The sequence below is a fragment of the Larimichthys crocea genome, chromosome XI (assembly GCF_000972845.2).
Source record: "Larimichthys crocea isolate SSNF chromosome XI, L_crocea_2.0, whole genome shotgun sequence".
NCBI classification, from domain to species: Eukaryota; Metazoa; Chordata; class Actinopteri; family Sciaenidae; genus Larimichthys; species Larimichthys crocea.
This window is the reverse complement of record NC_040021.1, coordinates 23492694-23549585: the sequence shown is the minus strand read 5'-3', so window position 1 is coordinate 23549585 and position 56892 is coordinate 23492694. Positions and strand designations below refer to the sequence as shown.

Below are 56892 nucleotides of genomic sequence, written 5' to 3'. Positions count from 1 at the left end.
TCCCCATCGGCATCCCCCTGAACCCCAGGCCTGAAAACCTCCTTTTTCTTCCCGGCCTGTCTTACAAACACTAACTCTGAACAGCCCGGCTAACAAATTGAGCTAACATTAGCTAACAGCAGTTAGCTACAGCTACAGTTCTCAGCAGTTTATTTTAATGTCTATCAGGAAACTCAGAGGGAAAACGAGAAAACATTTTCTCCATAAAATATGATGGTCGTACCTAGAGCCCAAAGTTAACGCCTCTTGAAGCTGGCTATAGAACATTTTCAACCCCATGTCCAAATGTCCAACTTCACAGCAGAAATAAACATGTTTACAGCCTGGTACAAAAAACAGTTTTGGTCTCTGTAGCTAATTTCCCCGTTCATGACAACTGTACTGAGGGTGAATTTATATACAACTCACCTGTTCACATGATATTAAGGCTTAAAGTTATGCAGGATTAAGAGCGTGGATGCTTTGATTGACAGGTGGGTCCTGTTACAGATAGCTTGTTTGGGCAACCAGGCTTCATTCAGCTCACCTCAGGTCTGCCGATGATTCATGTCTTTGCCAATATGAGGCCGAAGAAGCCGTACATTCAACATGGCAGCAGCAAGCGCTGCATATTTTCAGCTTCAAAGTAGTGCTTCAGAAACCTACAGGTGACATCAGAACAGGTGGACATTGTCTGTCCATTCTTTATGCTGTCATTAGTATGTGCAGGAGGACAGAGGGATGAAGAGAAGAGCTTAGTGCATCAGGGAAAGTGCATCAGCAGTTTAGTCCTATAGCAGCATAACTAAGAGATGGTTCAGGACTCACCTGAGCCACCAGCCCTGACACTAGACAAAGGCAGAGTGCAGCGTGTCATTCTCTCTGGCTGACAATGTCCCAACTCTCCAGGACCTGTACCTCTCCAGGACTAGGCATGTAGGTAATGTTGCGGCTGACCCCACCCAATCCAGATATAAACCTTTTGCGACTCCTCCTTCTCTCAAGACGCTGCTGTGCATCAGGACCAACTTCACACCACAACAGTTGCTTTTTTTCCAACTGCCTCATCCCCAGCCAAGTCCCAGGGCCTCCTGTTAAAAACTGACCCCACCCACCCAGACCCCACATGTTACGTTAATGTGTGGTTCTACTGACTGTATGCATTACATTAATGCACACCTTTGATTTAAAATCTTTTGGTTTACTATGTCTTATATGTCTTGGTTTACTTATGTCTATGTGTAAAATAATGTCAAATTTGACTTTTTTTCTTCTGCTTTTTTATGTTGTTCCAATGCACTTAAAGGAAATAAACATGTGTATACCAAAACATTTGTGATTGCAACACTTTTCTGGGAGAAAGCGGTGGCAATACTTTCATCCATGACTGTATGTGCACATTCAATCACCTGTATGGATATGTATAATTAAGCATAGGCAGAAATCATGGTGTCAAGAGATGTGAGTGAGAGGAGACGCCTCCAGAAAAGAAGCCAAACTGACACCACCATGAAACAGAGAGAAAGGCAGGAAACACCCAGACCACCTGAAAGGTGAAGTCATGGTGTATAAAGCTGATGGTGAGATCAGAGGTGGAAGTGATGGGAGGGAAACTGACCACACTGCACCGTGAGAAGAAGTCAGGGCAACTGAGTTTGTCTGTACTCTGCTATGAAAATTCATATTGTACTGTTATTTTGGGGCATTTATTGAAACAAAATGCTGTCGTTCTTTTGAGGCAACAGAAGCCCTGAATGTTTCTTCATCAAGTGTGTAGGTGCTTTGACCCACGCTGTGACCTCAGGCCCACAGAATAGATTTCACAACATTTCACAACAACGTTTTTCTGTTCCTTTCCATGTCGGACTCTTCAGTGTGGAAAAAAAAGAAGCACTTTTATTGGAATTTGATGGTGCACAATTGCCTGCAAGGATTATGTTGTAGCCAGTATGCAGCTGTAGGTTGTAGCGCTCTCACTCAACACTTAACCAAATTCAAAACTACTAAGTTAACCTATCACATGCAACTGGAAATCAAGCTTAAAAGGCTAGTGTGAAATATTCAGGTAACTAGTTCAGTACGCAGAAATGGAATTTGATATACCTGACTGTATTTTCAGTTTTCAGTGTTTGATCACCTGAAAATAAATGTTGGAACTGATGTTGTGGCAATATTTTTATCTACAGATGCTGTAGGTCCGGACAAACTAAACACAAGCTCAAGATATGTCCTTTTGCTAGAAAGCAACAGCTCAGCAACTACAACAAAATCAACACACTGGTCCTTTAACATTAAGTAAAAAGGTCCCAAAATACACCAAATTAAAAAATAAAGACTAAGATCTAAGATCGGTGAGTAGTGCCACGTCCTCTCATCACCAGACAGAGAAGACAAAGTACACAGGAGACAGGTGAGAGTTCTTGAACTTGGCTGACAAATCCATAAATTTGTGTGTGTGAGTGTTTGATGATGTGTCTGAGAATGAAAATTTGCCTTGTGTCAATGCAGGTGTGTGTGTGTGTGTGTGTGTGAGACATCTTACCAGTGTTTGTCAGAGTGGGTGTTTTGCTAAGTCAGTTGGAGAGTGCATTATGCAGATCTATGAGTGCATGCTGCAGGTGTGTGTTTGAGACCATGTGTTTGTGACTAATTGGGAATTGTTAGGCTCTAGTCTCCCATTTCCATCTCCATGACAACCTTGTGTGGAATCCCTTCCAAACCTTGCCCTCTCCCTCTCGTCCCCTCCTCCTCCCCCTCCTCCGCTCCCCTGGCTTTCCTCTTTCAAAAACAACTTAGCAATACTCACACTCTCAGCTTTTCTTCATCTGTCAGCTTCTGTGGTTTCAGATGGAATGGAAAGGCAGTGGAGTTTTTCAGCTCCCTCTGTCGCCTCACACACTCTTACTTTACGCTTGTGTGCACATGTTGCATTTGTGTGTGTCACATCAGACACAGGAAAACCCAACATGGCAGTGGGTTTCCTCCTTTCTTTCCGTCCATCACAGACCTGCGCCCTCTCGATTTTTTGGTGGCTGTAAAAAGAGAGGTAGAGTGAAGACAGCTTCTCCCTCACCACTCCTCCCACCACCATCCTCAGCTTCATGTTGTCACCTGAGCTTTTGATTGTCAGGGTTTGTTCTTTCATTTAAATTCAGCTTATTAGTAAAATGTAGGTTTTGTTCACATGTTGTCTCCTACTAAAGTCTGATAAGGTTTTCTGTTAGTTATTGGTTTAATGAATGATTGTGTATTAATTACTGACGGTGTCTGATGGTTTATTATCAGCTGATCGTATTCAGTTTCTAACAGCAGTATGCAGGAAAAGGTTGATCTATGTGTGATTTTAAACTACTTAAATAAATATGTTCATTTTTGTTGTGCAAAGTTTGTTATGGTCTAAGATAGATAACATAGATACATATGTTTAGTATGGTCTGATCAGCCATTCTATGTTCCTCTGTTGTTTTTAGTTTGTCGGGACAGTTTTGTTAAACCAGTTTAGTCTGTTCAGTTCTATTCAATTATTCAATTCTGCTCATATTAAGTTTTCAAGTTAAGTTCTGTTTGGTTGACTTGATCTATGAGCGCAGAACTTTATTGAATGTTTTTTGTTCACTGGGTTAACCTGTACACTTTCTGGAAAATTAACCAAAAGCTTGGCACCTGACAAAGCCATTTTCCTCCTCAGACTTCTGTTGCAGCTGGAGTTTGTTACTTTATTTAGTTATCTTTAGTACACACATTAAGGCTTGTAAGGGGTGTGTGTGTGTGAGAGTGAAAGAGAGAAAGAGAGTTGCTGCTTGCTCCTGACTCCCCCAACTATATCTTTAGAAAGACAGTTTGTGTTTAGTCCAATTACAAGAACTTCAGTTTTGTCTGACTTTAAGGCATGTTTGAAGTTTAGTTAACTAATTGGTTTCATCAGGCTTGATAGATAAATATAATTAGGTATCATCGACATAACAATGACAGTTAATAAAGTGATTCCTAATAATGTTCCGTAAAAGAAGAACATTTAAACTGAAGTGGTCCAAGTACAGAACCTTGTGGAACTCCATGACTGACTTTGGTATGCATGGAGGATTCAACATTAACATGGACAAACCAAACTTAAACCAGCTTGGTGCTGTTTCTTTAATGCCAATTTGATGTTCCAGTCTCTGTAAAAGAATCTGATGGTCAGTGTTGTCAAATGCAGCACTAAGATCTAACAGGACAAGTACAGAGATGAGTCCTTTGTCTGATGCCATTAAGAGGTCATTTGTAACTTTGACTAATCCTCAAATAAACTGTTTTTAAGGAGAAAATCACACAGCTGATTAGCTACAGCTTTCTCAAGTATCTTATACAGAAAGGGAAGGTTTGATATCGGCCTGTAATTGAAACCTCTGGATCTACAGTGGGCTTTTTAAGAAGAGGTTTAATTACAGCTACTTTAAAGGTCCAGTGTGTAGACTTTAGTTGCACCTAGTGGTCTAATTGCTGTATTGCAGTCTCCTCACATCACCCTCACCTTCCTAGTGTAAAGGAGAAACAACATTTGAAAGGCCCTTACTAGAGTGACTGTTTAGTTTGACGTCCATGGCAGATGACCCACTCCAACTGTATAGATTCAGGTGATCATACATGCATGAAAACATAGTTATGAATATTATATTCCATGTCTGCCTTATTCTGAAAATAAAGGCCCCAAATCTTACACACTGCACCGTTAAAGGACTGTGGAACATGTCCTGATAATAAAGACAGATTAACCATATCCAATAAAGAATGACTAACTAGAGGTAAAACATCCTTGAGCAGCCTGGTTTGGATGGGGTCTAAGAGACAGGATGACGGCTTAGCTGCAGAAATGATTATTAAGTTATTTGATGAAGGTCGATGGGAGGAAAAACAGTCTAAATACATATCAGGTTTTACAGCTGTTTCCAAACTTGCTGTATCAGAATGCAGATCAATGCCTGTTGAGGGCAAGAGGTGATGGATTTTGTCTCTAATAGTTATAATCTTACCATTAACCCTAGAACACTAACGTTGGGTGATTTTCACCCACACAATTCTTGTCATGTGATTTTCATTTTGTTGCTGCTGTCTGAGTTGCATGGGTCCTTGGATAGCTTAAGGCTGCTCACTGATGTCATTAATTGTATGTTTGTTTCAACCCTCCCATCTATGGTTTTTTCAAGAGGCATGCGTTCGGGTGATTTTCACCCGACGTTAGTGATAGTGAGTGCCATTTTTTGTCTATCTACAATTTGATTTAGAAAGACTATGCCTTCACCAGACAAGGCTCACATGTCCCAGGAATGGGTGGACCAAAGGACAAGTTCCCAGCTAAAAAAATTTTTTGTTAGGAAATTTCCTGTTAAGATTACCTGATTTTTCAAGAATTTTGCTGCCTTTTGGGTCCCCCATGGTACCTTTTTTTTTAATTTTATGTGATATTGGTCCCCCATGGTACCTTTTTTTTTAATTTTATGTGATATTGTATATTAGGAAATTAAAGAAGAGCACTACAATTTGGCACAATGTTGTACTTTTACATAAATTGATGAAAACTGTATTTTATCCGGGATATTATATCGGGTAAAATATACCCAACGTGATAGTGATGGTGTTACTAATTTTAATGTTAGTGTTCTAGGGTTAAAGAAGCTCATGAAGTCATTACTAGTTAGACCTAAAGGAATAGATGACTCAGTAGAGCTATTAATGAAGAGTAATAGGCTGTTTTGGCATTACAGAGAGCTTTCCTGTATGTTTTAAGATTATCTTGCCAGACTAAACGAGATTGCTCCAGTTTGCTTTCAATTTGCTTTCATGTGTACATGCACATAAATGTTAAAATCACCTACAATAATAACTTTATTCATTTTGAGGACCAAAAAAAAACCTCTGAGAATTCAGATAAAAATTCTGAATATGGACCTAGAGTTTATACACTATAACAAATCGAACTGACTGTAGTGTTTTCCAGGTTGGGTGTGAAAGACTGATCATGAATGTTACTATTAAAATGGGGGGAGTGGATTCAATAAGGATAATATAAGAGGCCAGTTCATGCAGTGTGAGCTTGGCACTCCATCAAATCTGTCAGGACTCGAAGGCTTTGTTCAGACTGCAGGGAATTCAGATTTATTTCCCAACTCAGATCTTAAAGATACAAGATCCAGTTGAATTTGTACGGTGGCCCAAAAGATAATATATAGATTGTCCACACTGTCATTTTTGTATGGCGGTCTGTATCATCACTGAATTCTGGGAGGGAAATCTTCCACCAAAGTGTCAGCAGACAATTTATTTAAGTGTCTGTCTGCAGGCTGTTCTCTTCATTGTCTTCCATATTGCTCTGCATGTATAGCAGCTATCCGGATTTGACACCGTCGTCACTTTCAAAAACCTCACAGATTTGAATTGACAATTTGAACAAGGCCTACACACCTCTCAATTTGGAGACTGCAAAAGACACATTGGAGTACAGAGAAAGGGCAATATGGAATGGAACAATATAGTACTGACTGATTCAGGGAACATGTAATTATCATCAAAATGATCCCTGTAATTTATTTAACCCGAAAACACCGAGCTCTTCATTAATTATTCAAAAAGAATAGCCGATAGTGTATATCCACTAACATTCACACATTATCACTGCTGAGAAAGGAAGTAGATCCACAGAGCCAAAATCACAGACCTCCTGTAGCTCTACATTGTATTTTAGCTTCATTATTTTGGTTTCGCCCTCTAGACTCCAGAGCACCCATTCTATATTCCACTAGTGTCCTTTAGGGATTGCTGTCATTTTAAAGTCATTCCCTGTGTATCTAAACACAGAGATAAAGTCCCAGGCTTTCTTTTGTAGGTAGTTTAAGTTGTCATCAATAACTGGAACCAGGGATATACATCATAACTTTGATGTATGAGTTTATTTTGGCGGGTTTCCACCCAGTTTCCACTGTAAATCCACAAATGTCTGCCCACAAAGCGTCCCCGGAAGCTGTCAGATTGTGTTGTGAGGGAGATCCTGACCCACCGTGCAGGGTGGAAAGAGACATTGTGAGTTCAAGAGTTTGGTTTGTATTGTATAATACAATCACCATCAGTAAACAGAGGGACTTTCCCAACTCTCACTGCCCAGAGAGAGGCTGTTTTTTTTTTTGTTTGTTTCTGGGGGACAGTTCACCAAAGAGTCTGCAGGGAGGACTGGCCGGGTCATGGTGACTTTTCCACATATAAACTTTTTTTTGTGTGTGTGTGTACTGTTCTTTGTTCTTAGAAAGGAAACCCATCAGCAGCTAAAGAGTCCAATGTTTTTCTCAGGAGTAGGTGGAGACTAAACCAGAGCTAAAAGGTGAGTGAATACTGCTTTTGCTTTCATCGGGTGGACAGATACACAACTCCTAATGACAGCTGTTGCTCTGTGTCGACTGCATGTGTATACATTTAATATTTAATTTAATGATGTTTGATCACAAACCTTCACAAATCTTGACAGACTTGTGTGAACGTCTGTGTGTGTCGGTGTTTTTCTGCTCCCTAGTGGCTAAAAAATGTTGAATGCAGCTTTAACCTAATTATGCCATAATATCTCCTGCTGACTCAAATGTGGACTCAGACAGCATGTCAGAGCATCAAGTCACATGACTTCTTTTAGTGTTAAGAGCTCTGACAATGACATTTTCATTATAGCCTCTCATTCACAATACCCACAAAGTAATGAGAGGATACAAATGTTATGGAACTCACAGAGGTAAAAAACAGCTTGATGGAAAGGAGGGAAAATTTGAATGAACAGAAATTAAGTGGGATGAAATCAAGAGGTAAGGAGGGCAGCAGAGTGGGGGTGGGGTGTAGATTATAGGGTGAGAAAGAAGCAGTGAAGACGGGCAAATGAAAGCCACAAAATGAAGGAAGAAAGGAAGACCGAGATGGAGAGAGAGAACAAGGGAGGAGGAGGGACGAAAGGATGAAGGGATGGATGATGAAGGGGTGGGGTGTGAGGGTTCGGTGCAGGAGGGTGGTTTTGGGTGACAGGCCTCATTGAATAGACCTCTTTTCTCCCCTCTGCTGGCTTCTCTTCTCATGCAAAACAGGCCTGTTCAGCCTCCCAGCCATCCGTCACACAACAGAAAGACCATGGCAGGCCCTTTACGAGCCTCACACTCGCATAATCCCCCTACCCCACCCCACCATCTCTCAACCCCACAATCCAGCACCCAACAGGGGGTGCAGTGGGTAACAGGAGTGTGTGTATGTGTGTTGGGCGGTTGGGGGATGGGCATGGGGTATCTTCGTCACAGAGAGAAAGTGCTTTTGGAAGAAGGGCCACCTAGGCTGAGAGCGGGACAAAAAAACAGAGAGACGTAACATGTTTTGAGGCTGGATGGACGTCATATTGGGACACCGGGGAAGTAAGGAGGAGTTAACCTGCCTGGGATGTGTGTGTGTGTGTGTGTGTGTGTGTTTGTGCATACATGTGTTACACACACAGGACACAAATATACAGTGTGTAGATGTATATCTCTGTAGCACGTGTATTGATTCTACAAGCAATGGTTTGGTTATAGAACAGGTGTGTGTTTTATAGATTTATGAAAGTAAGTAAATGAATTGATGAACATGGAGGTGAATTTACAAATAGTGATGAAATATCAAATCATTTGAGTCATTTGATTCAAACTGTCACCATGTGATTAAAAACGGAGCCGAACAGATGAATAATTGAAGTGATTAAATGTTTACGAGCTGATAAATTGTTGAATTGATTTGATAAACCTGATGATTTGAAAGTGTCGCTCTGATAATTAACTGGCCTGTATACTGTCTACCATTCATCATTCACAATACCCAGCTGACATTTATTGTTTACAGTGAGCAACTTTCGGTGGCCAATGTGTCAATCAAAACCCACGGCCACCCAGATGAAATGGAACCACGATGAAAGCCTCGATGGTACGTGGCAGCTAGTCCACTGAGTGTGACAGCTCGCGTTGGGAAATAGCAACATGGGGCACTGAATGTGATGAATTAGTGTTGAGTAATGAGAGAGATTCAGTGAGTGAAGCATAGAGATTATATATAATATACATAGAATGAACAAAGTATCAGAGCCAGAACATGTTTGACGGCAATCGTGTGTCAAAGCAGCCCTCAAACATGACTGGGTTGCCTTTTTTCAGTTTCTGGGCTGAGAGGCTCCAAGTGTGCACAAACACTAAAAAAGTGGCTGCGATAGGACCAGCATGCACCTGGGTGGGCTGATGCTTTGTACGAGAGCAGGAGAGGCATGACATCTTAGACAGCTTCACTTATCACATCTTTCACTTAGTCATACTTTAAGTCAGAAGCGTCTTCCCATCACACATTATAAGGTTTGGGTAAACGTTTCAGTAACATTCAGAGTAACACTCTCCATACTCCTTCAGCTGCTTTTCCATACAAATCAAAGGCAGTTATTGAGGTGAGTGTGCAAAAATAACAAATACCAGCCTGACGTGTGATGTGGTGTGTGTGAAAAACCATGACACCTCAGTGAATAGTCCAATAGTTCAAGATCCTAGTCAGATCTACTCATGCTCTAATAATGAGGCAATGACATCATATCTGTATCCACCCACCTCATATACAGAAAGCAACCTGCTATACAAATGTTACTGCTGATGTATTTATATTTGGTTCAAACCAACGCGTGTATAATAACGGATGGGATCTGCATGTATGGTTCCCACCGTGAAGCATGGAGGAGGAGGTGGTGATGATGTGGGGGTGCTTTGCTGATGGCACTGTTGACAAATTATTCAAAATTCCAGGCCAGCATAGCTACCGTCCTAGTTATGCTGTCACATGCCTATAGTGCCATGGGACTTCCCATGATGCACTGAGCTCTCTCTCTCCATCTGTAAACATTCATATCCCATCTATGTTATTAAGTCAGCTTCTTCCCCAGAGAGAGGGCAGTGCATGGAACTGTGCACAAACTGGATCAGTTGTATCCAAAGCACGATCAGAAGACCAATAAGTCAAGCTTAGTTCCCTGAGAGACAGAAAAGGACTTTTCTCCACTGACCTCGACTGAGAAAGCCGAGCACTTCTGACATCGCAAGAAGATCTTTGGAACATTGTCAAGTCATGCTGGATCACATGAGTCATCAGGTTTTACAAAGACTTGGGGAGTCCATATCAGCTGAAGAGAGATTTTTCATGTTTTCATATTCAAGATTCAACCAAATTGTTGAGATGATATCCTCATCTGATAAATGGACTTGAACATTGTCACATTCACATACATATTCCCACTGGCATGGTGCCAACTGTGCCACACACACTATTTAAGACATTGAAATACATTCCTGTAAAGAGCTGTACTCTTCCTGCCACTCAGGGTTTATGTTAAATGATGTTTGTTGGATTCAAATTCAAATCTATAAATGATTCAGCCACATGTCTTCATCCAGTCCATCTGAGGTTTTAACCAGTCATGTCTGGAACTGAGTGGGTGGCCCTTACATTCACAGCTACAGTCTGATCCTTTGGCTTAGTGAGCAGCTTCGATACAGCAGTTCAGGCTTAGCTCAAAGGTACCTCAGCAGCATTTTCCTGCCAATGTGTATCCTGTCAGTGGGGGAATCAAACAGGTAACTTTCCTCTATATTCTGTGTCCTTATCCATCAATGCTACTCGCCCCATGTCCGGTTCATGAACGTGGTTCACTCTGAGGACAGTGAAACTAAACTGATGGTGTCTCAAATAGCACATAGGTCTACATATGAATGGAAAGCTTGGGTCACTTCTAATTCATAGTTCTAATACATAGTACTGCTACATAAACTAAATGCTCTCATGATGTTCAATCATAATAATGTTTAAAGGTTCAGATGCTTCCACACTGTGGTCCTGCATGATGCGAGAGATGTGTGACAAGAGTCTTCCTCCAGTTTAAGGCTTTCAGACAGTCAAGACAATGTCTCCCCCTGCTGGACTGACTGGACTCCACATCTAGAAAGAAAGACTGTTTTTGTAGGACAAAAAGAGTAAACGTGTTTTAATGAGAGTTTTTAATAATATCTACTTGTTAACAATGTCATGAGTAAGTCATGTAGTAGTTGTAGATGTAATGAAGACTGCTGCTGAGTTTTCAGTCTTCAAAACTCACCATTTCAAAGAACTATGGAAAACATCTTGGATAAATCCATAGGTGTAGTGGTGGCTTACGTTGGTAAGGCGAGTTAGATCTTAGCATCATTTCAAAGACAAGGATGAATTCACTGTCATGCTCATCATCTATGAATCAACACATCATTTTTGGGGGGTTATTTTCTCATTTGGACTACAGCTGTTCAGGAAACTTTCTCTCTGGCTCTCTGCTCCTGCTGTTGATTCACAGTGTACAGCTGTGATAAAAGTGCCATTTTACATGTTAGGGACAAACGCACTGGCCAAGTGTTTCTAGCTCCCCCTCCAGAGGTTTGGTGGAACTGCAGCTCCTCAGTAGCTCACGTGTTGGATGTCCTTGATCCTCAAACTTACTGTACTGCAGCGAGGTGGAGAAGAGGCCTTCCTCTGTGAGTCGGACAGGTATACTGTCCATCTGAAGCTCCAGCAGCGTGAGCAGCAGGGTGTCAAATGTTGTAGCACCTGTGCATTAGAAGAGTTTCCCAGCTGATCTGCTCTGACAGCAGTTTAAGTGTGGGTGTTTACACTGTTAGTGAACACAGCACTTTATTCAAAATGTATCGTGCAGCATGAAAAATCAATATGGTGACATTTTCATCTTTTTAGTGTTGTTAAATATGAACTCCATAAGAGTGAAATCACACAGATCAGTACTTTAACAATCTCACATCTACACAAACTAAACTCCATGTCACATGTTGTATACTTGTCCTTCTATATGGCTGATAACTTGTAGACTTTGGTTGTCTGTTCCACAACAAAGAAATTAACTAGGTTTATCTCTCTCAAACTTGTTAAAATCTGTTAATGAGCACACCTGACATGTGGTGACAATTTGTTTCAATTCATAAAGTGAACAGAAGTGTGCACAAGCTCAAATCCGTTCATGTTGGAACATTCTAACTTTCATTTCTTCACAATACGTGAAGGTTCTGTGGCTCAGTCAGCCCGTTGATCTGAACACAGATGTGATGAGTGAGCTCGAGCATCAGGGCGCACGTTGACTGAAGGGACATGACACCGATATACAATTCAATGTTTATTGTGGAAAGACAACAATCAGTAAAGACATGCTAGAAGTCCAGGCTGAGACTTCCACTGTCACTTAGAAGATGCAACTGTATGTGGCAGATCAGTGAAGTCACCAGATAGCGGGCATTCGGGTTGGTGTAGGCTCCTTCAGACCCGGTTATCAAATTAGAACTCATTTGAACAAAATGAAGCAAAAACAGTCAAAAAAAAAAAGTCCCCTCTGTGGGTATTTTTGTCAATGCTGGACCAAACATCAGCGACAGCCCTGCAGCACAGGCGTGTCGGTCCAATACAAGCAGCGCCTCAGGCTGTCATCTGATAGATTGTGTGTATCCGGTACATACGAGCCTTTCCACACAGGATTTGGCCATAAAAGCTTTCATGCTATTCAACAATGCAGAGGCCAGTTTACACTGTTAAAAGGAGAAACCTTTATTTTTCTTAAGACCATTAAAATAAATACTATACAGAATCCAATGTAGAAAACTTGATACACTGTTTCTGTCTGGAAAAAAGGTTAACAATTCCGTAAATTCATTTTAAAAAATAGCACTGACTATACACCCCAAACATGACAGTTCTCCTAAACCAGACACCAAACCCCATGATGACAGGCATTTGAATATGAGAGCGCTTCATAAAGTAGTTTGGGGAGTAGGGCTCGATATACTTGATCATCTGTAGTTTGGTCCTTTTATGTCAGCCAGCCAACCCCTCCCACAATGTTTTGGCGAGGTAGGTTACAAAAAGTCACCACCACCTTATCAAAAATCCAATGTTTGCTTTAAAAATAAAATCTAAATGAACAATGTCAACGTTAGAGATGAAAATCCAACCAGGTCGTCAGGGTCAAGAGGCAAAGTCTCCACTGAACTCACCGTTGTGTTTGCCTCCGAACATCTGTGCCCACCAGTCAGTCTTCAACTGAATGCTACTGCACAAGTGACTGTACAAGTCAAGCAGTATGTACAATAGCAATAAAAAAAATATATATATCAAACAGCAGTAAAAGGATCAAAACGGTAAACAACTCATTCATGATGGATTTTACTATACAGGTCTTTTTATTGAATATGCCCTGTGTACTCTAGCCCCCAAACCTCTGTTCTTAACATGATCATGATGCGTGATAAAGGCTGTTGAAGTACACTGAAGGTTCTTTAAATACTGATCTGGTCAAATGCAGCACTTCCCCATTTCATTCAGATCATGTAGAGTCCAAACTGAACTGCAGTCTAACCCTCAGGCGATGCTGCGCACGCGCACAAATTACAGCCACATTTTCACAAAAGCTTCAGTCACCGTCGTGTTAGCACTGTGCACTTTACCAATTGAGCCGAGTTAGAAATTTAAAATGTGAAGCTTTTGCACCAAACAGCCAGAGCTAGAATCCTTTTAACAAACGCCCTGTTTTTAAAATGTGCTTTTGGAAACATGTTGTGTTTGCACCTCTGGGACCCGGTTAGAAACTCACGTTTGATGTGGAAATGCTCAAATTAATGCTTCAAGTCTGAGGAGAGGAATTAGCTGCAGGAAGAATTTAGGTGCTGATGTGGGGTAATGGACTATGGCAAGCAGATGAAGCAGGTCAGTAATTCATCCTTCCAAGATGGCCAAAAACTATTTCAAAGGTTGGGAAGGAATAATGGCTGCATCGTTCCTTCCCCTCGGAGTAAAGTCATGGTGGAATTTAGCAAAAGAAAGTTCTTAGAATTGAGATCGTATAAGAAACAAGGTTTGACTTCTAAAATAAGCGGGGTGGGGTTGACGAAGGGCATGTGGCTTCTTCTAGATAAGATCAGCCACATTCATGGGCATCTCCTCCACGGTGGTGTTGTAGAATGTCTCAATGTCCCTCAGGGTTCGCTTGTCATCCTCAGTCACCATGTTGATGGCTACGCCCTTTCTGCCAAAACGACCACCCCGACCAATCCTGACAGAGGACAACACAGTCAGTCTCACTGAGAAGTCACGTTTAGTCATGTTGACATCATACAGAAGGAACAGATTTATGGTCATGTGATTAAAAGCTGCCCTGTTAGTCATGAAGAGGCAAACTGAACGTACCTGTGGATGTAGTTTTCCCTGTTGGTCGGCAGGTCGTAGTTGATGACCAGGGACACCTGCTGGACATCAATACCTCTGGCCTGAGGAACACAATGACCATTGTTACAAAGGAGTGCACCTGAGCTCATCCACGCCACTTGAAGTGTGCATGTGATGATTACACACCAACAGTCTAATGCAAACAAAGACAACCACAGCAAACACTGCTGTGGTTCAACACCTTTAAATAAATTCAAAACATTTCAGAATGAGTGTAATCTGCCAATTAGTTGTGAGTCAGGGACAGGACCCAGCTACAGTGGAGGGCAGATAGTCTTCTTTACCAAGGAACAATCAGTCCTTCACCAACACTGCAGCTGGGAGGAGAGGGAACCTTGGACTGAGCAGTCTTCACGTCAGCCTGGGTTTCAACAGGCAGTGTGGAGGCCAACAACACAGGCTCAACTACAAGTCACACCTTTACCGAGTCACTCAGTGCATGTACACGAAAAACTGATAACAGTACGAGCTGCTGAACAGATGACTGTACATACCAGCAAGTCAGTGGTGATGAGGACTCGACTGGAGCCAGAGCGGAACTCCCTCATGATCAAGTCTCTCTCTTTCTGGTCCATGTCACCGTGCTGAAAGACAAGATGGAGACAGTCAACAGAGACACTCCGCTCTGTTCATGCTTTGTCACTGACAGGTCAGCTAACAGTAAATGCCATCTGCTCACACTGATGAATAATGACCTGTGACGGCGCTCGGGCAAATGGCAGAAGAAAAAAAAAAAGACAGACTTAGCCAGTCATTTCTGGGAACACTTTACCCACACATTGGTGTAATGTTGGAGTTAAAAAGAAAAAAACCTGTGCATGAACGGCGCAGTTAGCTGGTGGTGACATGTCAGTGTGAGGTGTGCTGCATTCAGAGCAGTGTTTTCTGATCATGCCTCTGGACTCCTTCAGTGCTGAACACTCAGGCTAGCAGAACGCCACCCAGAGCAACAGCACAGGAGGGCTGACCAGAGTCAGATGACACGCATGGGTTTCATCATTATACAGCAGCTCTCTGACTGGACTTTAAGTGCTCTCACAAAAAAGGACTTGTACCTTGAGCAGTAAGAGGGTCTCAGGTTTTGGTTGACCTTTGAGCTGATAAACCAGAGGGGTGAGGAGATCTCAGCATGCATGCTGCTTTGAGCCCTGACATGGAGCTTCTTACCAGAGCAGACACAGTGAAGTCCCTGGCATGCATCTTCTCAGTGAGCCAGTCTACTTTCCTCCTCGTGTTGATGAAGATGACGGCTTGTGTGATGGTCAGTGTCTCGTACAGGTCACACAGCGTGTCCAGCTTCCACTCCTGGAGAGACAGCAGGTCAGTGTTTATACAAACACACTGCATGAGCTAAACTGGCTCATAGAACAAATCCACATTCATGAGGCAGTGTTAGTGAAGCCTGCTTATTTCATGTGTTTTGTCTGACAGCATTCATGCTTGATTCATTTAACAGAATTGAATGACTGAAGCATGCAGACAGTAGGTTTACTTTGAGATTCAGTTTATGGTGCATCATACAAAGATGAAAACATGACTAAAGCTGTTCCATTAGACTGCCTTTGTTTTAACAAACTGGAACATGCTCCCTCACCTCCTTCTCCACATTGATGTAGAACTGGCGGATACCCTCCAGGGTCAGCTCCTCCTTCTTTACCAGGATCCGGACAGGTTCACGCATGAACTTCTTTGTGACCTCCAAAACGTCGGCTGGCATAGTGGCCGACAGGAGGACAACCTAAAACCAGTGGGGAAAAAGAAAAAAAAAAAAAAAAAAAAAAAGAGAAGAGCCTTTAACTGAAAGCAGCATGTCATCCCATCTTTAAGATTCAATAAGACCTGGCTCAGGCATGTACCTGTGTGGTGCTTGACATTTTCATGAAGATGTCATAGATCTGGTCCTTGAACCCTCGACTAAGCATCTCATCAGCCTCATCCAGCACAAACATTTTGATGTGCTTAGGAGCTGAAAAATAAAGGACAGGTTTCATCTCTCATGTGATCACAGGTCACACAGTTTGGAGTGTAATGTGACTCCCTTCAGAACTTAAGAGCAGCAGAAGGCTGACATGGTGAAAGCTGTGCATGCTCACTGTGCATTCTTAATGTGTTAGGCAGAATTTAATGGAGAGGTTAGATACAATGTTTGCTATTTTCATGTGCTGTCAGACAATCTGTTCTTCCTCTACAACGTCCTTTTCCGTGTGAGGTGTGCTGCATTCAGAGCAGTGTTGTCTGATCATGCCTCTGGACTCCTTCAGTGCTGAAGACTCAGGCTAGCAAAACGCCACCCAGAGCAACAGCACAGGAGGGCTGACCAGAATCAGATGACACGCATGGGTTTCATCATTATACAGCAGCTCTCCACTTCAGAGAGGAGCACAGGCACAACACACAACTGATAAAGAAATGTTGACAACTCGTCAATACTGTGGAAATTCATTAGCATGATAACTTACAGATGTTTCTGCGACTCAACATGTCGAAGACACGGCCAGGGGTTCCCACCACAATGTGAGGGGCTTCAGCCTGCAGCTTCTGGACTTCACTGCGAATGTTGGTCCCTCCGATACAGGCATAGCAACCGGCCCCCATGTAGTCACCCAGGGACAGCACCACCTTCTGGATCTACATTTAAAAACAAAGGTTGATCAAACAATGGTCTCAAGGGAGCAGAGCATGTATTGTGTTCAGCCATTACCTACAGTTTGCTCATCTGATAGTAACGTACCTGCTGAGCCAGCTCCCTAGTGGGAGCCAGGACCAGAGCCTGAGTTTCTTTCAGCTCCACATCAATCTGCTGGAGGATGGAAATGGCAAAGGTGGCAGTCTTCCCAGTGCCAGACTGGGCCTGAGCGATCACATCGTAACCTAAGAGAAAAACAAAAAAACTGATTCACCAACAAGTGCAAGAACACAATGACCTCACTGCCATCAGCCAGGACTGTTCACATCATATATTCTCTGTATTCACAGAAGCATGGACAGAACACATGTATGGCTCGGATCACAGAGTCACTTGATTTAACAGTCTAATCAAACTTAAGGTCATCACATGGTGATTTGAGGAGAATCATCCAGCATAATCAAGTATTAGATGTCTCCATCAATGTTAACTTTGGATTTTGGTGTGTGGCTACATTTAATGTTGATCTATGTCACAGAACAGAGGAATTTACTCTTAATACAAGTATGCCACCTGGACACAGCATGTCTCTTCCATCATGTCCATGAGAGCCTTTAGGGTCTTGACAATACTGTGTGGGGTGGTCATCTAAACATATGACTCAAAACAGAGGGCCCACACACTGACAGTGAACTCACTTTATATTTAAAAAAAAAAAAAAAAAAAAAAAAATCCACATCAAGTCAAATGTTTTAAATCACATCTGTCTGACACCATGTGTCCCCTACACACCAGTCTTACTCATGGCAGTTTGTCACTTCCTGATAAGCTGCTGATGACTCATCCTGCAGAGGGCGTGTTCTTATCTCACGTCCAGAAAACTCTGACAACATGAGGAGATACTTCCTGGTGGATTACTGTACAAAAGCTCAACTTTAGAACTCTACTCAGATTTTAGACAATACATTTGCTGCTGATGGAAAGTTGGGACATAGCTAATTGCTAGCCAAACCTAGCAAGAACACATCTAGAAGCTGCTATATACCTGCCAGACTGGCCTATTAGTTTAGGAAGGTGTGTTTGGTCTTCAGCGTCAACTAATTACTGTTAACGTTGATTCATAGTGCTGCCTGCTATGTTTAGTGTTACATGTAGGCCATTGTAGGTGCCTTCATATCACAAACCCCCCTGACTGTTTTTACAGGAAACCCACTCTGTGCTCAGGCAACATGGTGCAGAGAAGAGGAACCCCTAAAATCCACTGCATGCAGAACCTCTGTGGAACAGCTCCGCCGATACATTTCAATTTTAGTCAGTGTGTCAGCTCACAGTTCCCGGCCCCGCTGCAACACGGCTCTGGAACGACTTTTAAAGTCAGCATAGAGCAGAATGTGCGGGGAAGGAAATTGGCTACAAAATAAAGGCCCCGTTGATTTTGAAAATAAGATACTGTTCACCGCAGATCGAGGTTCATTACAAGAACACATCATAATGGGCAGGGCTTTTCACCCCGTGGAGGAGAAGTCGATTCTGGAGGTCAAAAATGTATCCATTTATGACACCTCACACCCTTTTTATAAGGACACCAGAAAAAAGATGCGACGTGAAATGCCATTGCAGGAGTCAAAGAGACTACAGCCGGCAATATCACGCGAGTTTTCTTGCGTACTCGCAATGCTCAGTGTCCGGCAGAGCTGCACTCTGCGCATTACAAACGATGATGTGTGAGTTGGTGGATGTCGGAGTACACTGTCGTTCCGGAGCAGAACGGCTCCGCATGCAGAGTATTTTCAGGGTTACTCCTGTCTGCCACCCTGACACTCAGCTTTGCCATATAAAACTGGATTTTTCTACCTAAACCTGCTGCAGTGGTGCTTCAGGTCACTGTACTCCAGTAGGAGGCGGTGACACATTAGGTTGTATTTGTGACCACACTACACCTTTTAGGTTTTCCATTGTCAGAGTTTGAGATGATCCTGGCCTTGGTCCACATTAAGTGAGCTAAACAGAGCTGAGCCATGCCACACAGTGGAAACACTACACAGATCAAATCACTCACTTCAGACAGACGTGCACCTGATTTCTGTAGCTGTTAACTGTAGCACTCCATGCCTCACTCATAATTTCAGGTAAGGAGCATGGAAACCTAATAAACACGCTTGACAAATTAAAACACTCTTAAGAATATTGTGTAAGAGTACACATTACTTACCCTTGATACAAGGAACAATGGCTCTCTGCTGGATAGCGGAAGGCTTCTCAAAACCGTAGGCATAGATTCCCCTGAGCAGAGCCTCACGCAGGCTCATGTCATCAAAGCTGTCCACGATCTGATTCCAGTTGCTCTGAAAGGGAAGAAACCAAAACAAATGCAGACATTTAAAAAAGGTTTATACATTTATCATCCTGATATGACCTTTCCATGCACAGACCTGCACTGAGACACAGGCTGTGTGTGATGTGAATAGCACTGTGTTTTATCATCCTGGCTGCCACACGTATGCACTCACCTCAATGATTCCATCTGGCTCCATGCCCTCCGGGCCATTGTCTCTGTGAATGACAAAACAATAGGAGTCAGTGGTATTTTTTCTTCAGGCTCACTTCATTTACACCACAAGACAAAGAAACAGTCAGCCACCTGGAGCGAGAACACTTCTCAGAGCAATGTTCTTTTAAACCCTATTCTGCAGCAACACACAGAAAATGACGACACTTTGTTCTTGTTAATATTTTCAGACTTGTGAATAGTCGAGCTGTGTTTAATATTACGTGAACATAAAGACGTCGAACGCCATGTTCTGGCTGCTGTTACATCAAACCGTCGCCTTCTCCTTGTACGCGTTAGCAAACGCCTCTCCGGAGTCCGCCATTTCTACATCACACATTCAAGATGGTCGTTCCTCCATTCAGGCTCAGCAGTCGGAAGCGACTCGACGGACTAACGGCCAGCACCGCGAAACACGACCTTTCCCTCCGCTAACACGAACCGAATGTCACGGGCGGCTCTTAAACGTTATTGTAACACAAAAATGTTGAGAATAAAAGGAGATGTGAGTTGGTCGCAGCCCGGCCCGTTACACGAGCTGCCAACAGGCCCGGCTCGTCTTTGTGGCCTTTTATTATACTTGTCAAGTCAGCGAAAGCCATAATGCTGCGTACCCTGCCACAAACCCGCCGTTTGTTTCGCGGGGTAGCATTTACCTTCACCGACAGCCCCGTTAGGGGAAAGCTCCCCGACCGTGTGGAGCGGCCTACACTACCGGCATTGTCCAAGCCGCCGATTAACACTAACGCTACCGCAACCATGTGCGTCCGCACAAAACCAACGAATATCGGTCATTTCCACCGCAAACACCGCCAGTTTTTTTTCTATTGTGATGCGAGCCGACAACTCCACAGCCGATGTGCACAATTGGCGTTAATATTAAAAGTATCGACGACAGGAGCTCGTGAAAGAAGTCGCCGTGGCCTACACCGCGCTCGTTCACGTGCTACCCAAGGCGCCGGCTGCCATTTAATTTGCCTCAGTGGCGTTCAGGAGCAGCAGCGGCTAACGTTCAGCCCGCCTGGAGCAGACCCGTTGGATAAAAATAATGATACGAAATATACGTTTCACTCGCCAACACACCGGGTTTAAGTTCACCGCGTTGGTTCATAAAACGGGTAAAGCTGTGCCATTAGTCTGGGGCAGGCTAGCTTTAGGCCTTAGCGGTAACGTTACTCGAGCACAGAAACAGCAGCATGCTTCGATTAACGTCTACATCACGACGGCTCACCCGTAACAAACACCGACATCGAGAAAACGATGAAACGAGAAAAGTAAACAATGGAACGCGAAATCGTCACAAAACCATAAACATTTTTGCTCACCTATTATCATATTCAGCCGACATTATTCCAAAGAAAGAAACTGCGGCAGAAATGTCTTTTATACGTTGACAACACACAAAGAGGCTTTCTCATTGCCACAGAACGCCGTCACTTAGCTTTAAGCCCGCCCTTAAAGGCTTGCCATTGGCTAAATTGTACGTCATGTAAGAGGAGGCGGAACGTGCCGGCTGGAGAGGTGTACGATTGATTTACCGTAAGCATTCCAAGGGGGCGGGGTGTACATTTTTCAGGCAGACTGTATGAGAGGTCACTAAGCTCCTTTTATCCGGGCTACCCCGGAGTAAATATTTTACATCCACCATTCTCACTTCAGCCATTCGTCAACGCGGACAAAAGGCCGAACCAGAGGGACGGCTTTTTTCTTCTTCTAGAGTTTTCTTCACATCACAGGATCCTCATAATCTTTGCTTTGTGCTATTTCAAAACATGTAGAATTAAAGGAGTGACACATGTCTCATGTCCAGTGATGTAATATGCACAGCTTGAAACTGTGGATGAGTCACACTGTCGTCATCTGTGACAAATATTAACACAACCCATTGGAATGTGAGTCCATATGTCATGCTTCAAGGTACACCAAATCATGAATGAATGAGAACTGTTGCATACTGACTGCTCTCACAACAGGAGGCAGGTTTCAGAAATACTCACAGCAGAACTTTTTCAAAACAGTCTTCTTCTTCTCCTTTCGGCTTTTCCCTTCAGGGGTCACCACAGCAAATCAGTTGCCTCCATCTAACCCTGTCTTCTGCATCCTCTTCTCTCACACCAACTACCTTCATGTCCTCTTTCACTGCATCCATAAACCTCCTCTTTGGTCTTCCTCTAGGCCTCCTGTCTGGCAGTTCAAAACTCAGCATCCTTCTACCAATATATTCACTCTCTCTCCTCTGGACATGTCCGAACCATCTCAGTCTGGCCTCTCTGACTTTATCTCCAAAACCTCTAACATGTGCTGTCCCTTTGATGTACTCATTCCTGATCCTATCCATCTTGGTCCTTCCCAAAGAGAACCTCAGCATCTTCATCTCTGCTACCTCCAGCTCTGCCTCCTGTCTTTTCCTCAGTGGCACTGTCTTTAGACCAAACAACATCACTGGTCTCACCACAGTTTTTTGTACACCTTTCCTTTCATTTTAGCTGAAACTCTTCTATCACACATCACACCTGACACTTTTCTCCACCCGTTCCAACCTGCCTGCACACGCTTCTTCACCTCTTTTCCACACTCTCCATTGCTCTGGACTGTTGTCCCTAAATACTTAAAATCCTCCACCTTCTTTATCTCTTCTCCCTGTAACCTCACTCTTCCACTTGCGTCCCTCTCATTCACACACATGTACTCCGTCTTGCTGCGGCTAACCTTCATTCCTCTCCTTTCCAGGGCGAACCTCCACCTCTCTAGCTTCTCCTCTACCTGTTCCCTGCTCTCACTACAGATCACAATGTCATCTGCAAACATCATAGTCCATGGAGATTCCTGTCTAACCTCGTCTGTCAGCCTGTCCATCACCATAGCGAACAAGAAGGGGCTCAGAGCTGATCCCTGATGCAGTCCCACCTCCACCTTGAACTCCTCTGTCACACCTACAGCACACCTCACCACTGTCTTACAGCCCTCATACATGTCCTGCACCGCTCTAACATACTTCTCTGTCACTCCAGACTTCCTCATACAATACCACAGTTCCTCTCTGGGCACCCTGTCACAAGCTTTCTCCAGATCTACAAAGACACAGTGCAGCTCCCTCTGACCTTCTCTGTACTTCTCTATCAACATCCTCAAAGCAAATACTGCATCTGTAGTACTCTTTTTTTGGCATGAAACCATACTGCTGCTCACAAATGCTCACTTCTGCCCTTAGTCTAGCTGCTACTACTCTTTCCCATAACTTCATTGTATGGTTCATCAGCTTTATTCCTCTGTAGTTGCCACAACTCTGCACATCTCCCTTGTTCTTAAAAATGGGCACCAGCACACTTATCCTCCATTCCTCTAGCATCTTCTCACTATCTAAGATCCTGTTTAACAACCCAGTCAAAAAATGTACTGCCATCTCTCCTAGACACTTCCATACCTCCACAGGTATATCATCAGGCCTTTCCACTTTTCATCCTCTTCAATGCCCTCCTTAGTCTTAAAAATGGCACAATAATTCAAATCATAAACTAGCTGATTGAAGAATAATAAACATGACCACACACTGGGTGTTTGTCATCAGTATGTGACCAACTCATCTGTCTTATTTCCCAACATGAAGCTTTAAATTCAAGGCTTTGTCCACACTGCCGCAATTACTCACTTCTTTATACTCAATACTTTATTATTATATTCATATTTTAGTCTAGTCAAAGTTTTAGTCAAATTTAAACAAATATATTAAATATAACAATATTGAAATCAGTCCTATAAACCTACAAACCCACTGTGGGTAGGTTGCTAAAACCTCCAAATGTCCAGAAACAATTACAGTCTTATTCATTGCTGTCATTCTGGGTGACATGAGGAAAGATGAATATGAATTGTAACTTCACTCACAGTCATTAATTTAGTCATTATTTAATGCAGCATTTTATTCTCACCTTATTAGCCGTTCAGTTCTACATGCTCCCTTATCATACAAGGCAGCATGTATGGCCATGTTATATTATATGAATCACACTTATACTTTATTTTCAAAATAAAATTAAAACATCTGGTGAGCAACATTTTACTTCTCACTGATGACTGTGATGGTCAAAGCAATGCATGATGGTACTCATCAACTAAAACCTGCCTCTCTGATTTGTGGGCCATGGTGGCCTAAACCTTGTGACTTTGAATGCCACATAGGCAGGATGATTTGCTAGTCCACTGAAGCACCCCTGAGCAACGCCCTAAACTCTAACAGCTTCAGTTGGTGGTGGTCAGTGGTGGCAGCACTGTAGGTCTGGTGTGCGTTCCTGTTTCAGCACTTCTTGTTGTCACCTGTTGTGTATATTACACTGAACCCAAGAATCGGTTCATTACACCAATAGGCAAACAATAGCAATTCAATATAAATGAGTTATGACTGCCACATATTTATTATGAGAAAAAATAAAGTTTTCATGTTTCCTTTCTCTTCTACTGTCATAGTATCAAAATGAAGACTTAATAGCATGGAACAGGATAGTTGGGGTTTTTAAAGTTCCTACACTGTGCTCCCAATTAGGAGAAGCGAACAGGGATCCCAGCACGGAAGCATAGCAAAGCACTGCTATGGACAGGGTCAGCATAAAAATGGATTTTAGCCACAAAAAAAAATCTGTGCTATAGTGAGCACATTTTCACCACTTTACCCTGCTGTCAGATCTGTGCTGTAATATGGCATGTATGGCACAGTGCCTACAAGAGGTTTTTCTGCTGAACCTGTCCACAGCAGGGCTTATTTCTGCCTTTCCAAACTGGGAGAGCACTGACTGCCTTCTACTGCAGGTAACACACTGAGTGGAGAGGTATCTACAACCACACCAAACTTTCAATTTGAGAGGAAACATGGGATGTGAGAGCGTTACCCATGTGCAGCATTATCCCTTTGCCAGAACTGAACCATAGATGCTGCATTTATGAATCATTGGCCTGTTGTGGCTCCACAGAGCTAATCTGAACTCTTGAATATGTTGGATAGTTTAATCACTAACAATACATCATGTTTCATAAACCCATCATGCTTGTTAAAATCGTAATTTGTCAAGTAACTAGCGGAGTAAAAGTATTAAATGGCATGAAATCATGTATCCCAATAGTGTTGTTAAATACAGTGCTTGAGTGAATGTAGTTACTTGAGTCAGAATAACATGTAGATCATGTCAGTATAACCAGCTGATGCAATGATAAAATGACCAACGATCTCTTGTTTGCAGTGTATTTTTATTTTTAGCAACCATAATGCGTTGTAGAAGATATATAAAACTGTCAACTCTGTTGCAACTCCTGTTTGAAAAAAAAGAAAGAAAGAAAAAAAAAACCATCAAAAACACACAGCTATCAACAAATTAGTCTTCGTTATAAAAAGAAGAAGGTGGTACTGTAACTCCACTGTGGACATACTGGATCTGTTGTGTAGCATCGTGGTCCATCACCAAAATGGCTCTCGAACTTTCAAAGAAACACTAACTGTCGGGCCTCTTCTGAACTCGCTCCGAAAATAACACAAATTAGTAGTCCTCCTTTTAACACAATTTGTTTAAAGCAATAAGCATATCAACACATTTACTGACAGATAAAACACAGAAAAAGATAAATGTAATGCAAAGATACCCCTTCTTTAGGCCAATATGTAACTCTGGCTTGTTTGGGCACTGATCCACAGACTCAGTCTCCCACATGTTGTTCTATTTGGATGACTGGATAGAGTGATGGGGGGGCAGAGGAAGTTTCTGGCACAGGGGAGGTGAATATGTGGTATGTTCCAAAAGGTGTGTGAAGTCTGAAATGCACTCAAATGGCTCTTCACACACTGGAACGGTGTCTTCTGATGTCAACATGGCAGCCTCAACTATGCACTCTAAGTTCAATCTTGAGCATCGCTTTAGATCCGTCTATACATCATGTAGGAAACCGTGAAACAAATATTATATATTGGAAATGTCACATCGCACTGCAGCGTCAGACGTGCCAACTAGATAGATAGCATCATCAACATAACATTGGCTGGGGGAGTGTGTATGAGAGTTTCACAATTCTGACATTTAGAATGGAACACATTATACTGTATGGACTGGATGGATGGAAGGCATGACAATCCACTGTCACTATTTAACCACAAGCTTACACAGACTGGTTCAAATCATTTTGCTGTACACCCACGACACCTCTGCACTCTCTGCAGTGTTTAGGCATCTTACATGAAAGGATCAGTTAGGTTTGACTAACTGGTGGTCCAAACCTTCATCTGGACTGGATTCTTTAGATTATCTTCATGATCTTCTTCATGCTTCCATTCAGACTGAAAAAACACAAGTGGACTACGATAGGATGGAAGATTAGCACATTCCCAAAACGGAAGCTAGTCTTGGCCTCTGTCAACCACAAAGGAATAACCATGACATGGAAATGAAATCAGCGGGGAATCGAGGGTGGAGAGAAGGAAGCAAAGAGAGACAAAACAAAGTGAAACAATGACATCACCTACAATAGAAGAAGTACTTTCTCTGGATGTTGGCAGAGAAAAATAAAAGTTTTTGAAAAGTTTCTCTTCTTTTCCAGTCAATCATTTGCTCCCCTTGTCCTCGTCTTGTTATATCATTGTCCCTCCATCTTGTTGGGGTAAGGGGTGGGAGCAGGTGGTAATGGCAGGCTGGGGTTAAGGGTGTGGGTCACAGGGTGAGCTTGCAGTGACAGAGTTCTTTGTACATTTGCCTCCTCAGCCGGGGCATATCCTGTTGGCCAAAGATGAATGGCTGCCCTAGTGCCAGACACTTGCAGTACTGCAGGAAGGTGGAGGGGAAACATGAAGGAAACAGATGAACAACACATTCATAATGGTACATTGACATTGGACACAACACAAGTCAGTAGGTGTGTGTTCTATGGTGCTGAGCAATCAGGATCCTAGATGCTCGACTTTCTGCTGGCTGACAAAGTTTCTGCGAGACAGCCTCTATCTACTCACAAGGGTATACTGGCAACTGTAGGTGTGGTAGAACCATGCAGTCATTTAGGAACAGCCTACTCACACTGATCAGCCATAACATTATGAAAGTCCCCCTTTGCCGCCAAAACAGTCCAACCTACTGTGGCATCTGGCACCAAGACATTAGCAGCAGATCTTCAAGTTGCGAGGTGGTGTCCACATTAATCAGACCTGTTCGTCCAGTACACCCCACAGATGTTTGACTGGATTGAGATCTGTGGAATCTGGAGGCCGTTCCTGAACCATGTTTGCTGTGTGGCAGGACGCATTATCTGGCTTAAATAGGCAACTGCCATCAGGGAATACCGTGTGCATGGTCTGCAAAGATGCAGGTAGGTGGTATGTGTCAACATCTCAAGGTTTCCCAGCAGAACATCGACTAAAGCACCACACTGCCTCTGCCAGCTTGCCTTCTTTCTTTCCATAGTGCATCCAGCTAGGCACTGCACACATCCCAGCCATCCATGTGATGTCAAAGAAAACATGACTCATCAAACCAGGCCACCTTCTTTCATTGCTTTGTGGTCCAGTTCTGATGCCCACATTGTTAGTGCTTTCAGTGGACAGGGACCAGCATAGGCACCCTGACTGGTTTGCGTATGCAGCCACATACGCAACAAACTGTGATGCACTATGTGCTGACATCTTTCTACCAGAACCACATTCACGTTTTCACCAGTTTGAGCTACAGTAGCTCGTCTGTTGGATCAGAGCATACGGACCAGCCTTTGCTCCCATAAGTGAGCTTTGGCCACCTATGACCCTGACACCGGTTCACTGATTTCCCTCCTTTGGTGGACTGAGAGGTACTGACCACTGCAGACCAGGAACAGGCCACAGGAGCTGCAGTCGTCTAGTCATCATAGTTTGGTTCTTGTGAAAGTCGCTCACATATTGACACATTTTCCTGCTTCTAACATCAACTTTGAGAACAAAATGTTCAGTTGCTGACTAATACATCCTACCCACTGACAGGAGCCATGATCACAAGGAATTCAGTGCTATTCACTTTAACGGTGAATGTTATTGCTGATCGAGTGTATACATTAGGGTTGGTTGAGTTAGCTAAACTCACCACATGGTGTAGGCTCCCACAGTGGATGATGGGTAGACCATTAGGAAATAAATATTGTAATATATTTGCAGCGATCTGTCTTTTTCTCAGAAAGACGGTCTCACCACTTCCTCGTAGTCTGCGCCATTTGGGATTTCAGAGTTGTTGTCAATGCAATGATGCATTGCATTCTTTGTGGAGGTGTCTATGTGTGTGTGAGTGATGAGGCTTCCTGGGTTGTGATAGCAGATGGCTACATATGAAATGTGCAGGCCTATTGATTTGAATGGATGATTAAAATAAGAAGATCTGACATTTATCTGCCTGTGGGTAAAAACTCACCTGTAGCACAAAAGCCCCACAGTCACTGTCGTTGTTTTGACGCCCCACATTCTGCAAGATACAATCCACGTTCAATAAGCAACACACTGTACAAGTGTTGAAAACAGTAATGTATCTATCCACCTTCCCAGCAGTCATCATGAACTTTAGTTTCAGTAACCTGAAAAAACATCTCACCATTTTGAAAAAGCCTTTCCATCCCGTCAAGAAGTCTTGTCGGCCTTTTTTGATGGCCTCTGCTTGCAGATACTTAAAAATGTGCTGAAAAAAGACAAAGATACATTATTTAAAATGTAAATGGACTGTACTTATATATCTCCTTTCTAGTCTTCTGACCACTCAAAGAGCTTTTACAGTACATATCTCATTCACCCCATTCACACACTGATGGCATTGGCTGCCATGCAAGGTGCAAACTGCTCATCAGTTTTCATGCACATTCACACACAGATGATGAGGCCTTCTGGAGCAATTTAGGGTTCAGTATCTTGATATTTTATATTCTTTACGGTCTGGAGAAAAAGAAAAAAAAGCTGGGCTATCCATTGCTCCCAGCATGCTGAGTTCCTTGTGGTTCTTTTACTCTCCAAAAGTAGACCGGGAGCCAGAGCTTTTAGCTATCAAGCATCAGTCCCTCTGTCTGTCTGTCTCCCTCTCCCCCTCCCTCACCATCTGTAAACATACATGCCTCATTAATGCATGTTACTAACTAAACTTCTTCCCCAGAGTTTCTGTGCTCTCTCATCCAGCAGGTTCTCATGAATCGTTGCTGCTGCTGTGGTCCTGCATGATGTCCACTACATATATTATTGCTGTTATATCTCCATTACAGTTTATACAGTTTACAGATCACCATGGAGGAACACTATGATGGTAAAGGCATTGAAAACAGAATGCAGGAAAGCAGAGCGTAAATGGAGAAAAACTAAACTCCAAATTCACCACGACCTCTACAAACAAAGTCTCAGTAATTTCAACCATGAGTTAATCAAGGCTAGACAGCAACACTTCTCTAAAATTATTAATAAAAACATCAACAACACTCGCACTCTGTTTGCTATAGTTGATAAGCTTACAAACCCCCCAAAAGAGATAGTTTCAGAACTCTCTTCAAAAGAAAAATGCAATGAATTTGCTCACTTTTTCGATGAAAAAATAAAATCTTTAAGGTTAAATATCAACACAAATCTACAAAATGATAAAGTGACGCAATCCCTAAAACCGCCTAGGAATGAATCAACTGTGATGTCAGAATTTAATACAGTTGATCAAAAAAACATAGAAGAAACAGTTCAGCATCTTAAATCATCGACATGCTGTCTTGACACAATGCCATCTGACTTTTTTAAAGCTATTGTAAAATCTGTCCAAACAGATCTGCAGCAAATAATAAATTGCTCACTTCAATCAGGCACGTTTCCTAAACCCCTAAAAGTAGCTGCCATCAAGCCACTCTTAAAAAAGCGAACGCTGGATACTTTCAAGTTAACCAACTACAGACCTGTCTCAAATCTTCCTTTTATAGCCAAGATTGTTGAGAAAGTGGTTTTTAATCAACTCAGTAATTACTTGAACTCCAGTGGACTTTTTGACAAATTTCAATCAGGTTTTCGAGCTCACCACAGTACAGAAACAGCTCTTATTAGAGTGTTAAATGACATAAGGTTGAACACTGACTCAGGCAAAGTATCAGTTCTGGTCCTGCTGGATCTCAGTGCTGCGTTTGACACTGTGGATCACAGCATACTGCTGAACAGATTGGAAACATGGGCAGGACTCCGTGGAACAGTCCTAGAATGGTTCAGGTCCTACTTGGAGGAACGGAGTTATTTTGTGACCATTGGAAGTAATCAATCAGATCGAGTGGCTATGACATGTGGGGTTCCTCAGGGGTCAGTTCTTGGACCCCTTTTGTTCAGCCTATATATGCTGCCTTTGGGTCAAATTCTGCAGAATTCTAATGTCAACTATCATAGTTATGCAGATGACACACAGATATATCTTGCGCTGTCCCCAGATGACTGCAGTCCTATAGAGTCATTGTGTAACTGTCTAGAGCAAGTCAAAAATTGGATGAACCAAAATTTTCTTCAGTTAAATCAAGAAAAAACTGAGGTAATTGTTTTTGGCAATAAAGAGAAGAGGGTTGCTGTCAGTAAACACCTTGAGTTACTGTCTCTAGAAACTAAAGACCAAGTCCGAAACCTTGGCGTGTTGATAGACTCAGATCTGACCTTCAACAGTCACATAAAATCAGTCACCAAAACAGCCTTCTACCAACTTAAGAACATATCCAGAGTTAAGGGCTTTATGTCCCAAACAGATCAGGAGAAGCTGATCCATGCTTTCATCTCCAGTAGACTTGACTACTGTAATGGTCTTTTGACTGGACTCCCCCAAAAAAGTATCAAACAGCTGCAGCTCATTCAGAACGCAGCAGCTCGAGTTTTGACCAGAACAAAGAGATCAGAACACATCACCCCAGTTCTTAAGTCTTTACACTGGCTCCCAGTTAGCCACAGAATAGATTTTAAAGTTCTGCTACTAGTTTACAAATCACTGAATGGTTTAGGCCCACAATACATAAACGAAATGTTAGTAGAATATAGACCCAGTAGGGCTCTGAGATCTACTGACTCAGGTCAGATAGTGGAGCACAGAGTTCAAACCAGACACGGTGAAGCAGCATTTAGCAGTTATGCTGCTCACAACTGGAACAAACTACCAGCAGGACTGAAATCAGCCCCAACTCTTAGCACTTTTAAATCCAGGTTAAAAACTTTTCTATTTTCACGTGCTTATGGCTGAGCTCTTTTAAAGAACTTTTAAAGAATTTTTAATCATAATCCAGTGATTCGTTTATTGTTTTAAATTGTTTTCAAATTTGCTATTTTAATGATTTTAAATGACATTCTGATGTTTTTAATTAAATTTTCTTCTCTTTTTCTTTTTTTATTTCTATTGCTATTGCTTGTCTTAATGTCAAATGTTTTTCCTTGCCTCTGTAAAGCACTATGAATTGCCTTGTGTACGAATTGTGCTATACAAATAAACTTGCCTTGCCTTGCCTTTATAGTAAGTTAATGATTTGCTGTCAGAAGCGACTCCACCTTCTCTGGCCCTTCAGCCTGCTGCCCGGGTACAAAGTTTACCTGCGGCTCACCTGTTGACACAGTCTGTTCACTGAGGGTCTCTGATGGTTTTAAGATTTGTTTCAGATAGTTTACTAGTTTAAGCTTGGTGTGGCTGTCCAGTCCTACCTTTGGGCAGCGTCTGTTGAGGGTCCGCTGGGAGTCAAAGTAAGTGATGGCTCTACGAGGAATGTCAACACAGACCAGCGACCAGTGGACCTCCAGATGGATGGGGATCAATAGCAGATCCTTCTGAAAGATGTCGACCTGACAGGAGGAGAGTACAGCGAAGAGAGAGGATGTAAAGAAAATGCAGCACACAGGTATGCTTGATGAATCATTTCCAGGCTGCCTCCTCCCCTTCAAAGAACAGAGTGAGTACTGCTCCACTGAGCGTTTATCGTATGAAACCATGTGGTACAGATGTCAGATGTTATGTGTGTGCCGCACAAAGTAAAACAAATGGAGGAGCAGCACAGCTTCTTCAGGACAAACGTTCAAATTAGTGCTTGTCGAGAGCCAAGCAGAGTTCAGGTGAATACAGTCACAATATCAGTGAACCCCAAACATAGCTACACCTCAGCCCTATAAATGTAGCGTTTACGGGTCTTAACCGCAATCTGGGCTGAAGCAGATGGACGAGTTTCCCATGTCCCTGGTTAGTCTGACTGGTGGGGGATTAAGACAGCTCAGTTAAAAGCTCCATTCCACTTTTACTTCACTTGTGTGACAATTAAACTGAACTGAATCGAGATAACAGACAATCATCTGCTTCTGCAGCCCCACACTGATTTAAAGTGATCAGATGACCACACACACACATTTAAAGAAAAAGCTGAAGTTGAATATTCTGAAAACGATTCAGAGCGGAAAGGTTCTGACACAGACTTACATTTTTCGTCCACCGCTTGACTCCTTCATAGCCTTTTGTCCTTAGTTTATCATAAAAGAAGCTGTTGAAAAAGTGAACCTGCAAAAGAGAACAAAGACAAGTCAACATGTGGGTACATGACAGGACATGATTGCCACCACAAGTGTGACATGTGACAAAATAGGTCATCGTGGACTTGTGGGATATGTGATAAACCTGTCCACGTGTCATGGAGAGCATTCTGAAATCAAACAGTGGAACACTGATGTGGCATGCGGGCTAGTTTCTTGGGGTGTGTGGTCCACCTGAGATCCAGTTTGAGAGTGTTTGATGGTTTTTATGGTTGCTGAAATGTTCTGGACTGGCTGACCTTCATGTGTTAAAGTAACATTTGTCTTTTCTCGCTAGAATATGGATTACTACAGCAGCTGAACAGAGTTATTCACTGAAGACATTCTGCAATCCTGCTTGATTTTAAAACAAATGCTGTCTACTCTGAATCTACAATGTGTAGTGTAAGAACTAAAACATTATACTTTGTATGCGCTTGCCAGGTTTCAGACTAGATTAGTTAGAATTTATAATCTGGAGTTCTTGAAAACATTTGAAACTGAAGCTTTCCTGGGGTTTTGTTTGTAACTCCAGCTGTGCTGAGTGTCGTTCTATGAGTGGGCCCCCGTTCTGTTTCTATCATGCTCAGACACAACGGTGCACATGCTAAATGTCAAGATCATCCTTAACCAGCAGACAACTTTCACTCAAACATTAAGAAGTGATCCCTTGTTACAACATGACATCTAGTTTCACATTGTGACGATGAGACCAATTTTACGGAAACTCTTAGAAATAAAATCTACTTTAAGCTATCGTATCAAACTTCATGTTCACAGTGTTCCCCTTGTAGCTTTAATCTGGACCTCCACTGGGCTCCTTACCTTTTCTGGCACAGAGTCCATGACCAGGTCACCATACATGTTCATAACCTGAAGAAAACAAGAAAAAGGAAGATGCCATATGTAAACACACATGTTGAAACTTTGACATTTAGTGTATTTCTTAGTTCAAAAAAACATTCACAAAGAAGTACGATCGTTTTATTGACGAGGAGAGGAACATTTGCTGCGCCCAGTGTGTTAGAATAATAACAGTGTAGAGCAGCTACTTTAGGCTGCAGCCTGTCTCACAACAACTTCATTTTCTCCATTAAGAGCATTCCATTCGTATTTATATATCATACTGATACATCTTAATTGTGTTCACGTTACTTTTACTTGCATCTCTCCTCATCATGAGCCGTGTTATAGTGAATATTAAAACTGTAAACTGGTCTTAGTGTTGAAGTTGTTTCATGAAATTAGCAGTAGGTGGTGCCAAATCTCCAATTGGACAACCAGACGAAGCCCAAAAGCACAGTCGCTGTTAAATGCCTCTCTGTGTATATGGGTATGTCCATGTATGTAAAAACTGTTTGTGAATATATTAATGAGGTTGTGTAGGAAAAAAAAGAAGCTCTGTCTTACTGTACCTGGTCGTTGAGCCAGTTCTGTCCGTACAGAGTGCCGAGGTCGTCCATGGTCAGGACGTGGCGTTTGTAGTTGACCCTGAATGTTTTAGCCAGGGCGGATCCTGACGAGCGCTGGAAGGATTGTATTAGGTGCTGCACCACTGCTTTCCTGATCAACAACAAAGCAGACAAATGGACACATTAAATCCACACACATTCATTTACACACACAGTGTCATTTCCATCTCTGCAGATCCACTAATGAATGTCAGAAAATATGAAACACAGTGCTTAACACATTTATTAGACCACCACCCAACGGAAAGTTTATGCCACAGCTGATTTCCAAATACTGAGAAAAAATAGTAAAGCACAATATTATTTCTCGATTTAGATGTTTCATTTCATGTTTTACAAACAAACACAACACAGTGATCATCCACCACCACAAGTAAATCTGTGGGAAACTCTGAATGTAGAATTCTATGAACCTCCAACCTGACAGTGCCATTGACAAGGTGTTCGCTCATATGCTCGCAGTCTGGTTCATGGCAACTTTGTCAAAATTACATTTCCACATCATGTTAACTAAAATCAGAACAAGCAGAGCATGGCAAACATTTCTCTGTAAAAATCACACTGTATATACTGTCATGGACGAAAGTATTGGCACCACTGGAAGTTTCCCAGAAAATGCACCATTTCTCCCAGAAAAGTGTTGCAATTACAAATGTTTTGGTATACACATGTTTATTTCCTTTAAGTGCATTGAAACAACATAAAAAAGTCACTCAAAAATTGGGTCAGACAAAATTGTTGGCACCCTCAACCTAATATTTGGTTGCTCACCCTTTGGAGAAAATAACTGAAACCAATCACTTCCTATAACCATCAACAAGCTTCCTACACTTCTCAACTGGAATTTTGGATCACTCTTCTTTTGCAAACTGCTCCAGGTCTCTCAGATTTGAAGGGTGCCTTCTCGCAACAGCAATTTTCAGATCTCTCCATAGGTGTTCTATGGGATTTAGATCTGGACTCATTGCTGGCCACTTCAGAATTCTCCATTGCTTTGACTCCAACATTTCTGGGAGCTTTTTGAGGTATGTTGAGGGTCACTGTCCTGCTGGAACACCCATGAACTCTGTCACAGACCCAGCTTTCTGACACTAGGCCCTACATTACAGGCCAAAATCTTTTGATAGTCTCCAGATTTCATGATTCCTTGCACACAGTCAATGCACCCAGTGCCAGAGACAGCAAAACAACCCCAAAACATCTTTGAGCCTCCACCATGTTTGACTGTAGGCACTGTGTTCTTTTCTTTGTAGGCCTCCTTCCGTTTTCTGTGAACAGTAGAATGACATGCTTTGCTAAAAAGCTCTACCTTAGTCTCATCTGTCTACAAAACGTTCTCCCAGAAGGACTGAGGCTTACTCAGGTACATTTTTGCAAACTGCAGTTAGGCTTTTCTATGTCTCTGTGTCATTCAGAGGACGACGTATGGTTGGAGCTGACACCGTTGTACCCTGAGTCTGCACGACAGCCTGAATGTATGTGGAAGTTGACTGATGTTGTGTATCCACCATTCAAACTATCCTTCGTTCATTGCTTCTCTGTGCTTGGTGTGGGACACACAGGCACACAACACAAAGGTTGAGTCAACTTGTATACTCTAACTGGCTTCAGGTTGTATTTCTATATTGCCAGCACCTGTTAGTTACCACAAGTGAGTTTAAACAAACATCACATGCTTGAAATGAAATTATTTACCCACAGTTTTAATATGGTGCTAATGATTTTGTCCAGTCCATTTTTGGAGTTTTGTGTAAAATGATGTAAAATTTGACTTTTTTCTTCTGCTTTTTGTGTTGTTCCAATGCACTTCAAGGAAATAAACGTGTATACCAAAACATTTGTAATTGCAACACTTTTCTGGGAGAAATGGTGCATTTTGTTGAATCAAACTCTGACATCAACACCTACACCTTCATACTGGAAGCTGCTGGAACTGTGGAAACAAGCTGAATGTAATTTCAAAAAGAAACGTTTATGTAATGGTTAAACAACATTGCATTGTTTTCCAAAGAGAACAAGGCTTGATGGTTTCAAACTGCTTTTCTCTCATTCATGTCATTTCAGGAAAATAACAGATGAATCAATGAGAGCATGAGAACACTGACCTGTGTGGCTGTGAGAAGCTCTCACTGAAGATGTCCTGAAGCTTCTCCACGATGTCATCCACATGGATGGGGATCAAACTGCCGTACTGCTGTAGAGACTCTTCAAGAATACCTTGAGACAGACGAAGATATGAGACATTCAAATGAAACAATCGTCTTCACAACAAGCTGGACAAGCATACTGTGTCCATGCACACTGTGTCCATGTCCATATTTCTAAGTCATGAGCAATGGTCTGTTAGACACAAACACAGCCTCCAATTCTTACCTGTCACACAGCTCATATGTTCCTCAGTGAGGGCCAGCTCTGCTGGTTTGACCTCCACTTCCCGTCGCCCTCTGTCCTCTTGCTTGTCTAGAGAGCAGCCATTTATCTGATTGTCTGCCAGAGAAAAGGAAATACAGAAACACGCACAGACTGAGTCAATGTTTTCACTTCATTCCATGAAGTAAATGTTGTGCAGTGGTCTGACTTTAACTTAAACGACTGCGTCACGCTGATGAGAAATATGAAATGATTGAGTGTTCAAGTGTTATACAGGACATAGTTGAAAGGACCAGCAGCTGTCTCCACTCAGTATAGTGCAGAGGTTTTTATCAAACATAAAGGAACCGGCATCAGGGCACAATTTTAGACCGAAAACTGAAATGTGATTGAGCCAGACGTGATGGACACGACGACGTCTGTTAATTGAGACTGTTGACAGGAGAGTGCAAGTGTACGCAGTCTGTAAAAGCTGGATTTCAGATGCTTGAAAAAATACCAATTAAAAACATCTCTGAATGTGTTTAAACATCACGTCTTTGCCTTTGAGCAGCCATTTCCTATCTCTTTCTCAGCTGATAGATTTGACATATGCAGCTAGGCTGCACTTTTTTGACTAGCACTAATTACAATATGCATCATGTCCTGCCTCCTGCACCCCTCACCTAAACCAAATGGAATATTTACGGTATATCTGCCTGACACAAAGTAATGAAAATAAAAGTCCTAGTTTCCATAACTCCCGGTGACAGTCTGGAACTTGGTACATGAAATAAACCCACAAGAACACAGCAGGTAGAGTACAGTGGTCCCTCGTTTATCACGGGGGATACGTTCTAAAAATAAGCCGCAATAGACAAAATCCGCAAAGTAATCAGCTTTATTTTTTACAATTATTATACATGTCTTAAGGCCGTAAAACCCCTAACCACACACTTTTATACACTTTTCTCAGACAGGCATTAACATTTTCTCACATTTCTCTCTTATTTAAACACTCTCAAAGTTCAAACTTTCGCTATTTATTTTGATTTAACAAAAATAAGTACAATACTGTATTAGTAAATGAAACCAAAGATCAAAACCTGTTTTCAAGCCCAAACATTTTTAAACAAATTTAATTTTGATGATCAATCTACATAAGAAATTATTACCAGTAACTCACGCGTATTTCACAGTTTCTCTGATGGTGCAAAAAATTGCAAACATACAGCACTTCAAAGTCACACTGCTAGCGATTGAACATTTATGTAAATCTGGCTAGCCGAGCGCATTTTGTACAGTACTCTCTTAGCTAATCAGGACGCCGAACACAATGCACGTTCATACTGTACAGTACGCTGTAAAAAAAGCATGCAAAATTACACTAAAAAATCTGCGAAACAGCGAGACTGCGAAAGGTAAACCGCGTTATAGTGAGGGACAACTGTACCATAGTTTAGTCCACGGACTCCACTCCTCAATTTCAGTGACATTTCAGGCTGTGTCTCCGGTCTGATCGTCAGACTGGCCACCACAGCATCACGCTGGTTGCTACACATTTCCTTATTCATTTGAATAGGGGTAAACATTGTCTACACTAAATCTCATGATTTGGTCTGAATCAGCCCAAAAAACACCATCAATAGGCTGAACCATCATCAACATCATCAACTCAGGTCCAAGACAGACCAAACTGTCTGGGCTGAAGACAGAACATGAAGACTGTGCAGACTAGTTTTACATACATATACATATACAAGATATATACAAGATACATTTATTTGTCATTTTACAATTTATTTATTTTATATATTTTTTATATATTATATAAAAATATAATGTATTATTCATCCTAAACCAAGCCACGTCTGCACAGTTAAATGTGAAATAATAAATAGAATAACAGTTATGTTATTCTATATTTATGTTAGAAACTCTCTTTAAAAGGTTCTCATGACTCATGAACCCTCTGCCGTCTTCAGTCATTATGATACTTTTCAAAATGCAGCTTTATTAAATGATATAATGTGATACAGATCAGTATTGAATAATGTGGAAGTTCAGCAGTGTCTAACTAGTTTGTGAATAGATTTCTGGATTTCTGGGTTAATAAACAGCAAATTTTTGTCCCTTCAACATAACCATCATGTCACTCATGCTACGTTAGCATTGTAGCTAATCTCGTATAGTCAGAAATGTAGCAGAAGTAAGAAGCTTTGTTTTGGTCCCGTTGAAGTTATTGCATACCACGGTTATTATAACCTCAACACTGCATTTGTTTCAAATTAAAAGCCCTCCAGCAGAAACCCTTCATTTCTTAACAAGGCTGTTATTTTGAAACATTTGGAACAAAAACTTCTGCAAAGTCTAGATCTAGAGCAGGTCTAGAGCATACTCTAATATTGTTTGCAGAGACAATTCCATGTACTTACTATAAGATTGAATTATGTTTTTCTATTTATTTTAGCCTGGGTTATGTGTTTATCTTCTTCGTATCTGTCTCATATTAAGTTTCAGTTTACGCTCAAAACCCAGGTTGACAACCACTGTCATGTGGCCGCTTAGCGTGACTACTGTTGTTCGGCACAGTGAAGCCAGATACTGAAATAAATGTAGTACAGGCCTGTGGTGATGCTACACCAATAACCTGTGTCACACAGTCGTGTTGTGTAGTATATTTGTAGTGTATGCATCGTGTACGTGTAGTGTACGTGTCGTGTACATGTTGTGTAATGTATGCGTTGTGTAGTGTATGTGTTGCATACGTGTCGTGTACTGTACATGTCATGTGGTGTATGTGCTGTGTAAGTGTTGTGCTTGTGTCGTGTAGTGTACGTGTAGTGTACGTGTCGCGTACGTGTAGTGTAGTGTACATGTCGCGTACGTGTAGTGTAGTGTACATGTCGCGTACGTGTAGTGTACATGACGCGTACGTGTAGTGTACGTGACGCGTACGTGACGCGTACGTGTAGTGTACGTGACGCGTACGTGTAGTGTACGTGACGCGTACGTGTAGTGTACGTGACGCGTACGTGTAGTGTAGTGTACGTGTCGCGTACGTGTAGTGTACATGTCGCATACATGTAGTGTACGTCGCGTACGTGTAGTGTAGTGTACATGTCGTGTACATGTCGCATACGTGTAGTGTAGTGTAGTGTACATGTCGTGTACGTGTAGTGTAGTGTACATGTCGTGTACATGTCGCATACGTGTAGTGTAGTGTACATGTCGTGTACGTGTAGTGTACATGTCGCATACGTGTAGTGTACGTCGCGTACGTGTAGTGTAGTGTACATGTCGTGTACATGTCGTGTACGTGTAGTGTACATGTCGCATACGTGTAGTGTAGTGTACATGTCGCGTACGTGTAGTGTACATGTCGTGTACGTGTAGTGTACGTGTCGTGTACGTGTAGTGTACATGTCGTGTACGTGTAGTGTACGTGTACATGTACATGTCGCGTACATGTCACGTATGTGTAGTGTAAGTGTAGTGTACATGTCGCATACGTGTAGTGTATGTGTCGTGTACATGTCGCATTGTGTACATGTCATGTACGTGTATAAGGAGCATTTTATGCAAGCACACTATACTATAAACACGTGTAAATTCCATTCACTTTCAATGGACAGATGCTAGTGACGTAGGCTTCTTGGACTTCTGGGAAGCTCACCCGTTTTACTTTTCTCCACCTTCTTTACTCTCTTGGTAATACAATGACTGCTTGAATTGTGAAGCGAAGCAGTTGTTAAACTCAAAATTCGTCATCATAAAGTAAATAATTATTTGTACATTGAGATGAGCATGCGCACAGGCGTCCGCTGCATTCGGACGTGTCATGACACTTATCACCCTTTACCCTTCATTATTTGGTGTACTTGCGATATTTATATATATTTTTCAGTCTTTATGCAGGTGTAGGCAAAGCGGTTAGGGCGTTTTAGTATAGTGTGCTGCCATAAAATGCCCCTCATATACGTGTACGTGTAGTGTACGTGTAGTGTACGTGCAGTGTATGTGTAGTGTATGTATCGTGTATGCGTACGTATCGTGTACGTGTCGTGTACGTCAGTACCTCTCTCTGACTCTGTGAGCCTCTCATCGTTGCTGTCATCCTCTCCATCGGTGTACGATGAATGCTGATATCTTTTTATCCTCCTCTGCTTGCCGTACAGACTGTACCTTTGCCCTCTCCGGTTCCACCGGTGCCCTTGGGAGCATACCCACTGGGCCCGCTGGCGCCAGCTCTTCCAGTGCTGGGTGAGCCGAAATCCAAGGCCTCCAGGGGATCGCAAACGCTGCCAGCGCCTGAGCCTCCTCAGAGCCCGGTACCTGCTGAGGTGGGACTTGAACAAGTCCCCTGCTTCGGCCTGGGAGACCGTATCCTCTACAGAGACGTCACCGCCTTCTTCTGCCTTCTGTTGTGGTCCATAATGTTGGTGCTGTTGTGAATGAGGGAACTGGGTGAACTGGGAGGGCAAGCGTGGGATGTCCCACTCCACCTCGTCCTGATCTCCTTCCCCATCCAACTCCTCCTCCTCCTCCTCTTCTTCTTCCTCCTCTTCTTCTTCGTCTTCTTCTTCCTCCTCATTGTTATCCCAACCCTTTCCCTCAAACTCACCCTCGTCCTCACCGTCCAGATTGTTTTCTTCTTCTTCGTCGCCTATTGCCTCAATCCTACCCATCCCATCCTCCTCCTCCTCCTCCTCTTCCTCTACATATTCTCCTGTCCACACCTTCTCCTTCTGCCCCAGCCTGAGGTGCATGGGGCTGGGTACACTGTGTCCTGACACTGGGATCAGGTGGTCTCCAGGAATCCCACCTAAGCACAAATGAGTACTAATTAACTGGGTTCATTTGACTAAAGACTACCTACGTTCATATAACTGAACACACATACTATGTTTAGTTATGATGACATTACAGAGCACAGGCTTCAAAGATAATATGCAAATGTCACTGCACTAAATGTTATGGGAATTAACTGTAAACCGGGGGTAATCTAAACAAAGTGTATCATATCCAAACATAAATCTAAACATTTAGTTTTGTCATAAGCAGACATGCAAAATAAAACAATTAAAAAACATTTCAACAGATTTATTTGTAAGTAGAACTTTATCAAGTTTGAATTATTTTATTGAACAATATCATGTAGTCCACAAGCTCAAATGTGTGTCTTCAATAGTCTCTGTGTGCTCTGGGCTCTAAAGCGTGGTCCAGGTACAGAAATCACCTGTGCAGGTAGGGGGCGTGGCCTCAATAGCCCCACAGTAAGCAGTGTGCTATGTGCATGTGACTGAGGAACAGCAGATATTCAAGTGGACCTGCATGAAATCTGGTTTCAGATGATATTTCCCACAACTATATTTAAATTCACTGTTCAGGACCAACCTTCAATTTTGTAAATTCCCTGTTTATTCCATAAATTCCCATGGAAAGTTTCCAACTTTGAAAATTCCCAGAATTTTGCAACCCTCCCGCAGTGTGAGCATCACTTTAAACAATGAACTTTATTTTGGCATATTTGCTAATGATGAAAACATGCTCAGTATTTTCTCTTGGTCTCTAACCAGTCAATGAGAAGTTCATTGCACGATATGGACTTTAGATTTAAACATGCTGATTGTCAAGTAGAATGCCCACCTCCTCCTGTGTCATCCTGCCCCACAGCAGTCAGACCTAGGTCTCCCTGCCAGCGGTTCTGGGCCAGGCTACCGCCACTGTCTCGCATTATCCACGGACAACCCACGACCTGCGCCAGCTCGTCACCTGGAAACAGCAAACACACATGCATTTTAAAAAGCTCTTCATTGTCAGGCACCATCATGTCTTCAAGAGCTCATAGCACCCCGTTACCCCACTAGAACACAGAAGCCCCAAAATGCAGGGCGCAAGCTCCTCTTCTGTGGAACCTGCTCCTGGTTCTGGAGGCAGACACGGGCGACACTTTTAAGAGTAGACTTAAGACTTTGCTCTTCTTTTTTTTAAAGATATTTTTTGGCCTTTTTCCAAGCTTTTTAAGAACATTTTTTAAAGAGACAGCTGAAGAGTGACAGGAATGTAGGGAGAGAGCGATGGGGAACGACATGCAGCAAAGGGCCACAGGTTGGATTCAAACCCTGGGCCGCCGTCATACATGGGCGGATACTCTACCAACTGAGCTGAGCTAATCGACAGCCCAAGACTTTCCTTTTTGATAGAGCTTATAGTTAGGGCTGGCTCAGGTCATCCCTTAGTTATGCTGTTATAGGACTAGACTGCTGGAGGACTTCTCATGATGCACTGAGCTCTTCTCTTCCCCTTTCTCTCTCCATCTGTACACACCCATGTCTCATTAATGCACGTTAAAAACGAGTTTTTCTGCTTTCTCCTCTGGCAGGTTCTCATGGATCGTGGCTGCTGTGGTCGAGCCTGAGGACCCGTCATGAGGTAACTTCTGTTCTGATTTGGCACTGTAGAAAGAAAACTGAACAGTTTACAGTGGGGATGTAACCAGAGTCAGAGTACGGGGAGTTTTGTTACGTTTGGGAATCTGCCTGAGGTGTCACACGGTACCCGTTTGCTGACACAGCGAGCTCAGCCAGGACCTCATCCCAGCGAGCTGCTTGACTTTTTTTATTTTTTTTTATTTTTAGTTGAGCCATATTTCTCTTTTATGACCATGTGCCTATATACCATTAAACATCAACACGGCCCTAGGTCAGGTGATGTTACATAAAGCTGGGTTCAATGTAAGCTCTAATATTTGATCTTCATCTTCAGATCTATTATGTCACGTAAAATGTGTGCGTGTCAGGGACGAGCAGAGCAGCTCAGTGTGTATGACTCTAAAGACAGAACACACACTAAGATGAGGGGGACGTGTGTCAATAGTTCAGTTGGTACTACACACACCAGAAGTCTGTGTTCTGATTCCATAATGACGTCACAGAGCAGGCACTAACAGTGACCTATGACCTTAAACTCAACACTGCTACACGCTCATTCACAGACAGGGCTGTCTGATGGGAAGTGAAGTCTTACCGTCCGGTCTCCATCCACACAGGCTCACACCGGGGCGCCGTCACCATGTGCACCCGGTCACACAGTGGATGTAGCCTGCTAGCTACACTGACTGCAAACGAGGCTAACGCATTGTTAACGAAGCAGGTGTGTGTGCAGTGATGAGAGTGAACGGTGTGATGCGGCCTGTGCAGGACACACACACACACACACACTTATGATGAGAACAATTCTTTCCGGTGCAAGAAACGCTCCTTTAGCGGCGCTAGCTTGTGAGCGCTAGCAGCATCTCCGTCACCGTTTCATCCAAAATAACTCAACTCGGATTGAAAATCCGCTTTCTGACGTCATTAACGGCGCTCGGGGACGCTGCACCGCCGTTAGAAACACCGTGAAACGAGCGGAGTCATTCAGTAAGCCGCTGTTTGTGCGTGCTAACGTGTTAGCTCGTTGGCCGTTAGCTAGCCTAGCCGATAGCATGTTAGCAGCGACTACAACACGAACGCCCGGCTCACCGTGCTCCGCGCGCACCGTTAACTCACCGTTAACTTACCGTGAACCTGCAGATTTATGCGAATGTCAGTCCCGCTCTTTCCGTGTGAACGCTGGCTGGGTTTGATCCCGTCCGGCTGCCGAACCAAAACAAAGCTAGCCGCTGTGAAAGCTCATTGAATGAAGTGATCAGGTGAGGAGCGGCCAGGTGTCACCTCCCCGCCAACGCTGCTTCCTGACGTCTTCCGGTTCACAGGAAAACACTAACGCTTAAACACAAACAGGATTCCGACCGACAGCAGAATCCGGATCGGTCGGACTCGGGAGTGCACACGGAGGGGGACGCGCTGAGCCGGATCACCGCAGGTCTGCGCTCTCAGCTACACGTCCGTCGCGCGGCTATTGCGTCATACGGAGAGAGTTTTGGATAGCTTCTCGTTTTTTGAGCAAACAACAATAATCCGATTTATTGTGGATTTGTGAGATTACTCAGATTTAGCGTGACTGTTTGTTTGCTCCTTCATGTCTGACACACTTTAAAAGTCCTGCTGTGCTCCCTGGACTTGCTTTCTTGTTGACAACTTTAAGATGTTCTGGAGGTGTTATGTTGCCTTTAGGCCAGAGTGAAGGTAGATTCCAGTCCCAATGCTGAAATAAAAGAATCTGCTGATATTTGATTTGAGCACACAGTCATTCCATCTGAAATCATTCAAACTCTGACAGTAATCTGACACTGACTGTTGTCTCTGATGTGTCAGGACTTATTAAGCCTTGTCCTACGTTCCCTTCAAACACAGTCTCTGCAGATGTAACCGTCTTCATTACAGATGTCTTTATCAAATCAGATTTTATTTGTATAGCCCAAAGTCACAAAGTACATTTGCCTCTGAGGGCTTTACAATCTGTACAGGGAGTGACACCCTCTGTCCTTAGACCCTCGGTTCCAGTGAGGAAAAACTTGCCCACAAAAACCCTTTAACAGGGAAAAAAGGTGGAAGAAACCTCAGGAAGAGCCACAGAGGAGGGATCCCTCTCCCAGGACGGACAGACGTGCAGTGGATGTCACATGTACAGGACAAGTCATCAGAAAGGGGAGTTGTTGACATATGTTGGGCTCAGAAAATTCAATTTAAGGGTTGGATTATGCTGACCTCTACAGATGACCCATATGTTATGGGCTGACCATACTCCTGATGGTTTGAGGTTGGTTGTTCAGGAGTGAACACCATCTGTGATGAAGAGGTTTACATACACAGAGACAAAGTTTGAAGGGAAAACGGGACAACCTGACTCGATGAGATGTTAAGGCCTAGCTCCAGGAAATGTAACGCTTCCTGAGCAGCAGCCAGAGCTGGGCGGACCTCCTCAGCATACACATCTTTTGTTCCTCAACACCGGTACGGTACAGATTCACTCATTCCCTCTCTACACTGCTGACTATAGATCTCTCACATTCAGTTATTTGTTTGTTTTGGATGATTTATCCAGTTTTCTTCATGAATCTCATGTCAAGAGCCGGGCTGTAACTGTACCACACAAAATAAACACAAAGTCCTCAATGCATCTTCTTCTCTCTTACTGTAAGCTGTTGCCACAGGATCCAAAGGCAAAGACATGGAGCGTTGGTGAGGTGGGCCAAATGAAGCCTGAAACCAGCCACCTGTGACAGCACTCGCTGTCACTCAAAGTGCCTGTTCTCCTAATTCTGCATAACTTTAAGTTGTCATGAATGGGACTGTACCAGGCTGTAAACATGTTTATTTCTGCTGTGAAGTTGGACATTTGAACATTTGAGGAACTGCAGTTTTGGCACTTCCTCTGTTGGCTTCATTTTACGGCCATAGAGGTTACTCGCTGTAAGTGTTCGCCTGCAGTTATTCCTGGAAAGATTTCCTAGAACATCAGCTTTTGGTTTAAATTTCCATAAAATATACTAACAATAATAATGAACACTATAATGTTGAGAGTATTTTTGCAGTTGATGTACAAGAAATTAATATTGGTCTATACAGGAAATCACAAGTAGCACACCAGATCCATCAGCCTTCTCCTCCACAGCTTTGAAAGAGCTGGAGAACAAAGAAGGCACCACAGTCAGCATCACAGATCCAGCCTAAAGGGAGAGGTGTGTTGTGTGTTTCATGTTTCATCCTCCAGCCTCAGTTACCGTGTGTTTGTGCTGAGTCAACAAAGTCCAAAAAAGCAAACTTACTGCTGAGCAGCCGGGACCCGTCCTCACCTGAAACCAAAAAATCAGAATAATGTAATATATGAACATAACTTTAGTAACAAGCATTTGGGAGCTGGTGTAAAATGATGCAGTTTGGTGTAAAGACACACACAGGCTGTATAAGAAAAGTTAAACAGGATTTATTATGAGGTTGGTGCATTGTAACAACCTACAATGGATAAATATCTCTGCATTTAAGAAGCAATGTCTCTTGATAAAACCAGTCTCCCCCATGGTATCTATGCAATCTGGACATTTTCTGAATATGTGTTTGTGAATTCTGTTTAACTCTATCGTGTCCAGTTCTGTCTCATCCTAGCACCTGCTCCTCCAATATTTTATCACCAACGTCCAGTATGCACCTTTCTGGATCCTCTCCTTTAATAGTTTCAATAACCTCTTTGTATCTTTCAGGTTTTTCTTTATTTTATTTATTTATTTTTTTTATTTTTTTTATTTTTTGCTGTGACAGCTTTGCACACGTTTGGCCAACAATGCAACACAAATGTCCTGTTCTTACTATAGCTCCAGGGAGAGAGAAACTATATTGAGATGATTTTTGGATTTCAAAGCACAAATATCTTGAGAATATCAAGGCTACAAAAAAATATCACAAATTTATTTTAGGTAATGCTAACTTGGCTTAGGCTACCAGCTAACTGAATTTGTTTGTCTACAGTTTAACTTATAAAAGGAATCAATCTGACTTACATCATACACTGACTCTAGACACAGACACCACCCTGCATCATTTAAATCCATCATTTAGCTGCTCTGAAGCTAAAGTAAGCTAGCTAGGCTACATGTATACAGAGTGGTGGAATACCATGGAAACATGACGATAGTGCCAATTATGTAGTTTTTCTGTCTGTTTATTATTATTATTATTATATAAATGTTATTATCATTGTTATTATTAATATTATTATTATTATCATATATATGTGGCTGTGGATTATTGATCATGTCATAAAGATAACCTAAACTCATACCATTAATCCATTGCCATTGTTAATAAGGACAACCATAGGACATGAACCATGACTGATAAATTAAACCCCTCAAGACACACAGCTGAGAATACAGCCGCTGGAGAAGAAGTTGACTTTCTGGCCCTTAGAGCTCAAGGCACTGCATCTTAAGAAAATACATGCAAATAGACAAAACACAAGCAAATTAAAAGAACATATTCCTCAACCTGACAACAGCATGCTGCATACAGGATACTGCAAATACACACAACACATTACAGAACATGCAAAGAAAAAGACAGAAAAAGACAACGGAAGTTGCTGAGCAAAGCTTGAACCACATGTCGTTTCTACAGTTTGTGGCTTGTGTGGACTGACTGCTCTCTGTGACTGCAGCGTGGTAATCACAGGACCTTACAGAGACATTTAAATGATTTCTGAGGAAATTGTGTCTTTATGACAAATATTAAACTTTACTATCCTGTTCAGCAGTGTTGGCAGATGTATGGTAACCACCACCAACACTGAGGAAGGTGACATGGAGATTAGTCTGTCAATATTAATAAATGCACACATAAAGATTCACAAATAGAAATGACTCTCTCCACATAAATATTTCTCATTGCACACAAAATATTTATTAAATATAGATGTGAAACAAATCCACACATGAACAGTCGGGTTCATAAATGTCTTTCTGATGGACACATATGTGTTTTAAAAATATATTTCTTGTATGTTTTATTAAAAACATGATGATGTGGGAAAATGTCATTTGAGTAATCATTCCTGGCTGAAGAATGAAAAAGACTGAATTTCAGATCAGGTGTGACAGATGTTGGCGACATTATGGGCACTTTGGTGGGGAGGGGGTGATAAATCAGACAGTTGAGTTATATGCCGTTACTCAGCAGCAGCTCTGACCATATATTTTCATTCATTTTCCATAAGCACTCCTTATCAGGGTTGCGGGGAGAACATGCAAACTCCACACAGAAAGATCACAAACTCCCCAGTCCCAGAGAGGCAACAGCCGGCTGATGGGTTTGTTGTGAGGTGACGGTGATGTTTTGCCAGATATTTTGATAGAGATTCATCAAACATACAGAATTTGCAAACACAGGGTGTGAGGTGGGTTTTATTTGGGCACCAGCACAGATGTAGAAGGAAACGAGGAAGCAGATTACAAGATCACAAGCCCTCTACAAGGGTACATGGAAGTTCCAACTGTGTAGCGCTTAGACCGCGTTAGGAAAGAAGGAAAGCAAAGGGCAACAAGTATGATCGCAAATAAGTAAAAAGAACAAACTAGGATAACATGGAAAAAAATCATTCATATCATATAGATGGATGTGTGACACACAGGATTCACTGATACAATGCATGTGGATTAGAACACTGGTCGGGGTAGTAGGAGTTGGGGGGGTCGCGAGACAGCAGGATGATTTTCAGAAATCAATTAAAATTTAAAAACTTTTAGAAATAGCATGTTTTAGCCATAATTGTAACAAAACATAAAAAAGTAGTTACATTTAAAATAAAAGCCTCTCGATTTTCTTTGCCTTCTCTGAGCCCTGATGATGTGATTATGACAGATTAACAAGGTCTATTAGCATCGTGCTAAACAGTACGACGTGTAACAAGGACAAATCATGTGACATCTGGGGATAGTGGGGGTTGCAAATCACTGGTACTGTTGTTTTGGGGGTCGTGGCCTGAAATGTTTGGAACCCCCGGATCAGAAGAATGTTCAGTGTACAAAAGTGCACAAAAGGAGAAAAAGTGAAGAAGGAGGTAGAGAAATGTAGGGTGGGAGAATCTTTATTTATTTTTTATATAGCAGAAAGGACAGAAAATATGAAAACTAACTAATGAAAAGAATTTAGTAGAAGAAGAAGAAGGAGGAGGAGGAGGAGGAGAAGTAAAAGTATTTTGAACTGTCTGGGGGCCAGTGTCATTGTCTGATCAACAGAAATGAGAAGGAAGCAAGATGGCTCATTCATTAACTACTTCCTTCATCAGTTCTGGAAAGATGACGTTGAGTTACTATTAGTATTATAGATGAAGACTCATTAAAGAAACTGTTAACATCTTAATGTAGTGTAATATGATCTGCTGACTATAATTTACAACATTCAGTTTTCAGATAACTCAGTTAATGTTAGTGAATAGTTCCGAGTTATAATAATAATAATAATAATACATTTTATTTCATAGGTGCCTTTCTGTCACCCAAGGACACCTTACAATAAAAGAGAGTAGACAGCAAATAACAGAAAGAAACAAAAAGAACCATAAAAGTATATCAAATTACAACATTAAAAACAGGTTCAAATAGGACAGTGCAATTGAATTGATGGAAAAGGCTATTATAAACAGGTGGGTTTTGAGTGCAGACTTGAATTATGAGAGTGAGTTGATGTTCTACCTGAGATAAAAGTATAAGTTTAAAAATATCATAATTTATCGTTATACATAACTTCTAGTTATAGCTAGTTATACATAACTATTATATATAACTGAAGCAGCCATATTGCCATGTGCACATGCGCAGTATCGATCAGGCAGGGGGTGTGAGTGAGCCAGTGATGGAGAGCAGCTTAGACTTTCTGCATATAATAGATGGGATATGACATATGTACTTTAATAAAGCGTGTGTGGCAGCACGCAGCTGACGCTGCTCTGTCGTTAACCCGCGGCAGCAGGAGGACAGGCTGTAGCTGGGCGTCCTTCTCGGTCTTTAACTCTTTCAGCTGTCACCAACATGTCTACAGTCCAGGCTCTGAGAGCGTTCGTCAGTCAGCGGCTCGCCGTGGCTGTGGAGGACATCATCGACATGTTCCAAAGAACCATAACCGAATACGAGCGGGAACTCGACCGGCAGCGCAGACTGCTGGGAGCCGAGCAGCTGCCCGGCGTCAAGCTAACGGTTAACGGCGAGACAGGTTTGTCGTTGAAACAACAGCTACGCCGTTCATCTATACGACACTACGAGCTCACTGACAGGCAGGGACATGTCCAGCTCTGTGTCTTATTTACTGTTTAAACCCGGTCAATGGTTCTTTGGACGTTTCATCACTGTTATGCTAACGTTAGCTCATAAAACAAGCTGCTCACACAACACATGACGTCACATATATGATAATGATGGTTAATGGCTCAGGAAGTGACGCAACAAGTAAAACACCTGCACGCTTTGATTTAATGAGGCTAAAATGTAGAAAGCTAACACACACTGTAAAATCTGTACTAATACAATATGACAATAATAATAAGTCTGTTAATGTTAACTGTCATCATGAGTTTAGCATCCCACAATTCAACGAATGTTATACAACTAGGGTTCCAAAATTCCATATATTTTCAGAGTTGGAAACTTTCCATGGGAATTAACGGAAATATTTGGGAATAAACAGGAATGAACTAGGAATTTACTAAACTTGGCCCTGAACAGTGAACTTAAATATAGTTGAGCATAATCTGTCTGCTGCTTTTTATGTATTTCTGGAAGGTTTTTAACACTATAGCACTTTTAATTTTAATTGTATTTTTATTTAATTGTATTTATTTGTTATGTACATGTTATATATTGTTTTTATGGCTTTGTTGTAAAGCACTTTGGGTACCGTCTGGCTATTGTAAAGGGCTATACAAATAAACTTGATTTGATTTGATAATCTTGTGTAAAACAACCAGATTTCATGCAGGTCCACTTGAATATCTGCTATTCCTCAGTCACATGCACATAGCACACTGCTTACTGCAGGGCTATTGAGGCCACGCCCCCTACCTGCACAGGTGATTTCTGTACCTGGACCACACTTTAGAGCCCAGAGCACACAGAGACTATTGAAGACACACATTTGACCTCGTGGACTACATAATAATGTTCAATAAAGTAATTCAAACTTGATAAAGTTCTACTGACAAATAAATCTGTTGAAATGTTTTGGAATTTATTTATTTTTTTTGCATGTCTGCTTATGACAAAACTAAATGTTGAGTTTCTGATTCCTGAGCTTAACTTCCAATGGAAAGTTTCCGGAAATGTATTATACAACAGGTGGTTCTGACCAAGTCAATCTGATTGGACAAGAGGTGTTTCATTAGTGCTGCTTTATAGAACAACATCACTGAGACTTTGAAATCATGTATCATGTATCACTGCTTTGTTCTGCTGACCGTTACATTAATGTTGCATCAACAGTCGCCATCTATCTTAGACTGTACCAAAGATGACATACTTTCTCAAGTAGTAAAAAAATCACACAAAGCTCAGCCATTGCCTGCATACTGCTGATAATAAACTTGATGAGCCACCATCAGTAATCAATATACAATCATTAATCAAACCAATAACTAACAGCAGTCAACATCAGACAACCTTATCATACTTAACAGTTAGCTAGTTTTTCTGTAGTGTTGACAGAACGTTCCAAAATAAACGTATTAGCAGTTTAAAGTAAACTAAAGCTCCCTGCGCTGTCTCTTTAAGAAATATGATGTTAAACAGTTCCTTATGTGTCCGTTAAAACACATCACTTTAGAAACATGATATAAAGGACGTCATGTGTTCACAGTCTGACTGTCAATTCAGCTTCATACTAATGACTGAATCACAGTACAGCATCACTCCCTTCCATGTGATGTGTCATATCTACGCTGCTTTGATTGGTTGTTCTGCTGTCAGACACTGTGACAGCTGAAGAGGTGTGCTCACTGAGGAAATGACAACCCACAGTCTGTTGTGTCGGCTCTGCAAGAACACAAGCAAACTTACACATAACACAACATCTGTGACTCGTAACATTAAGTCATAGAGTCATAATTAAAACGTTCCTCCATTAGATCCACCTTCACACATTGGTTAAATAAACTCTAAATTGACTTGGGTTTGGTCCAATCACAGTGAACAATCAATCAATGAACCATCCTTTCCAGAATCTAAAGTGTTGGCATGTTTGTGTGTTCCTGGTCCCAGGAATGTTGAAGTGAAAGCAGTGCTGTGTTTGTTAAAATCAATGAATAATTGTAATAAATTATTAGCATCTCAGTATTGATTAAAATGATCATACAGCGGGGCGGTCAGTAGCGTAGTGGGTTAAGCGGCCGCCCTGTGTGTTACAGTCCTTGCTGCATTTGCTGCATGTCACTCCCCCTCTCTCTGCCCCCCGCTTCCTGTCTGTCTTCAGCTGTCCTATCATAAAAGGCCAAAAAAATAATCTTTAAAAAAAAAAAAGATCATACAGGACTGCTTCATACTGCTTGGCTGCTTGGTTTGGTAGCTAGGCAACAACAGTGGCTGGTAGCTAGGCAACAGGAGCTTCTAAGTAAGTACCAGAGCCAGGTTAAGAGCAATCTTGGAACCCATTGGCTGACAACCATTTAGCCCTTGGAGGTAATGCCCATTGTTACTGGGCTGCCAGTGTAGCCAGCAGATATCTGAAATACAGATACAAAGACCAAAGCTTCCAGTCTTCACATTACACATCACATTCTCCCATTCAGCACAAATAGTAAGTCTGTACGCCTGTACTCACTGTATTTCATTAAGAAATACTGACCTCTGTATGTTTGTATCTCAGGTGTGTCTCAGGACATTCGCTCTCTGATCATCAGTGCAAAGATTCCCACTGAGCAGCAGGACTCGAGCTGCAGGCTGGACCAGGAGGCCCCGTGCATTAAAGAGGAACCAGAGGAACTGGTCCAGACAGGAAGTGTCTGGATGAGACAGGGAATGGAGGGGGCTGATATTATCTCACAGTTTACTCCTGTCTCTGTGAAGACTGAAGATGATGAAGAGAATCCTCAGCAGAGACAAACTGAAGAGCAGGGAGAGGCGGATGCAGCTCAGCAGATAGAAGCTGGAGCTGTCGGAGAGAGCTGTGGAGGATCAGAACCAGCCTTCGACTTGGACGTTGCTGGTTTCCTAAAGGCAACTAGTGATGGTCAGTTTTTTCTTTCTCAGTGTTTTAAAACTGGGACTGAAGACTTAGACTATGACTGGAAACAGACTGAATGCAGACCATTTCCAGACACACTGAAAGACGATGACTCTGTGTCCCATCAGAGATCTCATAATCCGAAAAAACTGTTTAAATGCCTAGTGTGTAGGAAAACCTTCAAGCACAGCACAGCTCTGCAGAGACACATGACGTGTCATACAGGAGAGAGGCCCTTTGTCTGTACTGTGTGTGGTAAGACATTTAGACAGAAGGGAAGTTTGCACATACACATGAGAAAACACACTGGAGAGAAGCCTTTCAGCTGCTTAGTTTGTGGTAAAAACTTCACGCAGAGTGGAACGTTATCTGCACACATGAGAATTCACACCGGAGAGAAGCCTTTCAGCTGTTCAGTGTGCAAGAAAAGGTACAATGAAAGAGGGACGCTAGTACGACACATGAGAGTCCACACCGGAGAAAAACCATTCACCTGCTCGCTTTGTGGTAAAAGATTTAGTGAAAAGGGAAATCTGAATAAACACAAGAGGATTCACACAGGAGAGAAGCCGTTCAGCTGCAGCGTGTGTGAGAAAAGATTCTGTCTGCTGTCGCACCTCAAAAACCACAAGTGTCCTGGTCAGAAGAGCTGTGACGCTGCAGAGCAAAAGTTACATTGCCCAAACGTTGCAGTACAGTTAAGCAGACACACAGTGAGTCAGTAGAGCGGGTTGTGTAGTTCAAAGGGTCGCTGGTCGATTCCCAACTCCTCCAATCCCGTTCAAGTGTCCTCGATCCCCAATTGAAGTGAGTTTAGTGTCATCGTGAGTGCTTTAGGAAGCACTGTATCGCTCCTGATGAGCAGTTTATACATCGATATATGAATGTGAAAGTGTGTTTTCATATTTATTAATCAAGAAATAATGAAGTGGATTAATCAATAGTAAAAAATAATTGTTAGTTGCAGCTCTGTTACAACTGTAAAACTGTATGAATACTGTCTAGTATAAGTCATCAAATTATTTATGAAATGTAGATTCCTGAAGTGGACCTGATATGATCAGTGAGTAGGGTTACAAAATTCTGTGAATTCTGTGAAAAGTTGGAAACTTTTCATGGGAATTTATGGGAATAACCCAGGAATTTACTAAATTGAAGCTTGGGCCTGAACAGGGAACTTAAACATAGTTTAAAGGATTGGGGAAAGATTATGCTAAAATATATTTGATCATAATCCTGACTAAAACAACCAGACTTCATGCAGGTCCACTTGAATATCTGCTGTTCCTCAGTCACATGCACATAGCACACTGCTTACTGCAGGGCTATTGCGGCCACGCCCCCTACCTGCACAGGTGATTTCTGTACCTGGACCACACTTTAGAGCCCAGAGCACATAGAGACTATTGAAGACACACATTTGAGCTCGTGGACTACATAATAATGTTCAATAAAGTAATTCAAACTTGATAAAGTTCTACTGACAAATAAATCTGTAGAAATGTTTTTTAATTGTTTTATTTTGCATGTCTGCTTGTGACAAAACTAAATGTTTAGATTTATGTTTGGATATGACACACTTTGTTTCAATTATCCCAATTTACAGTTAGTTTCCATAAATTCCCATAATTCCTATGGACTTTCTAATTTTGAATATTTCCAAAATAGCTTAACTTTCCATGGAAAGTTTCCATAAAGACTCCAGAAATTTACCGGAAACGTTCCGCCCCTTTGCAACCCTATCGCTGAGATTGTTTCACCTCAAGGGAAGGTTTGCAGAGATCACGGTGTAACACGCACCCACCCTCCTCCCTACCTGAACAGCTGATCGTTAGGAATATACAACTGTGATATTCAAGAGTGTTATCAATGTTTTCATCTAATTCACGTGAAAGCCAAAAAGTCAAATCATTGCTTTAATATTTCTGTCATGTATTCTTTGACATACGGTAATGTTGGAAAACAGTTGGCTTTATTGTCATGTGCTGCAGGTTTTCACATGTTCCACTTTTTCTGTGTGATGAAATAAACTTTAATGTGTTAACCGAAATAACTTTATTTTGTTTTGCAGTCTTGCTATATGCAAATGGTCACTGGTTGACACAAGTAATCCATATTTATAGCCATCTAAAGTTACACAGGATACAGTTGTGTAAAACATAAAAGCTAACAGGCAAAACCAACAATGAAAGCCTGTGACCTTCCACATGTGGCACTGTGACTGCTGGTAAACAGTTGATTGTTGCATATGTATGTACTACATACATACATACATATATATCAGCACATTAATCATATATACTAATATATATACATTATATATATATATATATATATTATATATATATATATATATATATATATAATATATATATATTATATATATATTATATTATATACTACAGTACATTATGATATTGATTTTTTTGTCTTGTCTTGAAGGAGTTGGAGGTGGTGCCATATTTTGACTCAAGTCTATTAATAAATACTAAATCTGAACTAAGTTCTATCTGTTATTCACCCAACTGGAAAATACCACAGCCAAAAATATTTCTCATAGTGTACCGCCCTCCTGAAAACAGTAAAGTACTTATTGTGGTGACCTTAATATTCAGGGGATATTGACTAAAACAATTTCAAGACTGCAAAAATCAGACGCATCGTGTCTCAAGCGGATGCAAAAACTAGTTCACGCATTTGTTACTTCTAGGCTGGACTATTGTAACTCTTGTTATCAGGCTGCTCCAATAGTCTCTTAGGACTTTGCAGTTATATTCAGAAATGCTGCTGCACGTGTTCTGACAGGAACCAAGATCAGGATCACATCTCTCCCATTTTGGCTTCCTTGCATTGGCTCCCTATTAAATCTAGAATAAATTTAAATTCTTCTCCTTACTTACAAAGTCCTTATCTAAAAGAGCTCATAATACCTTACTACCCGTCTAGAACACTGCGCTCTCAGGACGCTGGGTTCCTTGTGGTTCCTATAGTTTCCAAAAGTAGATTGGGAGCCAGAGCTTTCAGCTATCAGGCTCCTCTTCTGTGGAACAAACTACCTTTCTGGGCTCAGGAGGCAGACACGGTCAACACCTTTAAGAGTAGACTGAAGACTTTCCTTTTTGATAAAGCCTATAGTTAGGGCTGGCTCAGGTCATCCCTTAGTTATGCTGCTAAAGGATTAGACTGCCAGCAGACTTCTCATGATGCACTGAACTCTTCTCTTCTTCTCTCTCTCTCTCTCTCTCTCCATCTGTACACACTCATGTCTCATTAATGCATGTTACTAACTTAGCTTCCACTCCAGAGTTTTTGTTTTAGTTTTTACGTACCTGTCCAATAAATGTTACCCTGATTTTAATTCAGATTGCTAAGATTTAAAAGTAAGCACGTCTCTTTACTCTCTCCCAGTTTCTTTAAAAACACATGAACAAGACATTCTACACGTCACAAGAAGCCTTCATGAAGGTAGAATGGATTATAGGGCTGTTGTATCAGACACCATTAGTTTATCTTTTATTTAAACGTTCTATCCTAGTTGTTGTGCAATGAACACCACAGGGTGGCAGTGTTGACTCTTCATGTAATACAGAAAAAAATTAGGTTTTTCTTACATGTTGTCTCTACTGCTGGGTGTATTAACAATGTACGTTTATTTACTTGAATAATGTGATTTATCTTCATTTGGCAGTCCTGCATTTCAAGTATAAAGGCAGTGAGAGGCTGCTGTAAATGTGAGGTGTGCTATATTATAAAATTTTTCCAATCCCCAGCATATGCATCATCCCTCAGGAAGTCACTGACAGATAGGTTCTTCAGGTCACCAACAACTCTATGAGAGAGAGGTGATGTCTTTGCACTGGATATCTTTTCTAAATTCTGCCAGAAGAATCACTAAGGAGAAGTCTGTATCTCACACAGCATTCACTATTTAACACCGGGCATTAATGTGAAACCAGCACAGATGTTTTGGTTCCCAGTTTTCACATTGGGATTATTATGAGTCCAGACTCTGTCAAGTCTACCATTCATATTATCCTAAACCAAACACATCAGTCTCAGTCATGTTTGTCTACTTGTGAGATATCTCAAAAACCTAAGCCCTAAAGGAAGTTTTTCTTTGCCACTGTCACCAATGTTGGGTCTAATAATATATTAATAATAATAATATTATAAAGAGTGTGGTCTAAAGTGTCATGAAATATGACAGAACATATGAATAGAAAGTCAGACTTGTTTATTAGTCTTGCTGCTGCAGAAAGCCGGTTTAACTAATAATGCACGACCATAACTTCAGTTCAGTTCAATTTTTTTTTTTTTTTATAACTTTGTCTTTATTTTGGATTGCACAGGAATAGAAAAACATTCAAGTATAAAACAGTAACACACAACGGTAGAAAAAAAAAAAAAAAAAAAAAAAAAAAAGGAAAAAGAAATAAATCAAGACATCACAGGGG

At 41.9% G+C, this 56892-nt stretch overlaps 3 protein-coding genes and 2 non-coding genes across 6 annotated transcripts; 1 reads left to right on the top strand and 4 right to left on the bottom strand.

Moving 5' to 3' along the window:
* Nucleotides 1-12177: 12177 nt before the first annotated feature.
* Nucleotides 12178-20912, bottom strand: LOC104926819 (eukaryotic initiation factor 4A-I). Its single transcript, XM_010740762.3, has 11 exons — nt 20789-20912; nt 19426-19468; nt 19128-19260; nt 17021-17160; nt 16749-16917; nt 16146-16255; nt 15884-16027; nt 15457-15594; nt 14784-14873; nt 14251-14330; nt 12178-14116 (listed from the first exon to the last, which is right to left on the bottom strand). Exons 1-11 carry the CDS (start codon nt 20809-20811, stop codon nt 13972-13974), a joined length of 1215 nt encoding a protein of 404 aa, XP_010739064.1. The 5' UTR covers nt 20812-20912; the 3' UTR covers nt 12178-13971.
* Nucleotides 15156-15294, bottom strand: LOC113746957 (small nucleolar RNA SNORD10). Its single transcript, XR_003463265.1, has one exon. It is a non-coding gene; the product is annotated as a small nucleolar RNA SNORD10 (small nucleolar RNA).
* Nucleotides 16506-16644, bottom strand: LOC113746956 (small nucleolar RNA SNORD10). The gene has a single exon (XR_003463264.1). It is a non-coding gene; the product is annotated as a small nucleolar RNA SNORD10 (small nucleolar RNA).
* A 3772-nt stretch (nt 20913-24684) lies between the features above and the next one.
* senp3b (SUMO specific peptidase 3b) lies at nt 24685-43718 on the bottom strand. Of its 2 annotated transcripts, none has more exons than XM_010740764.3 (12): nt 43346-43718; nt 41445-41570; nt 39874-40620; nt 35820-35933; nt 35552-35663; nt 33390-33537; nt 32800-32847; nt 31886-31963; nt 31123-31260; nt 28040-28123; nt 27863-27913; nt 24685-26260 (listed from the first exon to the last, which is right to left on the bottom strand). In XM_010740764.3, exons 2-12 carry the CDS (start codon nt 41530-41532, stop codon nt 26150-26152), a joined length of 1719 nt encoding a protein of 572 aa, XP_010739066.2. In that variant the 5' UTR covers nt 41533-41570; nt 43346-43718; the 3' UTR covers nt 24685-26149. The 2 variants fall into 2 exon arrangements, with proteins under 2 accessions (XP_010739066.2, XP_010739065.2); XM_010740763.3 differs by having other exon boundaries at nt 43357-43718.
* A 5317-nt stretch (nt 43719-49035) lies between these two features.
* On the top strand, nt 49036-53744 carry LOC104926823 (zinc finger protein 501). The gene is made up of 2 exons (XM_010740768.3): nt 49036-49441; nt 52082-53744. The coding sequence occupies exons 1-2, from the start codon at nt 49261-49263 to the stop codon at nt 53161-53163; spliced, it is 1263 nt and encodes a 420-aa protein (XP_010739070.2). The 5' UTR covers nt 49036-49260; the 3' UTR covers nt 53164-53744.
* Nucleotides 53745-56892: the final 3148 nt, after the last annotated feature.

Bases quoted from the DNA above. Each gene is read 5' to 3' on its own strand.
- LOC104926823 (XM_010740768.3), top strand. From the start codon at position 49,261: ATGTCTACAGTCCAGGCTCTGAGAGCGTTCGTCAGTCAGCGGCTCGCC. The intron at 49,442-52,081 runs GTTTGTCGTTGA...TTTGTATCTCAG, and splicing joins AACGGTTAACGGCGAGACAG to GTGTGTCTCAGGACATTCGC.
- senp3b (XM_010740764.3), bottom strand. From the start codon at position 41,532: ATGCGAGACAGTGGCGGTAGCCTGGCCCAGAACCGCTGGCAGGGAGAC. The intron at 31,261-31,885 runs GTAAGTCTGTGT...TCCTCCTGTCAG, and splicing joins TCAAGCGGTGGACGAAAAAT to GTCGACATCTTTCAGAAGGA. The intron at 26,261-27,862 runs GTGAGTTTTTAC...ACCTTCCTGCAG, and splicing joins GTGGGGCTTTTGTGCTACAG to TACTGCAAGTGTCTGGCACT.
- LOC104926819 (XM_010740762.3), bottom strand. From the start codon at position 20,811: ATGTCGGCTGAATATGATAATAG. The intron at 17,161-19,127 runs GTAAGTAATGTG...TTTTTCTCTTAG, and splicing joins CATTGTTCCTTGTATCAAGG to GTTACGATGTGATCGCTCAG. The intron at 14,331-14,783 runs GTATGTACAGTC...TGTGTTCCTCAG, and splicing joins TCATCACCACTGACTTGCTG to GCCAGAGGTATTGATGTCCA.